At 46.9% G+C, this 51338-nt stretch overlaps 1 protein-coding gene across 2 annotated transcripts; it reads left to right on the top strand.

The window, feature by feature from the left end:
- The first annotated feature begins 8217 nt into the window (after positions 1-8217).
- FUBP3 (far upstream element binding protein 3) lies at positions 8218-47101 on the top strand. 2 transcript variants are annotated; one of them, XM_054084056.1, is made up of 18 exons: positions 8218-8385; positions 15068-15173; positions 21475-21525; positions 22026-22056; positions 23990-24039; positions 25632-25703; positions 26435-26492; positions 29081-29243; positions 30141-30239; positions 32215-32319; positions 32712-32814; positions 33476-33576; positions 34875-35016; positions 39736-39896; positions 40745-40818; positions 41314-41390; positions 44435-44562; positions 45685-47101. In XM_054084056.1, exons 1-18 carry the CDS (start codon positions 8299-8301, stop codon positions 45691-45693), a joined length of 1617 nt encoding a protein of 538 aa, XP_053940031.1. In that variant the 5' UTR covers positions 8218-8298; the 3' UTR covers positions 45694-47101. The 2 variants fall into 2 exon arrangements, with proteins under 2 accessions (XP_053940031.1, XP_053940030.1); XM_054084055.1 differs by having other exon boundaries at positions 8219-8385; positions 22023-22056.
- Positions 47102-51338: the final 4237 nt, after the last annotated feature.

Below are 51338 nucleotides of genomic sequence, written 5' to 3'. Positions count from 1 at the left end.
CATGGCATCATCCTCAACCCCAGTTTCATGGCATTGCCCCCAGCCCCCGGCATTGCCTCCAACCCCATTCCCATGGCATCGTCCCCAGCATCGCCTCCAACCCCATTCCCACGGCATCATCCCCAGCCCCCGGCATTGCCTCCAGCCCCATGCCCATGGCATCATCCTCAATCCCAGTTTCATGGCATTGCCCCCAGCCCCTGGCATTGCCCCCAGACCCATTCCCACAGCATCGCCCCCAGCCCCTGGCATCGCCCCCAGCCCCATTCCCACGGCATCACCCCCAGCCCCAGTTCTATGGCACCACCCCCGGCCCCCGGCATCGCCGCAGCCCCACCATCGCTGCCGTGCCCACAGGTCCCTGTGCCAGTGGCCAGGGCAGATGTGTGGCAGCACGAGGAACCCAAGGAGAAAGCAGGGGCTCTTGGCAACTCTGCCTTTTGCTTTTAGCCTCGCCCTCTCGCTATTTATCAGTGACTTTTGTCCTTGGCGAGCTTAGAGGCTGAAAGGGGCTGTATTATATCACATGTAGGCAACTTCTGGGGGGAGAGGGCCGTGCTTTCTGCTGAAACAAAGCGTGGCTTGGCTAAGTCCCCTCTCCTCCCGCAGCACCCGGGTCCCATCTGGTTGACACAGTTTGCTCCAGTGTCTCCTGCTATTAAGCGCCCACTTGCCTGCTTGAATCGCTTGTGCCTCCCCCCAGCCCTGTACCCTCAGCCCCTTTTTCTTGCTTTATTTTTCATTTTCCCCAAAGCCAGGCAGAACTTGCTCCATGGAATGATGTCAGATGTGTGCGAAGCAGACCAATAAAACCTAATGCATCCCCTTCTTTGTCTGCTGGCCTCCCCAGCACCTCACATTTTCCACTCAGAAAGCCACTTAAAACACATCAGCAACAATCCCTCACAAAACAGCCACTTGTTGGCTAATTGTGCCGAGGACCTGCACGTACCGCATTGCGCTTTCTGGTTGAGGAGGGTCTAATGCTGCCAGAGGCCAGGGCTCCCCACCAAGCAGAGTGTGATGAGGACCCTCAGCATCCACCAGGATTGGCCCTGGGGTCTCAGATGCTCCCCAGGGTTTGGTGGTGCAGGATGGGGATATTTCTACTCCCCATGGCCTCAGGTAGGTCTGAATCAGCCGGAGAGGTTGGTTGCAGAGCTGGGAGCGGGACTCAGGTCAGGACCCCCTTTTGCAGGAACAGGGGTGAGCAGACAGACCTGGCAGAGCTGCCTGGTGCTCTCTGTCCTACCTGCTAACTCCTGCTTAGGCAGAAAAGCAGGCAGGACAGCAGGCAGCCACACTGCCAGTAGGACAGGAGCTTGGCAGGGAGACAAGGAGTGTGCTGGGATCCTGTCAGGATGGTGACTTTTTGCACAGTGCTTGTGATCCTGCGGTGATGGCTCTGTGTCTGAAGGCTGAGAAGAGCTGGCTGTACCATGGCGATGGGAGAGAGCTCCCTGGCAGCTTAGAAGGATGCTGGTGGGTTTTGCTGGAGAGGATGGAGACCTAGACACGCACTGGAGAGTAGATAGGGTGGAAGTGAGAGATGCTCCATGATGGGAAGGAGACAGAGGAGTTTGGACCTTTGCCTAATGGAGAAGTACCCAGAAGCCTCTCCCCACGGAGAGATTTTGTGCCTTTTGAGATGGGGGAGAAGAGATCAGCAAGTAGTTAATCTCCTTTGCATCCCAGGGGCGAGAGCATCCCTCTGCCGCAGAGGGTCCCCTAGCACGCCCAGCCTTCCCCCCAGCAGACAGAAAAGTGTGTGGAGTAGCTGCATTTATTTCACTGCAGGAAAATTCCCTCAACTTTTCCTGCTGCCACTCCCGGTGTCCCTGGGGAGCAGGACCAGAGCTGTGTGTAGTCAAGGCAGCCTAGACTTGTGGGGGAAAACTGTCACACCTTTTAGCTTAAACCTGTCTAATCCTACCCTGGTTTGGGGCTAATTTGAGGCAGGAGAGGATTTTCAGTGCCAAAGGCGGCAGCCAGTGATAGCAGGAGGCTTGCGGCAGGCGCTGTGCCGGGCAGGCAGCCCAGAGCCCTCCCGTGCAGCAAAGCACACCTGCCTGCGTTCACCTGCCCGCACTCACCTGCCCACTGAAATGTCACATAGGCAGAGCCGGGTCCGGCTTTCTGCTTTCCCAACAGGGAGCTATGCTGTCGCCTGCTCCGACTGGGTTTGGTGAGTCTCTGCCGTGCTGCCTTGGCCACCAGCAGCCAAGCGATGCGATGTGAGCTTCAAGCAGCTGCCTCTTCTTCTTTTGCTTTGCTTCCAAACCCAGCACAGCACAGCAGGTGACGGGGGGCAGCGCGCACCCCGCATCAGCCACACACCTGGGCAGCAAGGTGGTGCCAGGGGGAAGAAAGGGTTAAGCTGAGCCAGCGCCATCAGAAATCAGAGGATTACAGGTTTGTTGCCGGACTGTCCCATCTGTCACCAGCACAAAGACGAGCCCTGTCTCTGGCTGGGCTGTCAGTGAAGAGCCCACCACTACATTAGGACTCCATTAGGGGAGACCGGCGGTGGGAAATGGCAGCTGTCAGGGCACTATCATTTCTCCTGTAATTCCTCCCGCTCGCTTCTCAACTGCACTTAAATAGCAGGTCTACCCACTGGGCCAATTTTGCATTTTCTTCCTTCTGCTGCTCTTCTTCTTTCTTTAAAGCTGCAGCTCCCTGGGCCCTCTCCCTTGGCAGCCTGCCGGTGCTGGTGCTGCCAGTGGCATCTCCGTGAGGAGAAGGGCTCATGGGCATTAGCATCATCCCTGCTGCCAAGGTTGCTGCGGACCTGCAGTGGTGCCAGCACCATCTGCAGTGGCACCGGGAGGCTCAGAGATGGGACTTCTTGACCCCTGACCTTGGCACAAGCCAGGGGGGTTACAACCTCCGAGGATGGGTTTTACCCGGATAGGCTACATCCTTCCCATCTCCTGCCATCTGTGACTCTCTCCAACCTGGTGAACATTTTCTGGTCCATGCTGCCCTTGCCCAAAAGCCCCAGAGCTGGGGACCATGTCCAGCAACCATGGGCTGGGCTGGAGCAGGGCTTCTTCTTTCACCCTCCAAATCTGCCCAGTCTTGCAGTGCTTGCACTCCCTGCTGCTGTCATAGCCACCTTGGGGTGGGACGCTCCCCCCTGCACCACGCAATCTTGGGATCCATCTCAGTGTGGCATGCCTGACCTAGGGACATAGACATGGACCTAGGGACATGACCATGGACAACCAGGTTTTCTGATGGGACAACATCACCTGAAAACTCTCAGGACACACAGAGAGCATCCACTCCAGGAAGAGCCTCAGGGAAGCATCTCAGCATGGTGGGGACCCCTCTCATGAACCAAATGTTGGCTGGAGGTCTCCACACTCACGCTTCTCCCAGGAACCCCTGGAGCTGCCCACACCCTGCCCTGCCCTCAGTATATCTCCTGCTGGACCTGGCACTGCTGGAGCGCCGACGCTCCCCGCAGAGCCTCCTCTTCCAGAGAGGGATCAAAACAAACACTTCTGCGGGGAAGTGCATTGCAGTGGTGCTCGAAATAAATAACTAATTTCTCCCTACATGATCTCAAGGAGCAGGAGAGGCGTGAATAGCAAGGCCCGGTGTCGGGCTGACTGGACTCCCCGGTGCGGTAATTCAGAGGATGACAAACATAAGCCAAAGAAAAATGTTGAAAAATGGGCACTTCCCGCAGCCCTGAGCAAAGGAGCTATTGCAGGGTTTGGAAATAACGAAGGCAAAAAGAAGGAGAGGGGGGAATTTTCTCATTGAGACCAAGTGAAGTGCCAAACAAGCTGCTATTATGGTGGCTTTGAGAGGCACGGGGAGGGGGTGATGGGGAGGAGAGCAGGGGGAAGGAAAGGAGGGAGGTGGGGTAGAAGAGAGAGAGAGAAGGCTGGAGGAAGGGAGAAGGGTGGGGAACGCAAGGATGAGGGGGATGCGAGGAGCCAAAAGTGCGAGGTGACAAGGGGGAGACGGAGAGAGGAACAAGTTGTGTGATGGTGGCAGGGGCACCGCATGCCAGCACCCCTGTCCCTCGCCTCTGGTCCCCGGCATCTCCCCATCCATCCCCAGCCCGGCTCCCCAGCCACCTTCCACCCCCCGCACCCACCGCCACAGGGAAGGGGAGGAAAAAAAAGAGATGGAAAGAAGGAAAACAAAATATCTACAGTTGTCGAGACAAGGGGAGAAAAATAGAGGCAAACATCCATAATTTTCTCTGTGGGGCTTTGCAGTAATTGAGCCATTTGGATAAAAATAAAGGCAGCAGGCCCTTTAGGTAAGAGGAGCTTTTGCAATCCAAGAAGCCTGAATTATGCGTCTTGTATCACTTGAAACCCCCCAGCCCATCACCCCCCTCCGCCTCCCCCATGTGACACCAAACCACTTTCCCTTTTATTCTTCTTCTCCTCTTCCTCCCCCCCCTCCTTTCTTAAGTACCCTGTCAAACAGCGTCCGAGGAGAGGAGAATTTCAGCTGTCACAACTAATTTCAGCGCGTGTGTGTGTGAAGGTGTGTGTGCCTCGGGCGGGAGGAGGCGGAGGATGGAGGCATCGAATCACTCCTTTCTGGGTTTGTTTTTTGGATTTTTTTTTTCTCAGAAGGAAGATTTACATCAGAAATTTGTTTCTGGAAGTGTTTAAGGCCTGTAATTTCCTTCTTTTTCAATTGCTGACTGATGTCTTCTTCTCACCAGGCTCCCTCCTGGCCATTTCTGTCCATCCAGTGCCAATGCTCGCCATCACCCTGATGGCACACTTTTCCCTCAGTCCTGGTCCTGCCCAGCGCCGAGGAGGCTCCTCCATCTCTTTCCAGGGTCTGAGGCTGCTAAAACTCATCTCTCACAGCCTTAAGTGCCGCATTGGGTCTGGCAGCAGAGGTTATGGCTTCCCTCTGCCGGCTTTAGGCTTCAGATTTGGTCACCTCTTTTTGTAGCCACTTTGAGGTTGGCTTTAGCTGGAGTTTTGAGAGCCAAGTGTGTCTGGGAGCCCCTCCTCAGCTTCCTTGTAGCTCACTTTCAGTACTAGAAGGTCGCTATATGGTCTCCACGGAGCCTTCTCTTCTCCAGGCTGAACAATCCCAACTCTCTCAGCCTGTCCTTGTGTGGGAGGCGCTCCAGCCCTTGGAATATCTTTGTGGCCTTCTCTGGACCCACTCTAACAGGTCCGTGTCCTTCTTGTACTGAGGACTCTGGAACTGAATGCAGGACTCCAGGTGAGGTCTTATGAGAGCAAAGTAGAGGAAAAGAGGGAGTTGGTGCTGAGCCTGTTGGGTCTTCCTGGCTACGGCTTGGAGGAAAAAAAAAGCCTCTGAATCCAGCAACGCAGCCAAGCAGTTTGCAAGAGGGAAGAAGCAAAGTGTGGGCATGGCTGGAGAAGTTGCCTCCACCATGGTTGGAAAACAGGGAGGTTGTGGTGACACAGATCATCTTAAAAATCCTTCCGCTGTGGGCTGTTTCTTTCTCCTGAAATAAATGGGCATTATTGCTTAAGAAAACGATGTGAACTTCTGAAAGGAGGAAAGGTCATCTGCAAGCCCACTGGTGTAACATAGGAGACAGGCAGCAGACGGCGCATCCCAGTGAAAAAGTTCCCTGCCACCACTTTTTTCTTGGAAAGCCACCAAATAACTTCATCAGCAATCCCTACCTACTCACACAGGTGCAAATGAGATGCATAAAATTGGGAAGAGCAAGAAACAGCTGAGAAGGAACGCAACACAACTTAGGTCATGGTTTGAATTTTGAATTTAATATGGAGTGGCTTTGGGAAAGTCGGTCTGGGATTAAACTTGGATTATTGCAGGGTGCAGTGGCAACACCAGGTGGGAAACTCGGTGGGCAGAATCATTAAGGTTGGAAAAGACCTCTAAACTCATCCAGTCCAACTGTCGGCCCAACCCCACCACAGCTACTAAGCCATGTCCCAAAGCGCCACATCTACATGCTTTTTGAACCCCTCCAGGGACCAGGACTCCACCACCTCCCTGGGCAGCTGGTTCAGATGCTTCAGCACTCTTTCAGTTAAGAATTATTCCCTAATATCCAATCTAAACTTCCCCTGGTGCAACCTCTCCTGCATCTCCCATCCCTTCAAGCAGCTGTACCTGGATGGGGTGGTTTAGGTCAAGGCTGCTGTGTTGCTGGGCTGGCAGGCTGATTGTCCACCTGAGGCCACCACCACTGACCCTTCCCTTTTGCTCTGGGGTCCACAGCCAGCTGGCAGAGCTGACGCCTACTGCCTCTTGTCCCACCCTGAACCACACGCTGTGCCACCATCCCACGGCAAGGCCTTGTTGTCCTATCCTGGAGGATACATGAATGCTCAACCATGGTGGGACACCCCAAAAACCACTGGTATCGCCCAAATGCAAGGGCTGGGCAGGGGCCATGCAGCAGCGCCCTGCTTGAGGAATAACTTGGCATGTTCTTTGCATTAATCCTTGACTAACAGGTTGTTGCATCATCCCAGAGTCTCCTGTTGGTCTGATCCGGTGGGAGGGTTGTGACTGAGGGCTGAATCACACCTGGGGGCTCTATCTCAGATGAGGTGGGTGCCCAGGCATCTCCTGAAGCTCCAGTTCCCATTGGAACAGGACTCTAAGGAGCTGGGCAGAGCTCTCTGGAGCATGCCAGCACTCTGCAGCCAGAAGCTTTGTGCCCTCCTCAGGGCTGTTTCCAACCCATTCTCTGCTCAGCCTGTATTTGAGAATGGGATTGCCCCAACCCGCGTGCAAGACCTTGCATTTGGTCTTCTTGAACTTCCTAAGGTTCGCACTGGCCCACCTCTCTACCCTGTCCAGGTCCCTCTGGATGGCATCCCTTCCCTCTAGCATGTCAACTGTGCCACACAGCTTGGTGACATTGGAAAACTCGCTGAGAGTGCACTCAATTCCACTGTCCATGCCATCAACAAAGATGTTAACCCATACAGGTCCCAGTACTGACCACTGAGGAACACCTCTTGTTGCAAGTTTCCACTTGGACATTGAGCTGTTCACCACAATTCTTTGAGTGTGACCATCCAGCAAATTCCTTATCCACTGAGTGGTCCATCCATCAAATCCATGTCTTTCCAATTTAGAGACAAGGAGATCATGCAGGACAGTGTCAAATGCTTTGCATAAGTCCAGGTGATTGGTTACTCTTTCTTCTTCCACTAAACCCCATTGTAGGTGACCATCAAATTGATCAGGCACGCTTTGCCCTTAGTGAAGCTGTGTTGGCCTCCACCAATCACCTCTTTATTTCCCATGTCCCTTAGCATAGCTTCCAGGGGGATTTGCTGGTAGATCAGCACAGAGGTGAGACTGGCCTGTAGTCCCCTGGATCTTCCTTTCTTTTCCAGTCAATGGGAATCTCAGGACTTCTCAAATATGATGGATCATAGAATGGTTTGGGTTGGAAGAGACCTCAAAGCCCAGCCAGTTCCACCCCCTGCCATGGGCACGGACACCTTCTACTGGATCAGGGGCTCCAAGCCCCATCCAACCTGGCCTGGAACCCCTCCAGGGATGGGGCAGCCATGGCTTCTCTGGGCAACCTGGGCCAGGGCCTCCCCACCCTCATCATGAAGAATTCCTTCCTAATGTCTAATTCTTCACACTTCCAATCCAAAGCCATTTAAAGGCATGGTGGCTTAAGTGCCTCCACCACCTCCAGGACTCATGGTGCATCCCAAGAACCTTCAGGCTCCCCAGCCCTTCCTCTTCTCCTCCCAGGCTCTCCCTTCTCCCTCTCCCGGTCTGTAACGAGATGGAAGGGCTGGAAGAGGACGGGAGGGGCTGGAATGGGATGGGGGGTCTGGAACGGGTTGTGGGGTCTGGAACGGGATAGAGGGGCTGGAAGGGGATGCAAGGGCTGGAACGGGACAGAGGGGATGAAACGGGATGGGGGGCTGGAAAGGGATGGAAGGGCTGTAAGGGGACGGTGGCTGGAAGGCGATGGAAGGGCTGGAACGGGATGGAGGGGCTGGAACGGGATGGGGAGGCCGGAACGGGATGAGGGACTGGAAGAAGACAGAGAGGCGGGTGAACCGACCCCCCCCCCCCGACTCCGTTCTCTACCCGAGGGCCGCGCGGTGGGCGTGGTCAGGTGGGTGTGGTTACTGTTTGGCCACGCCCCTCTCCCTGCCAGACCGCCCCGCCCACCAGCACGTGAGAGGCCCCCGCCCACCGCCTCGCGATCCCGCCCCTCCTCAGCCCCACTTCCGGCGGAAGCGGGGGGCTCTTTCCCTTTCCGGGTGCGGGGCCCCGGGTGGTGCGGCGGGACGGCGCGGCGGGGGCGGCGCGCGGGCCATGGCGGAGCTGGCGCAGGGGCAAAGCGCGGCGCCCGTGGGGATCAAGCCCGAAGGTTTCGTCGACGCGCTGCACCGGGTCCGGCAGGTGAGGCGCGGGCCGGGGGCGGGAGGAGGCCGCGGGGCGCTGCTAGGCCGCGGGGCTGAGGCGGGGCCGCCGTGAGAGGCAGGGCCGCCGCACCCCGGCGTCTCTCCTCTCGGGAGCCCCCGGGGCTCTGCCCTGCGGAGGGACTGGAGGCAGGCCGAGGGGCGGCGGGGGTGGTGGCGGTGGCCGAGCTCTGGGCTGGCAGGGGGAGAGGCGAGAGGGGGCTCTTGACAAGCCCGGGAAGAGGCGAGGAGTGGTAGCAGAGCCCTGAGGAAATGCCAGGAGGCGGCGATGGGGCTTCTGCCAGGTCGGGGGGCGGTGGTGGGGCTCTGGGCAGGCTTACAGAGACGCTGGGGGTGGTGATGGGGATCGTGCCAGGCCGAGAAGAAGCGAACGATGGTGGCTGAGCTCCAGGCAGGCCGGGGAGAGGCTGGGGTGACGATGGGGCTTCTATAAGCCGGGAGCAGCGGTGGCAGCAGAGCCTCTGACAGACCCCTCTGGCGCGGGTGGCCGCCGGGGCTTGTGACACGGCGAAAACGCTGCTCTGCGAAGAAGGAGGCAGTCTAGAACTGGCGGGAGCTGTCATCTGCCACACTCTCGTTCTGCACTTTGTAACGTGTGGGTGTGAGTTTAATGCTAATTCCATTTTTGTGGAAGGTCACTGCAGGAATGAGAAGATGCTGCTCACAGCACAGATTTTGTGACTGTTCGTCACTTTTCTGCCATGTTGCAGGTGTTTATTCTGTCTCTGAACAGGTTGCACTTCACTTGTGCTTAGTAATTGCACCTGAACAAGACGTAACGCAGCTAAATACCAGGACCACAGCCCAACTGGCACTGAAAGACCCTGACTTCCTTCTTTCCAATGTTACAGGCCGGGTGGGAGAAATCTTCTGTTGCTCAGACTTGCTTTTCTCGTTTCACTGTGAAACTTCTGAAGAAACTAAGCTGAACTGTAAGACCTTTCAAGCCTCTCTCGTGGAACTTAAGTGGCTTCCTGTTGCTCGCAGCTCACTCATGAATCAGTGCGGCAGCATGTCCACATTCTCTGAGGTCTTCTCTGACTGTTACAGCAGTGCTTGCTGTTCTTGATGAACACCTTGTGCCTTCCCAGAGGAAATCATGAGCTGATCTGCTCTTCAGTTCTTGGTGCCTTTCTCAGCATAAATATTGCAGCAGGCATGCTGTATGTTGGCTCCCTACCGGATGAGGCCACACATCAGTTTTTTCAATGGCTAACAAAGCACTATGGCCTCGATGGCTTGTGATGTCTGAAAGCTTTGCTGTTAGCCTGGGAATGTCTACAGGATACGGTTACATTGAGAGGTGTTGTGGCTGTGTTTATCTTGACCTGGTCATCTGTTACCGAAGGCCTCTCATCACAAAAACATCTTGTTGAATAGCTGATAGCAGTTGAATAATCTTTGGATAACTTGGTTATGTAGAAGAAAGTAATAATTTGCTGGTTAGTTGCAGCTTGTTGAAGCTGTTGTGTACGTGTTGGAAGTGCCGCAGTGCGGAGCACTCATCCTATCAGTAGCAGGCTAGATGTGACAGTGGGATGGTGTTAGGGTAAAACGTAGCGCTGACTGAAAACTGATCTGAATCAGTGTTACGTGGTTACCGGCATCATGTTCGTAGAGTGAATATGTGAGGTCCCTTAACTGACACACGAAGAAGAGGGAATATTAGATAATTCTGTAACCGGTCTGTGTTCACTTGTTCTGAATGTGCTGTTCTTAAGGCTGTTACACCTGCAAGAATATATTTGGTTTCCGTGAGCCTACAGTTTAAGATAGTCTGAACTGGAAGATTTCCCAGACTGCCAGCTTCAGGTCAGGCTCTGCTTTGTAGCAGCTTTCCTGCTATCTTTTCACGCTGGAAACAAGTGTGTTGAGAAATGTGCACTCTGCATGTGTTCATGGGAGCGCAGTGGCGTACGTTGTTATGCAGCAAGTTGTATGCTGCCTGCTGAAGGTGATTTTTTTTTTTCTGTTAGAATTTGTGGGATTAAAAGAATTCTTGGCAAGTGCTAAAATTTCCCCTCTCTGCAAAAGCACTCAATTTATTCTAGTTTGATAGAGGCTTTATTAGGGAGTAGGTGGTCTCCTCCTGCACAGATGATCAGGATAAATTGTTGCTATTGAATTGTTACTGAATGCCAATGAGGATGGTCTGAATCGCTCAGTGGACTATTTACCTCACCACCCAAGCAATCTGTGATGAAACTTTCCTGCTGAGAATCTAGTGGGATGTAAAGGCAGTTACACCTAACGCTTCACTGGAAGTGATGGCAGAGCTTTCACTGAGTAAGCTTAAAGTTGCATTTGCCTGAACCTTAGTGATCGGTATGAAGATGTCAGCTTTTGTACTGATTCTGGCCAGTGCCACTACGTTTTCTGAGTATTTCTTTTGCTTTAAGGGGATGAGGGAGCAGAGGAAAAAACTCAGTTGTAGTTCTTGTGTTATGGTTTGGCATTTGAACTCTTTGAAAGTTTAATCTTACACTTAAGACTAATAATAAAATCTACTAAATTCAGCTCTCATGAGAGCCTTAACACCAAAATCACACTGTGGAATACAGTGCTCGGTTACTAATAACTAAATAATTCAGGGCAAGTAAGAGTTTCCCAATCAATCACAGTAACTGTTCCTCAAAGTCACTAGTATGTGAGATGACATGGGAGTAAGAAATCTCGAATAACTTTGAAAGAAATTACTTGTGTGTTGCTTTCACTGTTTGTGCTGGACTTGCTTGGGCATTTTGTGGACTCTTAAATATTTGTAATGCATCAAAAATAACTTCTCCAAGTGAATGCCAGGGCTTTGAGATGGCCTGTCCTACATCTGCTGCACCACGCCTCTAGTGAGAGGATTAGTTTATGGATCCTACGTGGTGACAGATCTGTCCGGCTGCTCCTAGGCAGGGCAGCTTTTCCCGTGTGGCATTTTGGGGTGGGGGAAGAGAAGAGAGGATGTTCGCTCCCCTTTTGAGTAAGGAGATCAGAAAATAAGTAGGGCTACCTGTACTTTGGACGAAAATGGATTTCTGTCAGCCTGTCCTTGAATCTGTTGGCAAGACAGTATCTTGCTTGGGTTTTACCCTCTCTGGTTGTTCTTGGCAGTCTTAGTACAGTGCGTGTTTGCAGCACTTACTGGTTCCCTCTCATACTTGTGTTGTAATCTGCCATATGTCCTGTCTGAATCCAGACTTCTTGGAGTGCTAGGGAGAGGAAAGGCATGGTAAGCTTGTAGCGGGCCATCTTGGAAGTTTGAAAGGGGATGGATATCCTGGGACTCGCTGAGAGTCTGTGAGAGAGGCGGTGGTTAAAATCCCTTTCTATTATCAGGCTCTAACTACTGATTTCCATAGGAATGGAGGGGTCTTAAGGCTTAAGGTTCTTTATCAGCTGGCAGAGTACTTTTTCAGATCATCCTCAAATAGATTTAGAGGTGTGCAGTCGCTCTAGCGTTTCGGAAGAACATCTGTGACATGACACTTAAATGGTTGTGGATGGTCTCACTGCATCCCACAGAGTTCTGGAGCAGTGACTGTCGCACAAACTCAAATATTCTGCTTGACTAGAAAGAGTAGCAGATGCACTAAGTATTGCCTGAAGAAGCAGATGACAGCACCTTATTGGTTTGTATCCTCCTAATTCCTAGGACTGATTATTTTATCAGTTGTTCTTCTTTTGCAGTACAGCGTGGAGAAATTCTTCCCAGAAACTAGGTCCTTTCTCTTGAAAGCTGAATTCTGCAGATACTGATGTTTGAGTCACGCTATGCCTGGTGAAGAAGCTTCATATTTAAAAGTGTTTTTGACATTACACCATTTTTAAGGGGTCTTTAAAGTACAGGAGGACAGAAATGTGAGGCTTAAGAAAGCATATCTTCCGCACAACTGTGGGCTATTTTGTTTGTTTGGCTTGGCTTTACCATTGCAGTTAGTAGCTCAGGTTTGCGCTGTGTCCTTTGAAGTGTTTGTTAGAGAGCTTTGTTCTGGAGAAATAAGGTGCAGAAACAGTTCCGTGGTAGTAATGCTTTTCTCCAGTGCATTTTAGAGCTCTGTAAAATGGCTGTTTGTTTTAGGGGGAGAAAAAAAAAGGGGGAAAAAATATGCAGGCAGGCATACAGGGGGACAAAAGCAGTGGCTTGCAGTACATTACTCAAGGTCATTTTGTCAGATAAGGGCTAGGTCTGCTTACTTTTGCTATGTTCTGACTTCTGTGCTTATCTCCATGCTGAACCCATAGTAAAAGCTGAGGTTCCCATTTTAAGTTGGACCTAAGAAGTTAAATGTGTTTGAACAGCTACTTCTACTTGAAAAAACTCAGCTCTGATTTTGCAGTATGTTTTCCTGCTGCTGTGGGGTGCTGTGTCTGCGTGTAACCTGGTGGCACTAGGAGGCCTTTGAGATAAGGGTACAAGTTTAAATAAAGGAGTGGAAGGGGGAAGAAAATATCCTGAAAGCTGATAATGTAAAAATTGCTTTGACTGTCTTATTTTGACCTTTACTTGATGGATTCTGTGCCAGAGTGATAATTGTGTGCGAAGCACGAGTAGGGATTTGCAGAGCTCTCCTGCTCTGGGAGCAGACAGCTGTGGTGCTGGTGATCTCTTCCTGCACACCTGCATACTCCATGCGAGCTCCGTTTGGTGAGCCAGCTTCTGCTATCCACAGGCCATTTTCTTCTTTCCCTTGAGCCTGCGGTGTTTGCTTTCAGCTCCAGTTTCCACAACTTACAGATTTTTTTCAAGTAAATAACTGCTAACAGAAAGAGTTCATAAAGGGCATTTTAAGATCGAATGTTGCCAGCCATGCCAGGGTATGCTATAGCCAATACTGCTGCTTTTGGCATATGTTTGTAAATTATTATGTGAAAGCTGTTAATAGATTGTTAGAAAAGAGATTTTAAGTTTATTTTTCAGCAGTGAAGTGGTCAGGAAACTTCTGTGCTCTTTGTACATTCATTAAAATCCTTTGCATCCCAGACGTAAGGGGCAAGTGTGTAGACAAAATGCTGGAATCATGGGTGCAGTATGGCTTTCAGCAAAAAAACAAGGCATCACTTGAGAGATGTTCAAGGCCAGGTTGGATGGGGCTTTGAGCAACCAGATCCAGTGGATCCATGGCAGGGGTGTAGGAACTGGGTGATCTTTAAGGTCCCTTCTAACCTAAACCATTCTGTGTTTCTCTGACAAGGAGGGAGTGGACTATGAGATGAAAATGATCAAAACTTAAAGCCCTTTTCATGCACGGTATTGAAGAGAATGTGTTCTATTCTCTTTCTAAAAGCATTGCCCTCAATCTTTCAAGATTATTTCAGATAGCTTATTTTCAGTACCCTGTGGTCCTGAATCTTGGGCAGTTGTTTATTGCACTGCAGCAGCCAGTAGTGTCAACAACCAGAGTTACGGTAGATGTCTTTCTGTTGTAATAAAACTCAAATTTTAGAAACACCTTTAGTTATGTCTGTCGTTTAAAACATACATCTGTAAAATGGTTTTTCATCTGTTCCTGTTGGTTATTCTCTGGTGAAGTCCCAGTTATTTACTGAGATATTTATATAGACTGAGATCAGACTCCTAGTTCAGATTCTATTCAGTGATTCTTTTTGCTGGAAAAGGAAGCAAATGCTGTAAATACACCATGCTTTATATTTGTTCTGTAACTGCTTTGTTCTGCCCTTGCTTATTATATAGCCAAGTGCTTTCTGTAGGCGAGGGGTGCTGTGCCTGTGCGGTTTGCTGTCCCTTGAAGGGCTGTGAACTCAGGTCCTGCTCTGAGGTAACACACCTCTGTTTCTGCAGTGGGCTGACACGGTGAGCTTGGGGAGCGGGGAAAGAGCTCACATCTGTCAGCATCCATCTGTGTCGATGTCTCCTACATGTCATTAGAGACAAGCTTAATTTTCCATTTTTATTAAGTGCTGTTTAGGTCTCTCTTAGTTCGTTTGTTTACCTTAAACTGCTTACTGTGATACCTCACTGCATCCTGTAAATATCCTCCTTGCATCCTGGCATGGCAGGGAATGGCTCTTACCCCTCTGTTAAGGGTTTGAATTAGATGCACAGGCAGCATTAGTCATGTTCGTGCTCTATTGACCGCTGCAGGAAATAGAAACTAATTCTGGGCTAATAGTTCGCCCACTGGCTTGTTCTTTGTACAGTAAACACAGGGTGATCCAGTCTCTTTGAGAAGGAGTTCCCAAACCTGTTATTGTGCTGTGTATTTTCCCATTCTTCTCCCTCCACTCCCTCCACCGATGTGAGTATGCTCTTCTATGTATCTGGGTATGCGTGGATGCCTGTGTCCTCCTACATGGCTGCAGTGGTGGCAGCTTCTCCAGGACAAAGGTGATGAGCTACTTTGAACTCTCTTCTCTGCAAGATGTAGCTTGTCAGCTGCTCATTGAGTGAACAACCCTGAATATAATGTTCCAGGGAGTAAATACCTACTTATCATCAGGAAGAGGGATTGGGTAAATTAAAAGTTAATTAAGCAAACAGTAAAAGCAAGCAGAAAATTGTTTACTTTACAAATGAAGCACTTCTCTCTTGGAATTGTTATCAAGCCACCTGTATAGTAAACAGCTGAGTGAAGACTGGGCTGGGGTGAATGCCTTATTGGCAGCTGTAACTTCAGGTATGCTAATCATGCTTTTATCTCCTGTTTTTATAGATTGCTGCTAAAATTGGAGATATTCCTCACTTGAATAATTCTACAACACTTGTGGACCCATCAGTCTACGGTTATGGAGTGCAGAAACGGCCTCTGGATGATGGAGGTAAGCTGGCTGTGATTTGTCAGTCTTGTGGGTGCAACTCCTGAAATTCATCTCTGGGGACAGGTGTCTGCTTTAAGGACAGAAATTACTGCATCCTTCTGTCTATAGAAACTTTATACAAGATTCCATGTGCTGTTCAGTCTAGATAGCACAGGACTCCTAGGCATTAGTAGTATTAATGTGAAGCAATTCTTTCTTAGTTCATCAGGTCTGGGAATTAGCACACAAACTGTGTAAATTAAATCTTGTTCTGTGGTAGCTGGGGAGGGAGGAGGGATGTGCCGATTGGAACTATGCAGGAGCCCGTGTGTAGGGCACCAGATGTACGTAGTAAAGCTGCTCTTCTCTGGTGACCCTCACTTTCCAAGAGCAGGCAGTGTACAGAACAATGCTATGTGTGCTCCTCTCTGTGTAAAGCACGGTCACTTTGTATGTGAATTTTAAGGAGAAAAGATACTGATGTAAGCTGGTGGAAGTTGAAGGGAAACTTCCACGTTAGGCCTAGCTTTTTTCATAATTATTCTTTGAGCATTCTTAAGTCTCTGAAGCATTTAACATTGGCAACAGCTGAAGAATAATTTACTGGGTGGACCACATCTGGTAACTGCAATGAGTTAATATTGTATGAAGTGCTACAATTTTGAATTAAGTTATTAGTTTCTTATTTTTGAGAACAACAAAAATATTGGAACAGGTGTTTTCATTTCTACAAATCTATTGATGTATGCTGTTATAAGAACTGTTTAAACTCTTATTATCGGCTGCTGTATAGATGGGAAGAGCTCACCTTTTCCTGTGGTTATAAAAAATGATGTGTCTGTCTTCCTTTTCGTGTTTTCTCTAGTACTTTTACTGACTCAGGTAGCCCTGTGGGGTGATCTCTTCCCCACAGATGTGTTCAGTACTGAGGAGATAAGCAAAATTGCTGCCTAGCACTTCATTTTGAAAATAACTTTTTCCATCTGATACAAATGCTGAAAATCCTGCGCATCTGCTGCTCGTTCTGAAAAAATGTGCTGGGGCATGGAGATGAGTTTGTTTCATGTGGAGCCTCTGGCTTTTTAATGTTACTGCTTTCTTAACACATGCCACAAGCTACTCTGTTCTCTGAGCTGCTTTGGGCTGATTAGGAAAATACTGGGTTTATATCGTGAACCTTTGTGCCTCATCTCATTGTGTCTGTGAGAAGTCAGAGGCCTGGTATTGCTGGTATGGATTGGTTCCTGCTTTTGGGAAGGCATTGGGCTATCAAGCAGGCTGTTGAGCATTGAAGAAGGCTGAGCAACTTTGAGCTGTGTCGGAATAGCTTAGATAAGTGTCTGCATGTGGAACAGAATAAAAGTAGCCTTCGAGGAACTAATCATTTGTAACACTAATTTTGCCTGTTTCTTTCGTTGATTCTGCAGACGGAACTGAGAAATCTGACCTCTTGAATGTTATTTTAATGAACTTTCAACATGTGAAATGGTTGTAGCGCTTAGTGAAAGCGCAAGTTAGACTTTGTACTTTTCCTGGTGAGCCCTGTTGCGTGCTGAGACACGTTTCTGTGAACACAAACCGTGTCAATACAGTTGGAGTCTGGGCTATAAATGTGTGGTACTTCTGGTTTCTTGTGTTGCGACAGGCAACTCCATGGAGTAGGTTTCATTCCTGGGAGAGCCTTCCAGGATGGCCGTATTTGAGTGTTGTATTGGCGGTCATTCTGGTGATGTAAAGATCTACGGGTGTTTGCTCCTCCTGGGTGCTTGTTCAGTACTGAGCTTTGTAACTGTTTTTAGAGCAGCTCCAACTGCTGCATTTACCCTTGGCGTCTTCATATACACCTCTAGGTGCTATAACTTTGTCATAGAATCATGGAATGGTTTGGGTCAGAAGGGACCTAAAAGCCCATTGAGTTCTGACCCCACTGCCACGGGCAGGGACACCTCCCACTGGGTCAGGTTGCTCCAAGCCTCATCCAGCCTGGCCTTGAACCTGGCCTTTTTCCAACTGCCTTCCCAAAAATCTGTTCTGTGAGATATAGAGAAATTATTAGAGAAATAGATAAATGATGGAAGTAATACTTTAAAGGGCTGGAATTTCACAAAGACATTGTCAGGGTAGGAGCAAAGGTTGTATCGCTTCTTTCAGCTTTGATCGTCTTGGAGTTTATTCCTAATGCCATCAGTAAGTCCTGTAATGACATGCAGTTGTCTGATGAGTTCCCCACCTAACAGTGTAATCCTCCTGCACCACTCTTTAACGGCGTACCCAGGCTAGCAAAGCAATTCCTGAAGCTGTGAGTGCAGCTTACTCTGTATTTTTGTGGTGTTATCCATATCTTAGTCTTGGGCTCTCTCCTCTTGCAGCAATGGCATTAAAAGTCTATAATGCAGCTTTAGCTCAAAGCATCTGGAAGATGGCGGTTGCTTTTAATATGACACTTAAATTAGGAAAGGGCTTCCCATTTGGTTGATCTTCTAGTTCTCTGTTAGCTGCGCACAAGAGGTGTCGGAATTGCACGCCCGCACTTTTCTCCATTTTCTGCTTGTCTGAACCACGGTTTGGAGGTATTGTGAAGAAGCAATTATTTACATTGTGATGCATGCTCTACAAATTTTATAGTGCAGGGATTTGGGTACGTTCTGCTCCTCTCTATAGCTTGGAAACAAATCTGGTGGTAAATCTTTTGACTGTTTACCTCTGTGTACTGCGTGCTCATGGCTAGGTGCAGGTCTCGCTGCGTCTGTCCCTGTGTAGCTGTTAGAAAATTACTTCTATTCTTAATACTCTTGGAAAAAAATTGGATCCAGAGGATGTATTTAAGATGACAAGAAAACTATCTCTTTCATGAAAATCTAATTCTGCCTGTCTGTTTTTGTACACAGCTGCTGGTGTGGCTGATGGATGTCAGCTTAGGAAGTGGTCTTAAGACGGGGTGACAGTATGCTGGTCAAAACCAATTCAGCTGCTTTTAGAGCATTTTCAGGAAAAATAGATTTGTCATAGTATTGGAAACTGGAACGTGTGAGTGCTTTTTGCACTTCCCTTAACATAACCTTCATCTAAAATGAAGAGCTGCTAGGAGTGGCCTTGGTGACCTGGCCTGTTGGTATTAGATGAAGCTTGAGACTGATTATTTCTCTTTTTCCTGCACTTTATTTCTGGAAACAACTTTAAAGTAATCCCGCAGATAGCTATAGTGCAGGGAGGGGATCAGATTGATTTCATAGTCAGCATTTTATGACCACTTGCAGCAGTTCTTGTTTCTCAGCAAAGGTGAGCACTGGAGATGGGGTTAGCACTGAGCTGCAGAGAGACCTGGTACCTTCTTGATTCTGACTCCCTGCTTAGGACAGATCCCAACCTTCCCGTTATGGCCAACGGCTACTCCTGGCCTCCATTCTAATTAATGGATCCCTCTAGTTACCAGCACAATTTAGTAAATTTATTTAATGCTCAATAATCCTTAAAAGCCAGCATCCTTCTTAATGGGAGTGGGGACCTAGTCTGCTGGAGAGAGACTGATGGCCTGAACGTTGGCCTTTGTTTGGACAGCTTTGAATAAGTTTCCAGTAATAAGCAGCAGCGTTGCAGCTGAAGGCTGTAGCATCCTTTGAGTCTGGGGAGACAAAGATGAGAGACCTTGGAGGAGCCTCCTGGTGACCTTCCTCTCTCCACGCTCTGCCTTCCCCCAGCTTCTGTGGTGCATCCAGTTATGAAGACAGCCTGTTCTGGTGTAATAAAGCTTGATTGCAGTAGAGCCTAGGGCCTCAATCTCAACGTGATCCCGTTTAATACTTTATTCTTTTCCTCCAACATGTTTTTAATGAGAATAGTGATGGCAGAATGAAATCTTAACCCTGTTTAACTGATGGTGAAAGTTAGTAGTGATGCTCCTTGGCATATCTTTAGTAGCAGTAGGACCAGGATAAAAATCTAGATCTCTTAGTGAAAGGTTTGGTGTAATACACAAAATGCCAGTGGTCTTCAAAATCACAGCTTTACAGATCACTGTTTCTTAAATGAGGCAGTTTTGAGGGGGGTAGAAAGCCTATAAAGATTTGCAGTGAAGGCAGACACAAAAATTATTAGGTTTTGACCATTTAATTAAGAAAAAAATGGCAATATTTAATACTGAAGAATCAGAGTAAATAGCATCTTACTCATAGCTTTCAAAAATCGATGATGATCCTGTTTTGGTTGAAATGCAACCCTGTTCTACTGCTTTCTGTGAGATGCATCACTCTGATTTTATTCTAACCATGAAGATTTTCTTGACGAGACTGTATATTCCTGTCGTGCACATTAATTTAGTGGGAGGCACTGCTTTGTTTTATGGGGTGGAAAAAAATTCCATATTTATTTTGAGTGTCTGTTAGGTAGAATTCAGTTAAGGTGAAGCCTAAAGCAGAATGAAGAGTTATCAACCAGCAGGTGCCATTAATAGGAAATTGTGCTGATTTTATTCAGTGTTTTTCCTTATTTGCAGTAAAATGACTGCAGTTACAGTTAAATTGTACTCAATAGATGTAAAAGGGGGAATATGTACGTGGCTTGTCAGAGTTCAGCCGCCTTCCTGGTGCAAAGAGGGAGGTGGTGGAACAGAACATTGGTTTTCAGTACTGCAGTGAGTGTGGTCTGCCCCAGCCTTGCTGATTGGTTAGTTCTGGTCTTTTGGAGCAAACTGGGCAAGTTTAGAAGCAATGCACCTTTGGATCGTTGGAACTGGGAGCCATGTCATTGCTTTTTCCCCCCCCTCCAAAATAGAGAGAAATCATAACTGACTTCAAATAAATCGCTCCCCATTCTCACCGTCTACCGTGGAGAGGTTATTTGTGAAATATGGAAGCAATGAGCACTCATAAGTTATTGTGGCTTAATTTTTTAAACTAATGTGTACAATTAATATACTGTAATATACAGTATATTATGTATAGTGTATATACAATTAATATACTGTAATATATCTGCCTCGGGTGGTGAGTGGCTTACTTTGTGTGTGTGGTGCATGGAATGGGTTGCAGACATTGTTACGTATATCTAAAGCTGATTAATCCCTGACTGATTTAACTTCTTGTGCTTGTACCATTTGCCCTAAGAAGTTGTCTTTTTCAAGTGTAGGATTGTGCTGCCAAATGAGGGCTCTTCCGTTCCGCGTGTGAACTTCAGAAGTTGATTATAGGATGTGTATCTGTCTCATAATTTGTGGGCAGTGGCTGCAGCAGAACATACTGCTAAGAGAGCTGTTATATTGAATTGAGATGCAAAGCGGATGTTTAGATACAACCTTGTAGTGTTAAGGCCACTTTTTCTGGCATCTTGGGATGAGAGTGGCCTGGTTCATGGCAAGGGCAATCCCATACTACGTCAATAGCCACCGGAGCTATTGCGTATGTTAAAAGTTTGAAGCATGGTTTGGGCTAAGATGGTGAGATTCTGTATTTGTTTGGTCATATTTGCTCAGCGGTAGTAGCTTACCAGCTAGAGTGAATATTCTGCATTACATCACCCACCTTTTTCAACTGCAGTATTGATAGTTATCAAATTAGAGCTTTTTGTATTCAGGGTGAGAATATGCAAAGACAAATCTAACGGAGTCAATAACGCAGCAGTTGCCTTATCACTGAGCTGGGGAGAGAGTAATAAAATATATATGCTGTCAATATTTTGGTCCTGAACTATTATGAAGGTATTGACACACGGCAGAAGTATGGTATTGACTCTCTTTGTCTGTTTTATTTGAGTAAAGTGTTTGGCCACAAACTTTATGCATTTTTCTAACGGATTTAGAGTGTGGGACGCATCCGCTTTCTAACCCTGCCGGCCGATTGCCAATTTATTTCAGGTCAAAGAATGCGCAGGTTGCTGCAACGTGGTTTGAAACAGCATCCTTATTATCCCAGCTCACATGTTGGCTGATTTCATTTGTTTTGCTACTTGTGCCCTCCAGGCATGCAATATAATCTTTCAACTGGTTGTTAGGACCAAATGGTCTGGTTTTTAGGAGGTTTGCTGCAGGCGGAGTCCAGGAGGAAGCCCAGCAGGGCACAGGTTCCCACTTTGCATGAGGTGGTCTAATGATAGTTTCCCCATTAACATTTGGAAGAAAGATCTAATCTGTTGGAGTTAGGGTGCAGAAATCTATTTGAGGCGTCTGGGCTGGGGAGGGAACTGTGAAGCATAAATGGGCCACCGGCTAACATCGAAATGTGCCTGGAATGCGTGTATTCAGGACAATGCGTTTGGTTGTTGGGTTTGGTTTTTTTAAAATACTTTTTGGGTGCCACAAGGTTACTTAACAGACCTATTCCTTTAACAGGTCTCCGCGTAGGTGGGCTCCATGGAGCACAGATAAGAGACACAGAGAGAAGTATGTGCAAGCAGTCTTTAATGCTTTTTGCCTGGACTAAATCTCTTGAGTCGGCTCAGCTTTTATTTTGGGTTTTTTTTTTAATACCTACCAGTCTGCTTGACGTTTATTTTCTCCCTTTGCCATCCTGCCTTTTTCCTCCTTTTTTTTTTTTTTTTTAACTACTTTGGGCTTAATTTGGGAAGGGGGGTGGTTAGTTACAGGGATTTGGATTTGGGCAGGCAGGATTTTCTCCCATGACTCTCAGCATGGGGAGATGCGGATCAATTCCCTATCCTGTGTTCAGCTGGACACTGGGTTGTGGTGTGTGTTGATCAAGAAATCCCCTCCTGTTTTGTACCACATAACGCATTCATTTCAGCCACTGAACCTAAATTACTGTTTTGCTTTTCTTTCTTTTTTGATGAAATGGTAAGAACTCTTTTTCTATAGGGATGAAGTTAGTTTATCCGTGCTAATGCTTTGATTTTTTTCCTTTTTTCTTTTCTCTGCCACAGTAGGTAACCAGTTAGGGGCCCTGGTACATCAAAGGTAAGCAGTGGGTTATGTTTTATTATTTATTGATCACTTCTAATTGTTTATTGATCCACCATCTGTAGTAGTGTTAGGAAGTCAGAGGTTGGAGAATATGGAGAAACTGTCAGCTTAGGTTTTCTCCAGACTGGGGTTTCTGCTAACCCTTTAAGAGTGTTTGTTATGAAGAAAGAAGAGTTGATACGAAACTTGGATTTGGTTCCTCTAAATCTGCAGAACTGAACAAAATAAATTCTCCTTTCTCCCTTCCCCTGCCCTGGTTGTGGTTGGGGGAGAAAGGAAAAGTTAGGAGAAAAATAAAAAATTAAAAAAAAAGGAAAAACCAAAACCCACAAACTGGCATTTTAACAGAAGTTGGAAGTATTAAGGGGTCAGGTAGATTCTTTATTATTCTTACTATTATTTCATTTTGTTGGTGTAACATGACCTGGCATGACTCGTTTGTCAAAGATGATTTGTGAGAGACTGAGGCAAGAATGAGTTGCCTTGCAGCTTGTCACAGCATCTAATACAAAAGTGAAATTCTCGATTTTTTTCGAATCCTGATCTTAGGGAGTTATCTTGTTTTGAGTGAGAAGGGGAGGGCATTCCTAAAGCTCAGTTCACTTTTGGGCTGATAGTAGTGCTTTTCCATCATAAGCAGCTATTTGTGGGAGGCTCAGCGGAAAGAACAAGCAGTATGCGTGAAGAGCATCAAACTTTCATGTAATAGTTCAAAGTAAGGGTGATGTCCCGATAGGGCAGCACAGAGAAGGGTGAGCAGTGTTGTCTCCTCTGCTGCTACCTACTACCTCTCTTCTGACAGGAGAGATGTTCATGTAGGGATTTCATGAGGCTGAAAAGCCCGAATTGGTTTCTTTCGGTTTTTGGTGGTTTGTTGGTATTTGGCTTTGTCCATCTGCCACTGTTCCTCCGAGAGAGTGGTCAACAGATGAGGCAGGACAGGACATTTCGGCAATGGGCTGGATTTATTCCAGGTTAAAACAACTGTATTTCTGAACCTGCCTGTTGCAGGTGAGTCTGTTCTGTTGCAGGTCTGGATGGCAGCGTTTGGGTTTACATTGCTGCTAGTGAGCCTCGGGACAGAGGACAGTGCTTTGTCTGCAGGTTAGCTGGTCAAGTCTAATGTGTGTTTTATACTTTCCCTAGCTGATCTAAAGCGCATAATTGGGAGGGTTTAGCATACCATCAGTTGCTTTTGAGATCACTGAACAAATTGTATATAATATGTATCTCAATGTGTTGTGTTTGCAGCTTCAGTATTGGCTGTGTTGTACTTTCTATGAGATAGAAATGGCTGAGCAAAAAACCATGCGAGGTAATTCCTTTCTAGTTCACTGTGGTCAGGGCTTAGGGAATTGCTTTGGGCACTGGGTTTTGAGGCAAAGGCACATTGAAAAAGTCTGAAGAACAATAGATATGGAAGTCTTGAGATAATAAGACTTCAAAGGGTAATTAAAGACGACTTTTATAAATTCCAAGGAAAAGAGTGATAAGGACAGGCAGGAAAAAAAAAAAATCTGTGAATATTGTAGGGGTCGTTCCTATCAGGATTGGCTTTGGTTACTAGTTGGTCTCTCGGCAAGAGTATATCCAAAAGGAGTAGAGACTGTGGCCTGGAAGGTCTAGGCTAAATATTAAAGGGACTTCGCTGTTACTCCATTAAATCTGTCTGGAACAAGAATGACAAAAAGAAGTTCTTCTGGCAGCTCCCCTGAGGATGATGGAGAGTAGGCTGGAAATCTATCCAGTGTAGAAGAAATTAGGTGACCACGAGAGGTCTCTTTCAAAACAAATGATTTTGATGTAGTGTTTACTTGTGTCTGCAAAAGTGTTCTGCTGTGCCTGGTTTCCACGGCACACACGTAGTTGTCTTCCAAATTGTTCTTTGTAATGACTATTTGATTTTTTTATCTTCCTTTTCTTTTAGAGCTGTAATAACAGAAGAGTTCAAAGTGCCTGATAAAATGGTTGGATTTAGTAAGTACCTTGGATGCTTTTGATATATTTCTTGATGTGTTTTTTGTGCAGGAATGCTGTTCCTTCTGACACGCTCACAAGTTTTTGTGCTTACTAGCCTTGGATAAGCCTTGTCTAATTCTAACTTTGTGGGGACCAGATGATCTGTGTTTGAAATCTGGGTGAAAACCGCATGGCAAAGCTTGGTTTCCCAGTAATAAGAACAAGACTGTGGTGCGGGTTGCAGAGTTTTAGTGATTCTCTTCTTTAAATTCCCACTAGTGTACTACGTAAGTCAAAAGGGAATTTATTTCCCCTCACTGAAACATCCTACTTAAAGCATGCAAAACTGTTTGAGTTGAGGGAGGAAAATATTTAAATGTTAAAATAAGAGTTGACTTAAGGCAAGTTAAACAGAATTTTAACTCCCATACATTTGCTGCAGGGAAACATAACCAGCACGCATTGTCAGATGAGTTTTTCCTAGATTTGCATTCCTAATACTGTTCTCTTTCATGCTTGATCCTAATTCCTCTCTTCCTCGAGGATCATTACTCTTTCTTTCAATGGCAACTCCTGCTGATGTGTTACTGCAGTGATTGCTCAGACTCTTCCACTGCTGGATCTCTGTGCATCTCTCCCAATTTGATATACGGAGAATAAAAAGGGAAAAAACAGGCCATCACAATTACCCGTTAGCATGTGAAGTTTTGTCCTGACTCTAAAGACACTCTAAAAAGTAACTTGAATTTCTGCAAAGGAAGCTCTCGCCCTCCTCCTGTCAGACCTCTTCGTTTGTCGGTCCTGGCACCACACGTGTCGGTGGTATCTGGAGGGATGCTGCAGCCTTGTGAGAGGGGAGCCTGTGTGCTCTGATGCATCATCTGTGTTAACTCTAATCCTGGTTCAGGGCCAGACAGATGCAGGAGAGTGGCAAACCCACAGCTGAGAGATGCTTCTGTGGAAGCATCCTGAGCCAGGCATACCTGTTTGACTTGACAGTTTTGCTCTTTTCGCAGTCTGGGAGGAATATGAATGGTGATTGGCACATAGTTGTTTCACAGTATGTCTCGGGAAACAACTGTGTGCCGACTCCAGGGGTTAAGAGAGATGGGTATTTGTTTTCACTTAAGGTTTGATAGAGCATTTCAGTATGTAGTGGTTCTTTCTGAGTGCAGATCAGCCAAATAGCATCTCCTTTGAAAATAGGTAGTAAAATATGAATTTTGAAGAAATAAAAGCAGAAGACTCTGCCTTTTTTTTGGACCTCAAATAACTGGTTTATTGGCTCAGACTGAAGAAGATATACTTAAATGACTCTTCTAGCAGCACTCAAACTACTGCCTTATTTCTTCTATACTATGTGTTGCCATTCCAGTGCAAGATAGGCTTTTTTTGTTTGTGGGGTTTTTTTCCAAGCAAATAGAATAACTTTCAGCAGTATTTTAATGTTTTTCTGCTATGATAAATTTGGTCATGCTGTGGATGCTTTTTCTGCAATTCTGGAGTCACACTGTTCCTTTATAGATAGCTGCAGTGGAGTAAAAGGGGGAAGGTGCTCTGCAGTTACACAGAAAAATGGTATGTTCTGACGCTTGTTGAACTCATTTCAGTAATCGGCAGGGGAGGTGAACAGATCTCAAGGATTCAGGCAGAGTCTGGCTGCAAAATTCAAATTGCTCCAGGTAAGAGCCTCTTTGTGTGGCTGCTGAACAGCTTCTAATGTTGCAGGATGTTGTGTCCATTAGGTCGGGCATGTTGCCATGCTCATGATGTGTTATCACTATTAACAACCAATACAAGAGGCTAACGTGCACAGGAGAGCTGTTGTAGGACTAATGTCCCGACTAGCATGGGAACCACGGTTGAGGAAGGAAACCATTAAGGAACTGTCCTTAACCAACACATGGGCACAATGCAAATGGACAATCCATGTTGTACTTAGGCCTGAAATTGCAGCCGTTAAGTTTTCTCCTGGTGGTACCACTTTGCTCAGCTCATGTGGTTTGTCTCAGATTAGTGTGGTCAGCTCCAACTCCTGGCAGAAGACATTTCAGGAGGTTGGCTGCAGTTCTTCATACAACTCACTTTGCATTGAGAAAATGGGATCATCAGTTTGCTTTGTGCTAGTGCCTGTTTGCTTTGGGGAAAACTGTACTACAGTGCTGTGCAGGAAACTGATGATGAATGTAATCTGAGTTCTTCTCCTTTTAATTGCCGGGGAAGGCTTTAAAAGAATGCAGACATCCAGGAAATCATTTAAAATATGTTGACTCTGGATGCCTTTGAATTCATTAGTGCGCTCTGTTTGCGGGGGTGGGGGTGTGGTGCTTCCGTTAGTGCCTGGTAGTTACCGAAACAGCTGACAGATTTTTTAATTCCGTGTATTAAAAGTTTTCTTTTTGTTTCCTTGAAGATAGTGGTGGGATGCCCGAGAGGCCCTGTGTACTCACTGGGACACCAGAGAGCATTGAGTGAGTTCTGATTTCATTTCTCTCCTTCCTCCTTCTCTCTCTCCTCCCTAATGCTGAGCTCTGTCAGTGGTGCTAGTCGTTTAGCCACACAAGCAGATGTTGGCCTAGAGATACTTGAGGGTCTCTGGACCATAGAACCTCTTGGTCTGATGCTTTAAACCGTGCACCTCAAAGGCTTTTTTCCAGTTGCAGTTTGAACCCTCTGCAGAAATGTCCATGGAATTCCCTTCCGCAGGGCAAGGTTGCTCTTAGGGCACCAAGGATGCAGTTTTCTAACTGCAGCTTTCCAAGATACTGAGCTAAGCTGTTGAAGGGCACTTCTCTTCTCCCCTTCGCTTCCCTATTGTTATTGAGATGACCATCCTTCCAGCTGAAGAAGGGCTGCATGAGGCCTCCAAAGCCTGTCGGTGCCACTCCAGAATAATCTGGAGATGTTGGCGTTGTTGCAGAGCAGCATGAGGCCCATAGGTGTGCTTGCCTCTGCATCGCTGCCAACAAGAAGCAAAGGACTGAACCAAAGTCTTGAATTCTGATCCCTGCATGGTAGATACATGGCCAGCCAGCAGGGATTTCTACGCTTTAGACCTATAGAAACTTTAGGGACAGTGTTTCCTCCCTCCCCCTTCCCAGGAGCTGAGTTTGAGACTCTCACAAACCAGTTGAGGACCTCCTGCTGGAACTGGATCCAGGATCCTCAGGCTTACAGGAACACACTTAACATATGGAGCTGCTCTTTCTCTCCCCAGCCTTTGGGTAGGTGGGTTTTTTAAAATCCATCTGGAAATCTTTGAGTTGCGTTTAATAGTGAAAATACATGGGCGCAAGGACTGTCTCTCTAAAGAGAAGGCACTCATCATCCTTCCATTCCTAAGAGATCTAAGGGTACTTAAATCTCCTTATTTCTACCATAATACTGCAACCAGTGAGCCAGAATAAATGTAATTGGCAAGCTCACATTATAGGGCAGGCAATGTATTCTTGCTGATATTGAAGTGCTTTTCCTCCTTTAGCAAAGAGTATTTCAGAACAAGAATGAAATATTAAAAAGCTGGGGTGCCTGATGAGATGCAGTTGGGGGAAAATGGGGGAGAGAGGTAGTTAAGACTTAATGGTTCTGAAATGAGAAGTTAAATATAGTCATATCCGAGGCTGTCTTTAAATAAAATATAAGTAAACTTAAAAAATAAAAATGAGAGAGCTCAATTTGTGAAGTGGAACAAGTTGAGGATATGGAATTAAGCAAAATTTAATTTACTTTTCAGCTAGAATTCTTTTCAAGTTGGTTTTCTTTAATATTTTTTCAGGCTACTTGTAAAAAAAAAAAAAAATGAAGGAAGCCACTCGAGATCTCAGATTTCTTTTGTGGTAGGAGTGTTTCCGTTAGTTATATCCAGTGGCAAACTAATAGGGTTGATCTGCAGGTGACCCCTTTGCATCTGAAATACGTTGTGTGTTAACTGTTGCGGTCTCTATACTGTCACTAAAAGAGCATTGTGCAAAATATAAAGATAGGTGAATAAAGCATCTTAAGATTCTTCCTGAATATTTGAAGTATGCTTCCAGAAATTGCACTCTCTGCCTTGTTTTGTGAGGAAAGTCAAGAGAAGGCAGTGCTCTGATATGTGTGCAGTCTCAGATTGCCACTCCCTGAGCTGCCATGGGTGGTTGTCTGTGAGGGATGACTGTATGGCTTCTTCAAATCTCCAGGGAGAAGACAGTCCCTCTAGGGTGGTTAATGTGACTTTATATGAAGTGGAGAGAAGGGAAGATGCTGCTTTAGACCTAATAGGGAACCGGTCCCTTTCTTCTACCTACTTTGAGAAGGGTTCTAGGAGAAGGGCAGGAAAGAGTCATGTTGGTACTAGGAGTCTTCAGCATTAAGGGAAACCTTGTCTCCTACCTCTGATTTGCTAAAGATTTTAGAGAAGGTATCTTTAATTTCCCAAATGCTTCTTTGTGTCTGTCTCTTCTCACCAGGAGTAGAAGAACCCAGTCTTTCACTGGTTGCTGCTGCAGTATCCTTGCCTTGCTTTGTGGTGTGGCTTCAGCGCCTACTGCATGGGGCAGAGGCTGTGTTAGAACAGTGTTCTGGTGCTGCTGGTAAGAGCAGGCAGAGAAGAGCGAGGCAGTTGCCTGTGATTACTCAGTGGTTAACCGATGTGCTATGTTAGTATCAGAGCAGTGTGTGGTTTTTGTCTTGACTAAGGAGAATAGAGCTTGAGTTTTAACGAATATTGTATGTGTGTTAAAGTTTAGGAAAATTTAGAACGTAGAGCATCTTCATTCACAAAAAACACCCCAAATGCTAAAGCTCAACTGTTATCCTTAACTTCCAAACAGGTCAGAGCATGCTGCTGCTCTTCCTTCTCTCTTCCCCTTTCAAAAATCAGATTGCTAATAAGTAATCATGACAGGGGGAAATACATCAGAATTAAAAAAAAAAAAAAAAAGCGAACATGCTAACTATGGTTTCCTTCATCTTTTCGCTACTTCTCTCCCCAATCGCTTCCCATTCCAATGGTTCCTGGTCTCTTGGTCACATGGAACAATATTGTCTAATGGTTGTTTCCCTCGATTCTTTTCCAAAGACAAGCAAAACGGCTACTGGGGCAGATTGTAGATCGCTGTCGGAACGGACCTGGTTTTCACAACGATGTTGATGGCAACAGTACGATTCAGGAGATTTTGATCCCGGCATCCAAAGTGGGTCTAGTCATCGGCAAAGGAGGTGAAACAATAAAACAGTTGCAGGTGCGCAAGATGCATTTACTTTAGGGCTCTCTTCCCTACTGCAGCTTCTCTAGATCAACAAGAGCGTGCTGAAATGGAGAGCCTTAAATGCTCTAACCTTCTACAGCGGGGATTACCCTTCTGCCTTCGGAGAGCTGGACTCAAATCCAATCTTGTGTTAAAAAAGAAATCGGTTTGGCCCCAGCTACGCATGGAGTGGAGTTTTGCCAGAACTGTGAAAGAAACTCATGCGCTTTAGATAACATTTGGTGCGTGCTGATTAGGAGGGAATTCTTGTAGCCAAGAAAAGGCTATCTCTACTCTGCTACTGCAATAGTTTTTAATGCCAGCCATACTGTTGTAGAGTGCTGTGCTTCTCTTTTGTTGCTGATCTGTGGTAAAGCTGGCGTGTCTTCTTTTTTTTCCTCATCCCACCCCTTTCTAATTAAAAGCGTTGTGTTATTTATGTATCTATGTTCCTAGACATTCTTTATTCCTCTGTCTGGTAGAAGTTTTCTAAAGAACACAGGGTTTCAGAAAAGCACTTAGGTCAAAAAGTAGGTTTTTGACTACCCTGATTAGGCCTCTGTCATCCAGTAGTTTTAAGACTGGTCACTTAATTACTATGCTATGCAGACAGCTAGAGATTGTGGAGAGGACTGAAAAATCAGTTGTTGAGGTAAAGGGGGTTCTCTTTTTCCAGGGATTCATCTGTTTGGCAACTTCAGGAGTAGCACACTTCCTGGCAGTCCCTTACGGTCTAGGACTATCGCTGAATTTGTGCTCTAAGTACCCACGAAGAGTTAAAGTAGCGTTCTGTAAAGCTGCTGATTTGACTTGCGTAAAGTTTAATAGCCAAAATATGGTCCCTTGTTTTAGGGACTCTGCTTAGCAAAGTACTCTGTGCTTTTTCCTCAGGAGCGAACAGGTGTGAAAATGATTATGATCCAAGATGGTCCATTGCCTACTGGAGCAGATAAACCTCTCCGTATTACTGGAGATGCATTTAAAGTACAGGTATGTAATAAAAGTAAGCAGTTGCCCTAGAGAACTGGGGAGAAATTTAAACTTTAGCATATTTGTGAGCATCTAATGGGAATTGAATCCAACTGTAAACGTAATGATCCTTGCTGGGTTTCTTTTTACTATAAGGTTGAAGTTTGAGTAGAACAAGTTAGAACAGCAGACTAGCAAGTGTTGGCTTGCTTATAGTGTGACCCAGGAGCTCTCACTTCGTGCAGACATTAGATGTGAATAGGACAAGAGCTGAGGAGGAGGGCTTGAAGGAAGTAGCTTTGAAATGCTTTCCAGTCCATGAAGCAAAAATCATAACTATATGTTACTTGAGCAAATGGGTTCTAAGTCACTAACTTAACCTCACATTTGAGAAAGTTCATTATCTCAGACAGCCAATTGACGCAGGTAATTAAAAAAAAAAAATTCCATGACAACTCCTGAAACCAAGGGGTTTGCTTAATATTGGTGCCTCAATCTCCTTGTGTCGGGGTTCTACAGATGTGCTCATACCTGCGGTTCAAAGCAAGAACCCGTCATCAGCCAGAGACTGGAAGATTGCAGCACGATGGGAATGCCTGAATTAAAGTTTAGCTGTGGCACTTCTCATCAAGTGCTTTTCATACCTTGTTGAGGACTTAAATCTAGCTTAGTTTTCCTGTCTCTAATAAAAATAGATCTGTTTCATAGGATCTCCTTCATCATAAATTGTTGCAGAGGCTGATGTTGTTCAGAGATGGCAAGTTTGGGTTGTGTTTTTCAAACTTCTTATCGTAAGTGGGCTTTTAGATTTAAATGTTTGGGCTTGGGTTTTTTTTTTTTCCCAAAATTCTTATGTTTATTCGGAGGGTATAGATATGCAGAAAGGAGTTTAATGGCAGTCTTGCTACTTTTAACCAAATCATACTTTAAGGTGGTTTCTTCTGCCTTGCAAGTTTTGCTGTTCTCACATCTTCTGTGCCGTAAGTCATGCCAAGCAAACGTGGACGTGCATAGGCTGGAAGGTCTCTGAGGCACTTAGAAAAGTTGAGCATGCTTAGAAAGCACTTAGGCTGCTCAGTGAATCCTTGGGTTTGGTGGGATTCTCTGGATGCCGCAACAGTGTTTCTTAACTCTATCGGATCCCTACAAAAACTCTCCTTTGCCCTTGTTTCTATCTTGGCATCTCTGAAATGCCTTGAATATTCCCTGTATAAAAAAATACCATAAAAAAATGGGGACATGTTAAATATGTAAAAATGTGAAAGGAGTCAGACTCGCCAGTGTCCCTCAAACTTGGAAATAGAACCGACATCTTAAAAGCTTGGTTGGTAAGATGTAGAAACACAGGCTTTGAGTTTGACAAACGGGCTTTTTTTTAATGGTGACCACTGCTGGATTATTTCCAAGGTACACTTTTCCTACCTCGGCTACATGCAAGCTTGTGGATGGCCTTGAGGGCTGCAAGTTGTTAGGAAGAACATTCATTTGTCTCGGAAAATATCTTGCAGGATTGCTGCAGGCTTGGGCTTAGCTTTTCCAAATGTCAGTAAGCTGCCCACCTGCCTCTTTGGTGTGTGCTCTCTAGCTCTTAGCGAGTGTGCTCTCTGCTCTGCTGCCAGAGCTTCTACCTTACTGTGTACTGTTTCACTTCTGTCCAGTAGGAAAGGGCCTTCCCTTCCTCGAATTTAAAAACAAAACGAAATCAAAACCAAATCAAAGATATTTTAAAAGCTAAAGGGCCTTTTTGAAAAACTGAAGGCAGCAATTGCACTCAAGAAACTGCCACCTTGCAGATGTGGCAGGTTTTGTTAGACATGGAAAATGCCATCAAGAACAGATCTCCATTGACGGTGGTAAAAAATTCTGAATCAGAATGCTGTTTCCGTTCAGCAGATGGAAATAACTTTGTCTGAAGCCTGTTAGCCAGCACTGAGGCCCTAACCAAGATGGCAAGCAGAATAATCTTAAGCTAACTGTAACTTCTTTCCCTGTGTAGCAAGCGAGGGAAATGGTACTGGAGATCATCCGAGAGAAAGATCAGGCAGACTTCCGAGGCGTACGCAATGATTTCAGTTCTAGAATGGGAGGAGGCAGCATAGAGGTACGTTTTCTTCACGAGTACTCTGCTAACCTCCCTGTGGGATGGGTAGTGGGTGGAAGGCATCAAACTGCACATGTAACCTGTAAGGTTATTTTTAAATGCCTTGTGTTCTGTTGCCAGAAGAGTGAATCTGGCTGCAGAGGAGGGAGTTCTCTTGGACTCCCAGATGGCACTTTTCTAATTGTCTTTTTAAGCTGCATTCTTGTAGTGCAGAGTTCATTTAGTGGGGAAGGGATTTGTGGCCACATGTTTGTTTTTCTTAAGGGTTGTGGTTCTGTAGCCTGGAGCTGCCTAACGTGGCCTGTCCTCACAGTTAAGAGCATCTCCTTGTAAAATCGGAGTAATTCAGTCTAGTTCTCTGAGCTTTCATACTGCTTTGCCTTTCCCATCAGGTCTCTGTGCCCAGGTTTGCTGTTGGAATTGTGATAGGAAGAAATGGAGAAATGATCAAAAAGATTCAGAATGATGCTGGAGTTAGGATTCAATTTAAACCAGGTTTGTGTGAGGATGGAGAGCCATTACTTTCTGACCAGCCGTCCAGCTTGGGATTGCTAAAGTGAACGTGATCCGAGGTTACAGCAGCTAGGTTTTTCCTAATTTAAAAGTACATTGTCTTTCTTTCTGAAACCCATTTGACTACGATGTGCTGCTTCCTTGTGCACTTTCTCTTTTTCAGAGAGTAAGACTGTATACAGCTTGTTTGCAAACATTAGATGTCACAACAGTCTTGAGTGGTAACTTTTATGGATGAACAAATTAATAACAAAACCCCCTTATTTCTTGTTAAAGAATTCTTGGTCAGGACATTAAAGCCTTTGGGGATCAGGAGTTGATTAATTCTAAGCAACTTTCTCTGGGTCCTTGGCTGTCTGATCACCTATCAAAGCTGCCTTTGTCCTCTTAAAATTATAGCAGTCTCTTTCATGACTTTTTGACATTTGAAAGTGTTGCCATTTGAATGTTGTTCCTTCTGCAGTGTGGGCTGGGTTTTGTTGTCTTTTGATACGTGGAAGGGGGCCTGAAGGTGGAGGGAAGAGGTAGCTTATGGGGTAGTTATGTGAAAATGCTGCTAGCAATAGTGGTGCTAGAAGGAAGGTTTTGTTGGTGGGAGGGTGTTTTCTCCTTTTAATTTAGTCTTTGCCACCTCTCTTCACAGATGATGGGATTAGTTCTGAGAGAGTCGCACAGGTCATGGGGCTTCCCGATAGGTGTCAACACGCAGCACACATCATCAGTGAGCTCATTCTCACAGCACAGGTGGGTTCTGGAGGCTGCTGGGAGGAAAGCGCTTGTCTGAGAATGTAGTCTGCCTGCACGCAGCTGTGTGGATGGATACCACCACTGGAAGAACAGCAGTGTTAAATTTTCCCTCTGGTAGGCCACACATGCTGCTGCCCAGGACAGGGCTGCTAGATTTGGGGGCTGTTTATTTGGTTTTTTAAATGTGATAGGGGCTAACTGAGCTATGGGAAGGTCTCCTATTCTCAAAGAGTATTACGAGGCCTCATTGTAGTGCCATGTTTACTCCACGTGTTTAGTTGTTCTGAAGTTATTTGGAAGTGGTGACCTGATAGAACGGAGTCCAGCACTAGTGCATGACCACATGCTCTGCTCAGTGGGGCTGAGGAATGCGTAGACAGCAGAGCTTTAACAGTGCTCAGTGGTTCCTCCTTTTCAGACTCCAGTCCTCTGGTCTGGTGGCTGTGGGAGGCAGGGGAGGGACATGAATGCTCACGTCTGTGGTCACTGTGCTCTGAGACACCAACATACTGCATTGCCCAAGAGCAAGATGCACAAAGATGGGTGATGTTATGGGGCAGACTCATGAAGGAGGTTCTATGTTTCCTTTGCATTATGAGAAGTAAAGATGTTAAGACGTTACAGACCGGTTACCTGAGAGTAATTTCTCGATCATTGATAAGTCTTAATATCTCTTCTTGCCCCAAGATCTCATTTAAATACTTGATCTCACAGCCTTTTTAATCAGCCACTTAAATTTTGAGGTCTGTCGTGATAGCGTCTGACTGCCTGTGGCCTTTGGTTTCGGAGAAATCACCCCAAATTGATATGTCCTTTAAGTGTCTTTGGACTTAAAAGCTTCCTTTGGAAGTCTTTCAAAAATGTACATTTTGGCTGAGTAATTCCAAGAGTTCTTTAAAGAATGAAACTTGAAAGGGTTTGGAAGCAACTTCTGTGTGTGTCAATGCCAAGATCTATTGGTTGCTCTAAGGAAAGCCACCATCACAGACTACTGCTTTAGTAGCTGATGCTTGTTTACAGGTTTATTTCAGCAGATGTCAAGGCATGCATTTAAAAATATATAAATATCTTCCTGAGTCAGGAAGGCAACTATAACCTACATTACTTGGCATTTCTTTTAAGTGCTTCAAAATCTTGAATGTGAAACCGAAGTCCAAGAATATCTTAATTCAGTGCCATTGATTATAATGCAATTTAACTTACCTTGCTTTATTTTGGTTTTAATGTACATTGGGACAAGAAAAAAAAACAAAACAAAACAAAAAAACACTGATACAAATATTTTGCCTTCCAAGGAACGAGATGGCTTTGGAAGTTTGGCTGTCGCTCGAGGAAGAGGTCGTGGCCGTGGAGACTGGAGTGTTGGAACACCTGGAGGCATGCAGGAAATCACCTACACTGTGCCAGCCGATAAGTGTGGTCTTGTTATAGGCAAAGGTAGGCCCAGCGGCGCTGAGTACCAAAGCTTGCAATCATCCTCTCTCGGGATGGTTGCATTCTTGCTGTCTGACAGTGAAGCTTTGGAGTTTTCTGTAATTGCAGGTATTTAGTGGCCAGTGAACGCAGCATAGGAATAAGCTATAAGCGCTTGTGGTTGTTTTCTTTGTGATGCTCTCACTCATAATTGTACTCTCCGGGTCCTTCTTCACAATATGTGAGAGAGGCTCTTCATGCAGAGCTGTCTAAGCTTGTTATAACAAGGAGCTGGCAGAGAAAAGGCAGGTTCATTTGTGGATGCTTTTTATGGAGAGCTCGTTTAAAGGACGGTTTGTCAGGGACGAGCAGAACAGTCATTTCATCATGCTGGATTCCTGAGTGCCATGTGATAAAATGGAAGGTCTCCGAATGTGATAATAACAGCAGCTGCTTCCAGCCACATACCTGAAGCATCTGATGGGTAAAGCAAAGTAGTAAAATTTTCTGTATCCAAGCCTATCGCAGAGCAGGCTGGTGCACCTTGTTTCACTCGCACAAGTGTTTTCACTGCCGTAGAGGCCCCTTGGCTCCCTTAGCTGTTGGATCTCTCCATGCTGAGGAGGTGGACAAGGAGTCGTTGGACCTTCCTCTCACAAACTAATACGACCCCCAAGACAGTTCTGAAACCAGAGCATCAGCAGCAGTCTAGTTGTCAGAAAGCATGAGCTACACGTCGGGTAATGGCAGTACTTAGATTAGAGCCAGGAATAGAAGAGCTCTATCACTCTAAATTGTTGTGATGCTTCTGAGTTAATATACTGATGTATCAAAGGAGTTGTATTTAATTTTTCTGTCTGCTTAGTTCAGAAAGAATGACATATGCCCTAACTGGTATTTAAGTAGTCACGGTTGGCTTTCAGCCTCAGTGGAGATGAGGTGAACAAAATAGGAACCGATTAGTTACAGCAGTAAAGAAGGCAGATACTTGAGGGCATTGTGCCGTGTTTCAGTGACATTTAGTTTCCTGCCGTTCTGTTGGGCAGGAGTGAGCTTGCGATGAAACATGATGTGGCCTCGTTCCCCACCTGCACAACCCTGCTGTGTCTCACTTGTGCCCTGCCATTTGTCTGGCCCCTGTTGCACCTGAAACTCCTGCCTTATTGAACGACAAGGAGCACAGACATGGGACAGGGGTGTGTCAACAGTGCATCTACAGTTGTTTTCAGGTGATGTTCTTTGATGTAAACCTGTTCACAGACTGGAAAACTTTTTTCAATGTGAAAAAAAACACCTGAACTGCCCGTTACAGGGAAATTGCAGAGTGATTGTGCTTGCTATCACTGAACAGTCCGCTTGGGCAAATTTTAAGCCCATAAGTGAGAGTTATATGTATGGAAAAAATCAAATTATAATGAAACTTTATTGCTGTATCCATTAGTCATCCTTAATAAAGGATCAGAAAAGGTCACTTGTTCAGCAGTGTGCTGAAGTGGAGCATTTAAGACTACAGAGAGCACTGTGTGCTGAAAAGATAAATGCAGGTAGTGGAGTTGGTTGTCCTAGCATTCAAGTGCAAGGCCTGGCACAGGCTCACTGTGGGGGTGAAGGGGAGCTTTTTACCTTTGTTTCCACAACAGCAAAATAAGGATTCTTACCTAGCCAGATCAGAAGCTTTCTGGAGTGACTAATTACTAGTTGTATGGTGATTTGAGTGCTTGTAGCTTTGTAATACCACCTTGTAATCGGTGTTCTTACAGCGCCTGTGCTCTTAGTCTATTGCAGCCTTCAGTTTTGTCAAGTGAGTGATGGCTGCAGCGTTGCCTTCGGGGGCCTGGACCTGGATGGATGTACTGCGCTCTCTCTATGTCAATGCAAGACACCTGATTCTTCTTATTTCCTCTCCCACCACCTGTGGGGCAGTTTAGGGAAGAGGGAATGCTGGTGGGATTTTTATAGCAGTGGCCAATTGTAAAACCTTTGCTCCCCCATTTTAGTTTGTAAGCAGTTTCTAGGTTTTTTTTTTCTTTTTGCCTTTTTTTCTGCACCCCGTCACTGTGATATAGGAATTGCCTTCTCTGTAGGATCCGAGTCATCTGAGCATACATAGCTTGGTCTCTGATGTTAGCACCCATGCAGTAGGTATCTTGGCTCCCAGGTATAGTGTATGCCATGTGGCCAGGTAACTGCTACTGTGCTTCCAGCTCCACATCACCACTCAAAGTGGGGAAAAGACAGAGATAAAGTTTCCCAGCTCAGTTTCTACAGTGTATATGATAGATCTGGGCCCTTTTGAGCATCGTTTCTCAGCTTGGGAACATGAGCCTTTATGAGCCGATAGGAAGTGCTTGGCTCCCTGCGAATCTTGTGTGTAGCTTTTTCCTCTAGAGGGTGGGTAGGTACAGCTTTTCTTGTCTGAAAGGCTCGAGGAAGGGTGGAGACGAGCACCATACACATGTCAAGCGCTTTCTCTGTTTCGTGGTGCTTGGAAACAAACCACTGCCTCTCTGGGCCCCCGCTGGATTTCCATGATAAATACAGCAATATTGACAGATAACGTGGCCGGCCCGGCTCTTGTCAGCTCTGCCTTTTAGCAGGTTTGATTAATTGCTTTACGATTTCACGTCCAGCTGGGGGGCCACTCTTGGATCACTTCTGCCCCCCATCAGGTAGAAGAATGGAGTGGGCTGCTGAATGCTTCTATAGACAGTCACCATGTGCCGGGCGGGTCACCTCACTATGGGGGAAGGTGAACTCCTTCCGGCACCGCACAGCATCATGTTGACTACGTCACTTCATTTACATGCTCCAGAGGCTGAATTGGGATAGCTTGGATGGCAGGGAGCACTTTAGTTTGTACCAGACTGGAGGGCAGGGGTGAGAAGGGCATCAGATCCTGGTATGGCAGTAGGAGTTCGCAGCCTCTGACCAAACATGGAGAACCAACTAACTTGATCCTACAGTATGGTCCAGGAGGGGCTGGTGTGGAAACAGTCCCAGCTGCTGCCAGCTTGGTGCTGAATGCTGAATGAGGAAGTGATTTGAAATCTATATTTGCCTTGCTTCCACTTTGAGAAAGCTTCAATTTTTAATCCCCTTTTTGGAAGAAGACTAGTCTATTGTGTGAGTAGCTACCTATGGTTATGGCTGTGTCGCTTGGTAAAGTTCTCCCACTCCTTCATGATCCAGATTGTCTTGGCTGAAAGGGTCTTCTGTTTTCATTAAGCAGGCGGTTGATTCTGATCTCACCTCCATATGTAAAAAAAACAGAACTTCAGACAAGTCTGCATCTGGCAAAAGCAGTGTGTAAAAAAAAAAAAAAAGTACAAAAAAAACTTAATGGTTTTGAAACTTCATCTTGCCGCTTTCCCATGCTTCACTGAAAATAAGTGGCTTGGCTTTTGGCTGCACAGTACAATCGCTGTTGTCTGCCTGGGGATGTGACACGATTATCTTTTGTTAAATGCATCTTCAAAAATTCATTTAGAAAGAGTTAATTGCCCTTTGGCAACTTTTCCTCCTCCCTTCCCCAAGAAGGCTTTAAAATGTTAAAAAGGTCACGAGTCCATTACAATGAAATGAACAAGTGTCTGCAACATCCACAGTTTGTTTTGAAGTTGTGCTGGGTGTATAGAGATGGAAATGCAAGGAAAACGGAGGAGATTAGTTTTGGAGACTCTTTTTAATTAAAACCAAACAAAACCCTCCAGTTAGGTCCCTTTGCTCTCCTTCCTGCTTACTCTGTCCTTTTGGCTGGTAATTTTTGCTTTGTGATTTAGAAGTTGTAAAACTTCTTCCTTCCCCACACCCTTTAATTTCTCCAGTTGAGTGGAGCCGGTCTGTAAGTTGTGTGAGCTCCCAAAGGAAGAATTGAACCATTGTAACGTTGGCTGAGGCTTTTGTTAAGCAAATTTCATTAAGAGACTGGGACCTAAAAGAGACTGGGACCTAACAGGTCTTCGGGAAATCGGATCTACTTTGGCTGGCCCTGCCGCATCCTGCTCGAAGCACTCCTGTGCTTTAGTGTATCGAGGTGGCATACTAGCCAGATATGTTCACTGCATGCACAACTAGCTCTGACGTAGTGGAAGACTGCATGGAATCCTGCACTGCTGCAGTTGTGGGGAGGGATGTGTGTGCTGCAGTATGAATAAGAAGTGTGGTAAGCAAGATTTCTTCAAGGGAGTAAGCTATTGAACAGCACATGACTGAGAAAGCTTGAGCTCTGGTTTTAAGCTACAAGGTATTTGCCTGGTTGCTTTTTGCCCTAGTGGAATGAAATGTCTTGTGATGGGAGGGGAAAAAAAAGCCTCATTGATGAAAGAAAAAGTATGTTCCAGTTGCAGGCAACTTTCTGTTCTTGAGGGTTATGAACAGCAGTGCAAAACCATCAGAATTCAGTCTGTACAGTTTTTGCATCTGGTTTGTCAAAGCACGTCTCACCCATGCTGTGTCTTGTTGGGAAACTAGCGGTGTGCATGTGAGGGGACTGCGTGTATTCTTCAAACAGCACCATCCATGACCCCCTAAACCGTTGCAGTAGCTCAGTTTCAGGTCATGTTTAGATGGTTTAAAGGAGCGCTGAGCTGCTCAGGTACTGTGGCTGCTACTGCTACCCTCAGCCCTTGAGATCCACATAAGGCAGTTGAAACTGTGTTCCGTTACCAGAACCTGACTTTATTATGCCTTGCAGAAAGGGATGCTGAACGTCCCTTCTTACGTCTTGGTTTTCTTTTTTTTTAGGTGGTGAGAACATCAAAAGCATAAATCAGCAGTCAGGAGCCCATGTGGAGCTCCAGAGAAACCCACCTCCGAACACAGACCCTGGTGTACGAATATTCACAATCAGAGGCCTCCCCCAGCAAATTGAACTCGCTAGGCATCTCATAGATGAGAAAGTTGGTGTAAGTTCCATCTCTGTTGATCTTGATCTGCCTCTTTCAGACGTGGTGTTTTCACTCTTGGGTACATATAGGCCTAGACATAGAGGATAGCACAGAATACACACACTTCATGTTATTTAGCTTCAAAACTGTGTGCCTGTTAGCAGTTGTCTTGAACCTCCAGCAACCGTTGGACTAGTTTTTGTTGTGGACCCAGAAGGATCTGGCTGTTTACTGACACAGTCAAAGGTAGTGTGCAGTGTATGAGAGGGAAGAACAGCAATAAGATATGAGAAGGCTGTCAGAGGAGATTTTTTTTGAAGGAAAGACAGTAGTGTCACTCTGTGAGAATAACACCATCCTGACATCATCATTCTGAATGTAATACTTGACTCCTTACTCTGGTAAATCTAGGATGACTTTTATCTGCCACTCAATGCAGTGCTGTGGTCTTGAAGCTTAATAATGCCAGACTGGAGTACTACTGAGGGAGAGGACGTGGGTAAAAGAAAGTATGGAAAATACTGAACCTAGGGCACAGTGAAGCTGAACAGCAACCTTTATGCTGAACTGCCTGAGAGGAGAAGGCTGGATCCCAACCTTAGGATTCAAGCGGTTCAAAGGAAAATGTTTCACTGTGCTGTAGTCCTTTCAGCCACTTTGTGCGTTGGCTGGAGTTGCTTTTGAAGCTGGGCTCCTGGAGCGTGCTGACAGTCCTGAGAACTTTGTCCTTGGAGAATCAATCGCTTCTTTCAGGTGCTGAGGTTTAGTAAATGTATCTCAGACTGTCTTCTCCGCTTTCTTACTGCTCATACTGTATCCACCCTGTGCATAGAGCTGGCATTAAATGTTTGTGGATTCTGTGACAGGGTACCAGCATGGGTGGACCTGGAGGATTTGGTCAAAGTCCGTTCAGCCAAGCACCCGCTACACCTCATCAAAAGTAAGCTTCTCTGTCTTATCAGGAATGGGCTGTGGGAAAGGGCTGGGACCTATAAACACACTGGGAGAAGAGTGGAGGGCCCTGAAGGGGTGATATATAACGAGCTTTTAAAGATTGAGCATTCAGAAACAAGAAGCAAGTGAGATGAAACCTTTAAGCTTGACTGCAGGAAGGGTTTTAGCTATTAAATTATAAACAGGGTAGGTAATGGCATCTTCAAAACACCTGTCTCTGGTGCAGTGGGAACATGGAAAGTCTCAAGTGATCACAAGGTGCTGTTCGCTATGATATATCTTTGTCTTGGCTTCGTGAGGAGGCCACTATCAAGAGAGGTGGCAGCCACACCTACAGTGTTTCTTTTGCTCCTAATTTTTCACCTGTTTGCTCACCAGCTGCTGACTAAATGTAACCATTTCATTTCTGGAGGCAACTTCATGTATATGGCCTGTTAAGTGTTTTATTGTCTACTTCAGTGTGCCTTTTTGTCCTCTGCAGTGGTCCTCAGGCGTTCATGACGCAGGGCTGGGGCAGTACCTACCAGACGTGGCAGCAGCCTGGACAGCAAGTCCCAAGTAAGTATCTAGGACTTGGGTTGGCGAGGATTGATCTTCTCTTTGCAGTCGCTGCTTCATGCCTGCAAAACACAGGTTCACCCATGGGACCACAAACAAAATACTTCCCTGAGCAGCAGAGGGGTGTGGAGGCATGCTGTGGTGTAAGCAAGGAACCTCTGAATCCCCTGATTACTGGTAGTGCAGCTTTCATCCCAATGATGGCTGCTTTGTAGTGGGTTTATCAGGTTTCTGGTAGTTCCTGAGACCAGTGAAGCATCCTGCATTGCTTTTATCATTCCTTAGGATGGGTACCTCAAGGCCGTGTTTTGGAGGCAGATGTTTTACTTCTGCTCTTGAACCTGGTGGAAAATGTTGGCTCTCTACTTCCATGTCTACTTAGGCCCCTCCATGTTCGTGTTTGTAGTCAGGCACGCTGAAGCCAGTTTTGGTAAGGAGAGAGGACACACAAGATAATACTGTGCTTTAAGCAGCCTTCACCATGTTCCTCTCCTGCTGATCTCAGTGGTGCCCAGTCGCGCCAGCTGGAGTTCACTGAGGTGTGGGAGGAGTATTATGAGAAACTAGGTACATACCTGCTTTTGCACATCAAGAAGTAATTCGAAAACAATCTGGGGAAGTGTTCCTTCCCTGTGTGCCACAGCCCATTTGTTCACAGCTCTGCTAGCCCTGTCAAAGAGGCTGAATCGTTTTCTGAGCAGGCTTCCTAGGGACAGACTCGAGAGTGCCCTCCTTGTGGGAGGAGGGGCAGGCCCCCACCCCTACACATGTATTTAGATTTTAATTACTTCCCCCATCTTAAATAAATTAACTGGCTGGGGAAACATTTTGCTGTGAAATGCATTTAGCTGTGTGTCCTTTCAGCCTGCTGCGGACTGTAATTCTCCTAGAAGAAAAGGCATTGAAGGAGGCCCTTTGTTGGCATTAGCAGGTGGACAGTTGAGGCAGCCTTGACCTCTGCCAGAAAAGGTCCTGACTTGTAGCGTTGGTCAAGTCTTTTAACCCGCTTTTATGCCCCTGGACAGGACACTGCTGCCCTGTTCCCTCCACCCACTTCACACTTCAGTGTATTATTTTCCCCGCTTCAAAGCCCCCCTTCGGCCAGCGTCGCAGGGCAGAGCTGTAGATGGAGCACAGGCGGTTGGATGGGCTGAGGAGAGCTGTCCTCCACGTATCCTTCCTGTCCTTGCCTGCTGTCTGTGTGTGTGGTGGCTTATGCTAAGCACTCACACTCTCGCTCTGCCTGCCTCTTCTGCAGTTTTCCGATTGCTGTGTTTTCTGTTCAGAGCTTTTTTTTGTTTGCTCTGTGTTTGGGTGAGGGCTCTCTGCTCTAACCGTGACTACGGGAAGTGGGGCCATCCCACCCCTGCGCATAGACTCTCCCCTGCTGCAGCGTTTCGATGTGCTGGATTGAAGGTGTCTTAGTGCTTCCAAGAGGGGGAGTCTGTGCTAGGTTACAGCTAAGGGTTTGAGGCCTTCAAGGTCTCTCTCGGTGCAGATATTGGCACCACTTATCTTTGCGCAGTGTGGGAGTCTGGAGATGGCAGCACAGAACCAGTTGGGGGTGTTTAGGAGGGTGCCTCTCCGGACAGTGTGTGTGGGGGTAGCGCTGAGAGCAGGTGGAGTTGGCTGGGCTTTGGACAGGGCTCACAGCTCCCTTCCATCCTGAGGACTCAGCAGCTGGCAGCAGTTTGGCTGTGCCAGAGCTGTGTGCTGGGGTAGATGCTCAGCTCTGGGCGCCTTGTACAGATACGCATTGCCTGCTGGGGCTCCTTCAGATGTGCTGTGCTGGTGAGCATGGTGGTGAAGGCCACAGAGCCCTGAAAACTAGGTGAGATGATTCAAAACACGGGTGTTTCCTCAGCAGCATCATGGCTGGAGGTGGAGGTGACAGGGCTCAGTCCTGTTAACGGTTTGAAGGCTCCATCCCTGTGCTAGATGTGAGCAGGTTGACAGCCCTGGGTGGTTGGTGTGCACACCGAGCAGATCCCAGCCAGGGTGCTTTGGCTTGAGCAGGTCTCAGCAGTGGGGATATGTGGCTTAATGCCCTTCAACAGGGCATGAGTGAGGTGAAATCAGGAACTTCAGCTTTTCCTCAGCTTTCAGTGATCTGAAGATGCCCAATCCTGCAGAAATGTGGAAGCTGAAGTGTGGAGGGTGAGCGACTGAGGTAGCTGCAGGGCCTGTCTTGTAGAAAGGTAGATATCACTGGCTGGAAACTGTTACCTGCTCCATATCGATGTCCCCCTTGTTGTCATCTTTGCACCGACCAACAGAGCCAGCAGCACAACAGCCACCCCGATTACAGCGAAGCATGAGAGGAGCATTTCAAGAAACAGTGAGTGAAACAGGGCTGTTGGAGATGAGGCACCTCTTGTAAACGGAATTAACTCTAATCCAATGACTTGCATCTCCATTCCCTGCCATTATTAGCTTCCAGTCCTCACAAAACCCCTTTGGACCTCTCCTGCTGGTGCATATAGTTCTGCTGAAGCTCTCAGTGCTGTCTGCTGTTGTGCCTTGGGAGAGGAGTTCCCATTGAACCACAGTAGACTTCGTGTTCACACTGGCAGTTGGCCTGCCTGGGGAAAACGCAGCAAGAACGGATGCTAACAAAAACTAGGAAGCTGAAGCTGGTTTACTGAGAGGGTAGTAGAGGCTCGGCTCACATGGGAGAAGCTTGGGCCTAGCATTCTCTGCTGCATTAAGAAGTGTGTGATTCCAACTTGTGGATTTGCTTTTGACACCGTGCTGCTGGAGCCTTAGGGCTGAGGATGAAGGGTGTGGGCTGTCAGACTGTGTCCCTGCAGCCACAGGCATGGACTTTCAATGCTTTCTGGCTTCTGTCAGCTTGTCCCTTGTGAGCCAGCTCAAAGCCTCTCCTGTTGTATCCGAACAGCAGATACTTGGTGTTGGTCTTTCAGATGTCTGCAGCTGTTAGAAGGGGACTGGCTCTTCTTCAAGCTTTACAAAAGGGAGATCCTAAACCCGAGCTTGATCTTACTGAGTTGCTCACCTCTCCCTTTTTCCTTCTCTTCCTCCAGGTCATGCTGCCAGTGCTGCTTCTCAGGCGAGCTCCCAGCCGGACTACACGATGGCGTGGGCAGAATATTACAGACAGCAGGCTGCCTACTACGGCCAGACACTAGGGCAGGCTCAGGCCCACAGCCAGGTCTGTATTCGTGTTCCCTGGACCCCACTGCTCTTTCCTTTGGGAAATTGGGTGCATTGGCATTGCCCTGGTAGAGGAACTCTGCTTTGGGTTCACAGGGTGAAGCGGAGATATTGTGGCTGAGGAAGTGATCACAGAAGGATTAGATTGTCTCAACATCAGTCTTGTTTCCTTGTATGGAGTGTGGGGGTTTTGGGAGAGGACTAGGGGGGTTATTTATTTCTTCTGGCAGCCTTTCCTTATAACCCCTGGGCTGTTTTGTGGCTTTAGGGAATTAAACTAAAAGGAGTCTGGCTGGTGAGGTATCACAACACTGTCACATCATGTAATCTGGGACTGTGTGCAGGCTTTGCTTTTGCTCTTGCAAGTTTTGTGCTAGGATAGGAGCCGTGTGCTTCCCTTGGAAGGGAGCACCCTGTCCTGAAGGGAAGTGGAAAGCTGTTGAAAAATAATTTGGATTAACCAGCTGCCAAGTACAATCTCACCTCCCCTGGCACTGGGACCACTGCGGGGCTGTGTCTGATTTATCCCAGTCGTACCTGCAGGGCTTTCCTGAACGCTGAGTTTCACAGAGCAAAAATCTTAGTGTTTAGCAAGAAGCAAAGCACGCGTGCACCTTAGTGTGTTCAAATGCTTCTCCCTGCTGAGCCGTGTTTTCCCTCTGGCTCCTGGGAGCAGCCGCTGGTGCGGATGCAGGCGGTGCGGGGAGCCAGCACCGTCCTCAGGCAGCTGCAGCCTCCCGACTGCTGCTCTCCGGCACCGGCGAGGTCGAGCGGGGCGAGCCGGGTGCAGGAATCAGCGCTTGCCGCGGGCGCTGGCCAAGTGTGACCTAGAAGCGGTGATAAAAGGGAGTTCTCTTCATTTCTCTCTCAAAGTCTGGCCCTCTAGAGAAGAGAGATCTTGTTCGATAAGTGGCATGAACGCCTGGAAGGAGAGAGCGTGGGGATAGCGGGCGTTAGGGCAGAGATCTTCTCGACAGCGGTTCAGAGCGTTGTTGGAGGTAGATACCCTGCGCGGCTGCCGCAGGAACGACAGACCTGGCTGCGTTGGGGGAGGAGGGCTCCACAGCTTGGAGAATTTCCTGCCGCTGAGTAACTTTTCCTTTCCATTTTCTCTCTCCAGGAGCAGTAGAACAAGGTCCTCACGGCAATTTTTTTTTCCTCTTGGAATCATTGTGGAAGAAAACCTTTTTGTAACAGAGGTTTCTAGATTTGCAACCATTTTGATGAAGACTTTTCTGTTTGTTTGTGAAACACTAGTTGTAGGATAATCGATACTGAACTTTTCTAAGAATCAGGAACAATTAGTAACGTACTAAACTGATGGACATGCTGGTAATTTTGTTTCCAAATTTGTATAAAAAAAAAAAATAAACAAAACCTCCGGGATTCTTTTTGGAGAGAAGCCAGAGAATTTGCAGGCACCAAAACGCACCCCAGAGCTGTGACATTTCAACACGTTGGGTTTGTGTGTGGTTTTTCCTTTTCCTTTTTGATCTTTTCTGTTGCGACAGAAAGAGTGGCTTGGAAGTCTTAGGTGGTATGTAACAAATCCTAAACAGGGAGTGAAAATTTTAAACAGTATTTAAATATTCTTAAATATGTAAATTCATTAAATGTTTTACTTCTAATTTCTTGTATCTTGGCTGTCTTTTGATTTTATTGCATTTTTTTAAAACCTGAACTATATGTATTGTAATTAATTATGTGAATTCTGTATTGAGGCAGATCCTGGTTTGCTGTCCGGCAAGTTATGGGCGGGGAGGGGGCATTTTTGTAGGGTTTGTATAATTTCTAGAGTCTAAAGGGGTAATATAAAAATGTGTTAATTTTTTTAGCAATACATTTTTTCATGTCTCCATTGTTAGTTGCATTTATGGATCTAAGACCTCCAAGCTTGTTTAAAAAAAAAAAAACAAAAAAAAGAAAACAAAAAAAAAAGAGAAAAAAGCCTTTCCTCTATGCTCTCAGAAATATAAATACTGTTATTTTTAATATTAAAATGAATCTGCTATTAGTACCTTTAACAAACACTGTGGAACATAAAACCATATTAAAGGTAGTAACTATTTTTTAATTCCAAGGTGTTTTTTGCTTTTTTCATTTCTTTTAAATATTTTCTTATCTAATATTTGTCAAATTGCCTAGAGAGAAAGAAATGAATCTAGTATTAACCACAGTATGCGCTAAATAATTTTGATTTAATAAAAGGGATAATATGATTTCCAATGTTTACTGTAGTGTTTCTTGTACAGATAACAGTGTATTTTTAAAGGAAAAACGGAATTGAAGCTATTTTTTCTTGCATTTTTAATTGCCCTGCGGGACATTCCGTTTTGAAATGTACTGAAGTTACTGTTCTTGGGTTCTTTCCTTTATTTTTCCTTATGCTTGAAATGTCTAACTATAAAGAAACGCGATTGGGTAATGTTGAGCATGGTGTTTAAAAACAAAAAAAGTGTTCTTTTTATTTGACTGACAGTTGCATTTTACACTCTATATAATAAAATTCCCACAAGGTGTCTTGTGGGTGAAGTATTTCCAGTCTGGTTTACTCCGTCTGCTCCCTCTGCGCTCGCCGAGGTCCGGCACCCGCAGAGCCCGCGTCCTCTCGCCCTCGCGTGAGTTGTTGGGGGCAATCAGAGAAGTCAGACTGAGCCTTAATTTTGGTGAAACTATGAACGTCAGCATCTCTGCCACGGGGACAGGGAGGGTGTCCGCAGTGAGATGCTGCGACGGGAGCCGTTTGGGGCAGGGTGGTTTGTTTTAATGAGGGTGAGTTTTCTGTAGGGAAGACGGGCAGGAGTCTGCTGCCGTACTGATGTTTTAGTGCTTGTCGAGGAGGCGGCAGCCCCTGGGTTTAATACTCTGAACTTGTTGCTCTTTGATAACTTTGTTTTTGTGGCTGGATTCATCCAAAACCCTCCCTGCAACCGGGGTCTCTGGAGCAGCTCTGGCCAAGGCGAGAGGGAGGCGTGGAGCGACGTGGCTCTGGCCGTTCTCGTCTGTTAGATCTTTTAGTTCTACTCGCGCCAAGTCTGGCGATACCTCTGGCCCCTTCAGAGATTCTTTTCTTGCAAAATGTGAGTTTTGTGCTCCTCTATCCTGAAATAGCTCCGTCCACCGCTCCCCAGCCAGCTGTGAGAGAGTCACGGACGGGGGAAGGGAGGGAGGAAGGATCCCATCTGCAAAGCAGGGAGAGGGAGGCATGTTGAGAGCCGGAAGAAAAGGAGATGTAGCATCTCTAAATATACCTCCAGAGAATCAAGAGAGACATTGAGAGATGGGATAGTAAAAGCCACTTGGAAAGAGGGGAGAGGGAGGAAAAAATGGCTAGAGGAGGGCATAAAGGCTGCTGATGGGAATTGGGAGCGGGCATTACCGAGAAGACTTCCTTCTAATTCATCTCCCAAGCTCTGTGCCAAAACAGCATTTGGCATGGTTCACAGGGAGCAATTGTGTGATAATGAACCCTAAGGTGTCCCTTAATTGAAGACTGAGTATTACAGATTGTGCCAATAGTCGTAAATGGCGCAGGATTGTGGGAGGATGCATTTTCTTAAATGTATCTGTAAGTACAGATTAGCGACTCTCCCCAGTGAAATACCCGTACTATAAATTATGGAAATATCTCTTTCTGATGCAACCTTTTATTGAGGGGGTGGGGCAGCCAAAGAAATAGTTTGCAAGCCTTTGAAATTTGGCCTGTCATTAAGATGGTGCCTGCAAAGCTGGGTTTTCATCAGCAGTCTGGTGTCCTGGAAGGCTAAAGTGCTTGAAACGTTCCCAAGTTCAGCAATTTGTTTTCCATTATTGCTGCCTGCTCCGGGCAGAGGGGCCATAGCCATTAAACTTCTTTCTGTTCTGAGTCACGGATGGGCTGGAGAGGGGCAGGGCAGGAGGCGAAGAGACGCCTTGGCACCTCGCAAGGGGCTGGTGGCCTCTGGGTTCCTCCAAACCCCCTCCAGCCCTGCTGCCCTCCTGGTTTCTGAGGGTCCTGGGGAATGGTGCCATGGTCTTTCCCACGCCAGGGTCTGCTGGGGCACCTCGTGTTTTGGTCTGGGGTCTGTAGGCAACTCATGTTTCCTTGCTCAGGTGTGTTATGCAGCTTGGAAGCTGCTGTGATGCCTTCAAGACAAGGCATCTTGAGTCTCCTGCTCAGCTCGTGGCAAGTTTAATTCCCAAAACAAAGTGGATAAGCATTTTCTGCACTAGTTTTTGTGGCCCTTAGGCAGAAGTGTTGGACACCGCAAGGTGCAGGGCAGGTCCCCAAGGTGTAGGAGCCGGCGTGGAGGTGCATTTGGGGCTTTAGGATCTGTGAAAGGTGGTGGGGACAGCGCAGCCTTTCCTCCTTGCATGGGACCAGCACAGGGCTCTACCTGGATGTTAAACCTGAGGGACAGCAGAGAGCTGCCTTGAGAACACCTTCAAGTTTGGCCAATGCTCTGCCTCCAGAGTGCTGCGTTCAGGGATGGAGGAACCAGAGTTAAAGACCATCCCAAGTGAGTGCCCACACCTCCTCCAGCTTGGCTCCTGCTCTTTTCTATCCTCACAATTCACATTCCTTCCTTCCTTTGAGCACAATCCTATTCCCAGGTCTCGGCACATGCTTTGCTCCCACCTAGCATGAATCCACCACAGTTCCATCCAGCAGCGCATCTTCTGCACGAGGGCCAGGGTGTCGTAGCCTCGTGTCCCACAGGAGCTGTGCAGCTCCTGCTCTGCTCTTCGGGTACACAGACTTATTTCTGAGTAGAAATTCACTGCAGTCCTGCAAACAATTTCTGCGCAGCAGCCTGGAACAGCGCGGCACCAAAGCATCTCGAGTTGGTGATGACCTCGATGCTCTCCTGCGCTCTATATTTGGAGCACCTGAACAGGCAAAAGCTATTTCGGGAGCTGAGGGGAGACTTTCAGATAGGCTAAAATACTTGCTTTAATTTTGCATGATTTGAAAATGAACCACATGGTGGATATCGTGAGTTAAACCAAAATGATTATTGAAAGAGACAAGCAGGCATGGGACTTCTTTCCCCCCTCCTCCTTCCCTGAGTATTAAATATTTAATTGCATTAGAGCAACAGTATATTTACAGTAAGCTGGGTGGGTGACGGGCGGCGTGGTCGGAGGGAGAGCTCGTGGGATTTAACGTGAAGCTTTTTGACACGCTGTGGGTGTCTGCAAAGTCCCACCTGCGCTGCTGCTTTTCCCGCAAATCCATTGGATTCATCTCGCTCTTGGGGGAATTTGGGGGCTATTGGTGCTGTGACGCTGGGCAAGGAATCGGGATCTTATGGTGACAGGTTATTCCTGTGTGGAAAAAGGGGCCATTGTGTCCTGTCAAGCAGCACATGGATGTTTCATTCTGTTCAGCCTTCATTGGGCTGGTTTGGAGGCTTTTTCCCTGGATTTGCTGGGCGTGGCACTGGTGCCCCATTGCAGATGGGTGTTTCTCTGCTTCTTTAGGGCTGGAAAGAAAAAACACAAAGAGAGCTTCCCACAACTTTTCATGCTGGAAATTAGCAGGAATTGGGCACTCAGAAGCTGCTCACAGGAGGGACTCTGGAGTTGGGTGAGGATGAGCAGCCACAGCCCCCTGGTCCATTGGCAAGAGGGAACAGCAGCCCCTGGAGCAGAGGGCAGCGAGCGGTCGGCACTGAGCCCCATCCTTGTCTTGGTGGGTTCTGGAGATGGAGGGAGATGGCAGGTAGGGATCAACCACCCCTGTGTCAAGGGCAATGGGCTGCCCAGGTCCCCTCTGCCACCTCCTTCCAGGTCTGAGACGCGGGGTTCAAGACAGGTGACCCCGAAAACCCCACCTCTGGGGTTGGCATAGGGGCAGGTACCAATGCCCCCATTCTATTATCTTCCCACCCTGCCCCTTATCACTTGGGAAATCCTATTTCAAGGCCACTATAAAGAAGCCTGTGATGTTGGCTGAGGCTGCCTCACTCCCCTTTAATCCCAGCCGGGCTGGGGTGCAGGTGCCGTGGTCCCAGGGGATTAGACAGTCCCTTCCCTTTGTGTGAGCCATCACTCATCGGTGGCCACGACGGCCCTGCGAGCGGCACCGGCCGGCGGGGCTCCTTGTTTGGGCCATTCACCAGGGAATATTAAACTTCCCCGCCGTGGAGTCATTACACGGGGAGGCAGGGGCCACCGCTCTGTTTGTTTTGGAGAGAATAGGGCCGGCAAAGGGCAGGAGCCACGGGAGGGCTCATCTCCTCTGCCTCAGCCTGTGGCTGTGGTCACCTGTCTGCGGGGCAGGGATGCGACCATCCATCGCCTTGGCCGGACACGGCCCACGCCGCCTCCTCCAGCGCTCCTGGGCTCATCCCCTGCCCACACGGATGCTGCCAGGCCATGGGGAGGCTGTGGCTGGACACCCAACCTCCAGTGCTGCCCGGCCTTAGCTACCATCTCCCAGCTCCTGCAGCTCCCCCAGTGCAGCCAGACCATGGGCATCACAACCGACAGAGAGACGCGGCCAGTGTGGCCCCATCGCGGCCCTCGTGGGGAGCGGAGAGGGACAGGGGCTCTCACACCCCCCCCTTTCCTCTTGGGCTGCTCGCCCTGCCCTGGGCACCAGCGCTCTCTGGGCTGGTGTCTCGGTGCAGGCAGCAGCGCGGGATGCGGTCTGGCAGCTGGAGCTGCTGCTGCAGGGAGAGGGTGATGGGATGCGGGAGAGTTGGCAGTGGGAAGCAGGGGAGACAGCAACAAGATACAGAGAGGACAGTGGTGGGACACAGGAGAGAATGAGGTGGGATGTGGGAGAGA

Source organism: Cuculus canorus, chromosome 19 (genome assembly GCF_017976375.1).
Source record: "Cuculus canorus isolate bCucCan1 chromosome 19, bCucCan1.pri, whole genome shotgun sequence".
NCBI lineage: Eukaryota > Metazoa > Chordata > Aves > Cuculiformes > Cuculidae > Cuculus > Cuculus canorus.
This window is presented reverse-complemented; position numbering and strand designations above follow the sequence as displayed.

Bases quoted from the DNA above. Each gene is read 5' to 3' on its own strand.
- FUBP3 (XM_054084055.1), top strand. From the start codon at position 8,299: ATGGCGGAGCTGGCGCAGGGGCAAAGCGCGGCGCCCGTGGGGATCAAG. The intron at 25,704-26,434 runs GTAAGAGCCTCT...GTTTCCTTGAAG, and splicing joins CAAAATTCAAATTGCTCCAG to ATAGTGGTGGGATGCCCGAG. The intron at 29,244-30,140 runs GTGCGCAAGATG...CTTTTTCCTCAG, and splicing joins AAACAATAAAACAGTTGCAG to GAGCGAACAGGTGTGAAAAT.